The 72,089-nt window shown below is 40.2% G+C and overlaps 1 long non-coding RNA gene across 1 annotated transcript; it reads right to left on the bottom strand.

Annotated features, from left to right (window-relative positions):
• Positions 1–33,887: 33,887 nt before the first annotated feature.
• LOC132508511 (uncharacterized) lies at positions 33,888–70,473 on the bottom strand. Its single transcript, XR_009536616.1, has 4 exons — positions 70,400–70,473; positions 38,020–38,121; positions 37,078–37,336; positions 33,888–34,093 (listed from the first exon to the last, which is right to left on the bottom strand). It is a non-coding gene; the product is annotated as an uncharacterized LOC132508511 (long non-coding RNA).
• Between the last annotated feature and the right edge of the window lie 1,616 nt (positions 70,474–72,089).

The following is a 72,089-nucleotide window of genomic DNA, read 5'->3' as shown; positions in this document are numbered from 1 at the left end:
CAAGTGTTGACAACAACAAACTTTAATTTTACCTTCAATTCTAACAGGAAACATGATTTTTACCTTGGCACTCATTCTAAATATGCACGAGAAATATCACATATAAAGTATATATACATATACATTTGCCATTGGCAAACTGAACGGTTCCATCCTGTGAAGATGTTAAGAGATTAACAAATGTTACTGCTGAGAAAAGAGAAAGGACTCAGAGTTAATGGGAAGGAGAAGTAGCACTGCATTTGGAAAAAAAAAAACTGAGTTGCATTTTCCCCTTATGTAAGGAATACATGTCTGTATTCAGCAGTTGTTGCTTAACTCCCCTTCTTTTTCTTCTTTTGGCTGGTGGGATCTAATTCCCCTACCGGGGATCAAACCCATGCCCTGCCCTGGGAATGCAGGGTCTTAACCGTCGGACTGCCAGGGAAGTCCCTTTAACTCCTTTTCTTGACAGCAGCTTGGATTTTTATTTGGGACTGTCTTTTCCTAATTTTCATTCCATTTGGTCTGGGTAGGGCTCCCAGAGAGTCTAGGACAGAGAACATGACCTGAGTTGATCAAGTGCTTAGTCTTTTCCTGACATGCTAATGGATCATTTTGAGCACATGATTCAAGGCAGACCAATCAGAATTCATCTTAGGAGTTTTGCTGGGCATATTGACTTGAACTGGAAATATTTAGCCCCAGAACTGGGCCTACAAGGGAGAGTCTTTCTGAGATGGAGTCAACACAGGAAGTATAATTTAGGAGAAGAGAAATGGAATCCCGATAAACTCCTTTGAGCCCCTGTATTTAGCACCCTTGAGGCAATGCCTATTCCAGAACTTTGTATCATGGAAACCAATATATTTCCTTTATTTCTCAAGTTACTTGGGTTGAGCTGCAGTCAAATAAATCCCAATAGATACATTTCTTACTACAGGAAAATTGGAAAACACAGAAAGATACCAAAATAATAAAGAAATAAAACCACCTTTGATTCAATTTTGATATATTTATTTCCTATTCTTTTTCTTGTATCTATATAACCAGATATCTTTGATTACAATTTTGATGTGTTTTTTCATTCTTTTTATTATCCCTGCATATACATAAGAATCTTAATGTTTATGAAGTCAGGATTATTTTTGCATATATGGACATATCTGTTTCTGCATATGGGTATACATATTTTACAGAATTAGAATTATATTAATTAATAATTTTATATCCTTGTTTTTACCTAACATTGTGCCATGGGCATTTCCCCATTTCATCAACACAACTTTTAATAGTAGAATGATATTCCATGGTACAGGACCTTGGAAATATTGCTGGTTTAGTTCCAGACCACAGTAATAAAGTGAATAGTGTAATAAAGTGCGTCACATAAATTTTTTGGTTTCTTAGTGCATATAAAAGTTATGTTTACACTATACTGTAGTCTATTATATGTGCAGTAGTATTATGTCTAAGAAAACAATGTGCATGCCTTAACTTAAAAATACTTTATTGCTAATAAATGCTAATTATCGACTGAGCCTATAGCCAGTTGTAATTTTTGCTGATGGAGGGTCTTGCCTCAGTGTTGATGGCTGCTGACTGATCAGGGTGGTGATTGCTGAGGACGACAGTGATGTTTGCCACATGGATTGACTCTTCCTTTCACAAACAGTTTCTCTACAGCATGCAGTGTTGTTTGATGGCATTTTACCCACAGTCGAACTTCTTTCAAAATTGGAGTCGATCCTCTCAACTCTGCTGCTGCTTTATCAACTAAGTTTATGTAATATTCTAAATCTTTTGTTGGCATTTCAATAACCTTCCCGGCATCTTCACCAGTAGACTCTACCTCAAGAATCCACTTTCTTTGCTCATCCATAAGAAGCAACTCTTCAACCATGCAAGTTTTATCATGAGATTGTAGCAATTCAGTCACATCTTCAGGTTCCATTTCTAATTTTAGATCTCTTGCTATTTCCACCACATCTGCAGTTACTTCCTCCACTGAAGTCTTGAATCCCTCAAAGTCATCCATGAGGGTTGGAATCAGTTTCTTCCAGAGTCCTGTTATTGTTGATATTTTGACCTCTTCTCATGAGTCATAAATGTTCTTAATGGTAAATCCGTTCCAGAAAGTTTTCAATTGGTTTTGCCCAGATCCAGCAGAGGCATCACTATTTGTGGCAGCCATAGCCTTATGAAATGTATTTCTTAAATAATAAGACTTGAAAGTCAAAATGACTCCTTGATCCATGGACTACAGAATGAAGGTTGTATTAGCAGCCACAAAAATAACATTAATTTCATTGTCCAGCTCCATCAGAGCTCTTGGGTGACCAGATGCATTGTCAATGAGCAGTAACATTTTGAAAGGAAATTTTTTTTTTTCTGAGCAGTAGGTCTCAACAGTGGGCTTAAAATATGTTGTAAACAAAAGTGTTGTCATCCAGGCTTTGTTGCTCCATTTATAGAGCATAGGCAGAGTTGATTTAGCTTAATTCTTAAGGGCCCTAGCATTTTCCAGAGTGGTAAACGAGCACTGGATTCAACTTAAAGTGACCAGTTGCATTAGCCCTTAACAGGAGAGTCAGCCTGTCTTTCGAAGCCAGGCACTGACTTCTCCTCTCTACCTATGAAATTCCTAGATGGCGTCTTCTTCCAATATAAGGCTGTTTCACCTACATTGAAAATCTATTGTTTAGTGTAGCCTCCTTCATTAATGCTAGATCTTCTGGATAACTTGCTACAACTTCTACATCATCACGTGCTACTTCACCTTGCACTTTTATGTTATGGAGATGACATCTTTCCTTAAAAGTCAGCTGATAGTCTTATGGAAATTCCCAGTATGGAACTGGTTGCTTTTCTCTTGTTTATTTTAAGATTCTCTCTTTATCTTTACTTTTTGCCATTTTAATCATAATGTGTCTTGGTGTGGACCTCTTGTTTGGGACTCTCTATGATTTCTGAAAGTGGATATCTGTTTCCTTCCCCAGGTTAGGGAATTCTTCAGCTATTATTTCTTCAAATAATTTTTCTGCCCTTTCTCTCTCTCTTCTCCTTTCGAGACTCCTATAATGAGAATGTTAGTAAGCTTGATGTTGTCCCAGAAGTCACTTAAACTATCCTTATTGAAAAAAAGTTTTTTTTCTTTTTCTGTTCAGCTTGGGTGATTTCCACTGTCCTTTCTTCCAGTTTGCTGATCAGTTCCTCAGTATAATCTCACTTACAAATCTCCAGTTTGCTGATCAGTTCCTCAGTATAATCTCACTTAGATTCCTTCTAAAAAAATTTTTTCTGTCAGTTCTTTTTCTGAGGTTTTGTCTTGTTCCTTCATTTGGAGCATATCCCTCTGTCTTCTCATTTTGCCCAATTCTCTGTATTTATTTCTATGTATCATGTAGATCACTTACATCTCCCAATCTTGGAGAAGTAGCGTTGTAGAGGTCACGTCTTCTGTGGCCCAGCAGTATGCTCCCCTCTGGCCACCAGAGCTGTATGCTCTAGGGGTGCCCCTGTGTGGGCTGTGTGGGCCTTTTGCTCTGGCAGGGGTGACTGCTCTGGATTCAGGGATGGTTCCTGTTCCAGTTGGCTGTGAGGCCCTGCCTTGTGCAGTGGCTGGAGGCCCACTGGTTTTTGGGCAGGCTCCCTGTATGGCTGGCTCTGTGGCCCAGTGGTGCGTGATTGCTACTGGCCTGATGATGGGTAGGGCTGGGAAGTTCACCACCTTGTATGGTCACACTTCACAGTGCCCCAAAACAATTACAGTAGTAGCATCAAAGATCACCGATCAGAGATCACCATAACAAATACGTATAATAAGAATGAAAAAGTTTGAAATATGTGAGAATTACCAAAATGTGACCTGGAGACACAGAGTGAGCAAATGCTGTTGGGAAAATGGCACTGACAGACTTGTTCGATGTTGGGTGGCCACAAACCTTCAATTTGTAAGAAACACAATATCTGTGAAGTTCAGTAAAGCAAAGTGCAGTAAAATGAGGTCTATCTGAACATGTAAACCACAGTTAATTTGAGCTTTTCATTATTTTTGGACATTTAGGCTATTTTCATTTTCTAAAACCTGATTGTTTATGCGACTAGTAAGTATATCTTAGTTCAATTTTCTATTTGTTTAGGTTGGTTTTCTAGCAAGGGCATTATGGTCTTAGAGTGGATGCATTTTTAAAGACTGTGTGTGTGTGTGTGTGTGTGTGTATATATCTCAAATGGTTTTCAAAAATAGTAATTTATATTCCCAAGAACCTTGCCACACTCAGGCATTATTATTTCTTTTCATATTTACTAATTTAATAGTCAAAAATGCTCTCATATTGTATGCTAGAATTATTTTAACTACTAGGAGGTTGAATATTTTTTTCATATACTATCAATCTGTTCCATTTCTTCTGTGAGTTGTTATTCATGTTCCTTTTCCATTTTTTTAATTGGCATTTTAGTTCTTTTCTTTCTTATTGATTTTAGGCTTTTCTTTTTCAAAATCAGTAATCGTAATGAGTAGTGTTGCACTGTTAGCTGTTTTAGTACTCACTGGTGCATCACAAATAGAGTCCTGGGACTGTCAACTCCCCTAATTCCAAACTAACCATGAAATAGATTTTTCTTTCCTAAAAGTAGCAACTGAATTGGTTTCTGAAAACAAAAAACCCAAATGGACTCTTTTTTGTAAAATTGGAGGTCAGGTGGTGAGTTTGGCATCTAAAGCTAAAACATACTTCAGCCTTGTTGTGTATTATTACTGATTTAACTGCATAAAGGAAACTTGCGTACCATTCATTATGTGGCATTTTATCTCACAGCTGCAATTTTTATTTAATGCATTTATTCAGTGTAAAATCCTGCTGGAGGGTTTGAAACAACTCTTTCTTCCCATAAACTGTCATCTACCAGCTTACAACTTTATTTACTAGAAAGAACACACACTTTTCTGAGGGTAGGGTTGATTATTTTTTCCAGAATCACAGCATAACACCTTGTCAATTATTAACTCAAAAGGTTGTTTCCTCATATTTTGATGTTAGATCATTTCCTGGGGATGAGAGATAGGGAAACAACTTCTAAATTCAAGTGTACAGGGCTTCCCTGGTGGCGCAATGGTTGAGGGTCCGCCTGCCGATGCAGGGGACGCGGGTTCGTGCCCCGGTCTGGGAGGATCCCACATGCCGCGGAGCGGCTGGGCCCGTGAGCCATGGCCGCTGGGCCTGCGCGTCCGGAGCCTGTGCTCCGCAGCGGGAGAGGCCACAGCAGTGAGAGGCCCGCGTACCGCAAAACAAAACAAAACTCTGTGGACTGCCTCTAAGTCATGCTGGTAGTTTACAGGTAAAAAAAGTTTCTTCGCAAAAAAAAAAAAAAAAAAATTCAAGTGTACAAAATCTCTAGTTTTTAAAACCTGCTTTTATTGGCTGAGTGAGTGAACTTGGCATTGGATTTTATTGCTGTGTAGTAATGAAATCTCAATCTGAAGAAAAGAAGGAGGAGGAGGAGGAGGAGAGGGAGAAACAAAAAGCTTTGCTCTGTTAAAATTTTTATGAAAAGCCAAAAAAGTCTCAGCTTATTTTTCTTCTGATGAAATCTTAATTGCTGACAAAAAGTTGCTGATTTCATAATGATAACCCATATCACATGTAAAGCATACTTTTCTAAAAAAAATATGTCTCTTTTATTACTTTCTTGACCCCACCTAATAATCAACAATCTAAAGAAGTTTAAAAAGCAAGAGTCATTTTAGCATAATATTTAGTACTGTTCTGCCATATATAGAAGCATTAATGCGGTTATAACACGTTTCCTCAGTGTTAATTACCACAAAACCTGAGCGTTCCTCATTACATTTTCCTTACCATTTATTTTATGTTTTTGATACCTTGGTTATATTTATTATAATATCTGCTAAAAATTCTCTTTTAGAAAATTAAAAAGCTTGGGTTAGGAAGAAATACAGGATCTTGTCTTTCTCATAGCTTCAGCATATATTTTGGCAGTCAACGGCCTAGATTGGATTTGATATCATTCTGTCACTTATACATAATACGTATGATATATATTTATAAAATTTCAGTTTAAAATTTTTTGAGAGGATGATAGATAAGTAAGCCAATGATTACGTAACAGTATGAGAAATGTTACTGATTCATTAAAGGAGAAGGAATTGGAATTTATGAAGTCAAAAGAGACAGAAATGCTCATTTGCTCATTTTCTCTTGTTGTGGCCTCGGGGCTGTTGGTTTTTTTCTGCCTACTTCACTCCTCCATCCAGAAGTACATGAGGGTCTTATTTCCCCTGAACAGCCAGAAAAGAGGTGACCATAGATGTGAAGAAATACGCAGTGGTGATACAGATAGATGTGTCGAGAAGCAGCAGGGCTGTGACCAGATGAGGACATGGGTTCATGACCACATGAAGAGAAGGAGAGAAGGATAATGGAAGGGGATCTTGTAGGAAGAGAAAGGAGAAAGAACTAAGAGAATCCAGAGGTAGAAGAAGGGGAAGACTAGATGCTCTAACCAGATACTGCACAGAACGAGGCAAAGCCCTTGCAAGGAGAGTTCCCCGGCCCACCACCTCCAGCCCAGCTGTAGCAGCACAAACCTTTACTCTCTCTCCTTCGTTCACCACACTGCTGAATCCCGTTAACCTTATCCTCTTTACACATCCCAGGTCCATCCTCTCAAAGCCATCCTGACCCCAGTGCGGTTCTGGCCATTGTGTCACTCCTGGATGACCTCCAGCCTCTCTCGCGCTCTCTATTCTCTAGTCACTATTCTTCCTGCACCAGAGGCCTCTTTCTGAAACACAAGTCAGATCACATCACCCCATATTTAAAATCATTTTGAGTGGGCAAAACTCTTGAATAGAAATTTCTCCGAAGAAGGTGTACAGATGGCAATAATCACATGAAAAGATGCTCACCATTACAGTTATTAGGGAAATACAAATCCAAACCACAATGAGATACCTCTTTATCTCATGAGGAACACTATTATAAAAAAAATAGAAAGTATCAAATATTGGTGCGGATGTGGAGAAATTGGAAACCCTTGTGCATTGCTGGTAAGAATTTAAAATGTTTTAGCCACTGTCAGAAAGAGTATGAGGTTCCTCAAAAAATTAAGCATAAAAATTGTCATTTAATCCAGCAGTTCCACTTCTGGGTATATACCCCAAAGAACTAAAAGCAAGGACGCAAACAGATTGTTGTACACTCATGTTCATAGCAGCATTTATTGACAGTAGCCAAAAGGTAAAAACAAGCCAAGTGTCCTTTGACAGATGAACGGGTAAACAAAATGTGGTATATATCTACATACAATGTACATTGTACATACAATGAAATATTATTCAACCTTAAAAAAAGAAGGAAATTCTGGCATATACTATAACATGATGAGCCTTGAAGACATTATGCTAAGTGAAGTGTCAGTCACAAAAGGACAAATATTGTGTGATTCCAGTTATATGAGGTTCCTAGAGTAGTCAAGCTCATAGAAACAGAAAGCAGAAGGGTGCTTGTTTGCAGGGGATAGAAGGTGGGGGGATGGGCAGTTACTGTTTAATGGGTTGAGAGTTTCAGTTTTGGAAGCTGAAACAGGTTTCAGAGATGGATGGTGCTGAAGGTTGTACCACAGTGTGACTGTGTTTACTGCCACTGAACTGAACTGTGCCACTTAACTTAAAACCGGTTAAAATAATAAATTTTATTTGTTGTGTATACTTTATAATAAAAATTATTTTGTGGATTCTCATTAATTTTAGAATAAAATCCCAGTTTATTAGCATGATGCACGCGTCTTTTGTGACATGGTCCCCAGCTCATTTCTCTGGCTTGCCATGTGTCACTTGGCCTAGACCCTAACGCTGGGCACTTCGTCCTGTAAGATTTAGTGCACCCTTTATCTCCTTCTCCGGAAAATCTTTGATGACTTACCCCACACCCCCTAATTCTAACTCCTGCCCTCATCTTGGTTGGGTGAGCCTCCTTTTTTCTATCATAGCACCCTTACACACTTTCCTCTATTACAATAAATTCAAAAACTTTTAAATTTGTTTTTATCAGTAAACCCCTGTTAGGTTGTCAGCTACGTGAGGATAGAGACTGTCTTTTATCTCTGTTGCTCCACTGCTTAGAATATGACCTCATACCTTGTAGATACTTCATATATGTTTGCTATCTCAAGGAAGGAATGAAGGTGATTGGGGAGGAGGGAGAAACTCTGCAGTTTGAGCTAAACACCTCATCCCATCTATATAAATGGGAATAATAATAGTAACCACCTATTAGAGTTTCTGGAGAATTATGTCACATTGATATTTGTAAAACACTTAGAACAACCTGACAAGTAGCAAGTACTCAATAAATGCTAGATACTGTTATTCATTTTTATTATTGAGTCACCTATGGAACTTCTAAAATAAATTCTCCCATCCCTTTTAAAATAATGATTTTCCAAAGGGAAGGATAGAGTAGAAATTGGCAAGGAAATGCCAGAGACAGACATCAATTCCTCTGGATTCCCAGGCCCCCCTGTGGTTTATCTTCAGAACTGGGGAGAAGCATGCCTGCTAGATATGAACAGATGGGTGGTGGTATGGGGGGCTCCCATTCCAAAGCAGCCTTTTCCGATCTGACTGTGGATCAAACCACCCCCTAGCCTGTCAGCCCTGGTGATATGCAGCCTCTCCCAGAGGTGGCTTCTCCCTCGGGCAGAGTGGGGACTTTCCTTAGGAGGATGACCCTGGAGGCACATTGCCACCTCCCACTTGATGACTGCAGCTTTGCCGGGCAGCCTGAGCCCCCTGTCCAACCCACTCCCTCCCATGGCCCAACGACTTCAGGTACTGCCCAAAAGCTGGAGTTTTCCTTTGTGTCTCCTCTACCCCATCAGGGTAGTTTCTTGAGTCTGATTATGAACAAAGAATACGCCAAGTTTATTTTTCTTATTTCTCAAAAATATGCAACTATCTAAGATATATATCAAAGATACGTATATCAAAGAACATTTAAAAAAATTACACTATGATTTAATCTGGTGACTTTTTCTCCCCTCCCAGTTAGAGCTCAGGGACAGTGTGAGATGTATGAAAGTATATTTACTGTGTGGGTCAGAGGAGGTTGATTTTTGCCTACAAGAAATAAGAGAAGATCTTGGAAGAAGACCCTGGAAAAAAGGATAGCTTTACCTGAAAACATACAGAGGAGCATTCAGGGAGCTCAAATGTAAGAGCAGGGAGATGGAGATGATCTGGCTTTTCAGCTTTTTTGATAGAATGGGAGCAGGCAACAACTTGGGTACCGAGAGGGTAAACATTTTGTAAGAGTCTGTGTCATTACTGATTTCTCAATGATTGTTTTTCTAAAGCAATTACAATACAAGTCTGAAAACAGAAAGGGCCTGTGTGGTTGATTTTGAGGCTGCAAAGAGGGAGGAAACTGCAGAAACTTTAGCTCTTTGCATTGCCTGTACTGTGTGTGTGTGTGTGTGTGTGTGTGTGTGTGTGTGTGTGTGTGCGCGCGCGCGCGCGCAGTGTCCACTACAAAGTGAAGAGAAAAGCAGACTGAGTCCTAACCCATGACAAGGAGAAAGAAAGTGAATCCAAGTGGCCTCAGGGCTTAACTATAGGACACACTCGTGTGTTTCTGGCGTGAGCACTAATAAGCAGTCGGCTCAAGAGCAGACCACAGCTCTATAAGAAAGCAAGAATACACCTGTGGGCATTTATGAAACTTCTGGTGCTAAGTGTCTGTCATAGTTTGCCCCATAAGCCATGATTGGAAGGAAGAGTGATCACCTTTTGCCATAATTTTTCATTCAGACTTTTTGTGGTGGCAAAGGCCACAGTTCACTCTGCTGTTCCCCTAATAGCACCCCCTCGGGTGATGGTATGGTTCTGACATCCCTTGAGAAGCAACCAAAGATCATTGGGAAGGAGCAGCAGTGTATGGAAGATGGAGCTGAGAAGAAGATGAAACAAAAGAGAGCAATGGTGTAGAAATTTCAATCTGGATGTGTCCAGGAGCTATTCAGAAGGAGAATATTCAGCCCAGGGAAGGGACCATAGGGCTGGTGCACATCCTACCTACTCCCCTATTTCACTTGACAGCTGTCATCTCCATTCAACCTCAGACAACTGAGAGAGCAGGGCATTACATGCTTCATTTTATGATCCAGGCCATTGTTCCCCTCTGTTAGTAAGGACATTGACCATAGTTACATCTAATAGTGTATCTACCATGATTTAGACTGTCTACATGAACCTAGAAGAACTGGGTCATACTGAAATTTAGTAAGTCCTGTAGCCAAAGTTTTAGCACATTGTGTGTATGTTAAAAAAAAAATAGGTCCGTGAAATGCAAAATAATAGGAGTTGTCTAATTTTCTTATGTCATACATTTTTTGAATAAATCAGAATAATCAATCCCATAATCATATTTGTTATGACTTCAGCTATATATATTCAGTATTTATATGAAAATTTCAGATTCATATTGAAGCATTTTTTTAACATCTTTATTGGAGTATAATTGTTTTACAATGGTGTGTTAGTTTCTGCTTTATAACAAAGTGAATCAGCTATACATATACATATGTCTCCATATCTCCTCCCTCTTGAGTCTCCCTCCTTCCCACCATCCCTATCCCACCCCTCTAGGTGGACACAAAGCACCGAGCTGATCTCCGTATGCTATGCGGCTGCTTCCCACTAGCTATCTATTTTACATTTGGTAGTGTATATAAGTCCATGCCCCTCTCTCGCTTCGTCCCAGCTTACCCTTCCCCCTCCCTGTGTCCTCAGGTCCATTCTCTACTTCTGCATCTTTATTCCTGTCCTGCCCCTAGGTTCTTCAGAACCTTTTTTTTTTTCTTTTTTAGATTCCATATATATGTGTTAGCATATGGTATTTGTTTTTCTCTTTCTGACTTACTTCAGTCTGTATGACAGACTCTAGGTCCATCCACCTCACTACAGATAACTCAATTTCGTTTCTTTTTATGGCTGAGTAATATTCCATTCTATATATGTGCACATCTTCTTTATCCATTCATCTGTCGATGGACACTTAGGTTGCTTCCATGTCCTAGGTATTGTAAGTATAGCTGCAATGAACATTGTGGTACATGACTCTTTTTGAACTACTGAAGCATTAATTTTAATACTGTCAATACAAAGTCAAATTTATATACATAATTGAAAGAGTAACTACAGAATCCAGTGTTAAGAAATTTTTTACTTTTGTTGCTCATATGATAAACAAGCTTTTCCTTCCTGTTTCTCCAAATGTTAGTATTGCTTTTAAGTCACTTTTTATAGTACCTATAGACAATTTAATCTCTTAAAAAGCATGGGTTTTGATATATTTATATATTCATGCACAGTCCTGAAATGAGAAATTCTTATTCTTATATGCAAGATTTTATCCTTATATACATTTAGTGCTGAGTCAGAGATTTCTTATTTTCTATCTTCCTTTCCTAAAATAAAATAGTTTTGCATCCCAGAAGGTCCAAACAATTAAACAAAGAGAAGAGTTAAATTTGTACCTAAGTGTGATTCCAGACCATCTGACGTAGAGAAAGGGGACAGTATTTTGCAGTGTCAGATCAGATTTTGAATCTCTAACACTTGTATCTTTACCTTAAATAATGGAAAATATATTCAAAAATATTAAAATTCAGAATTTTCTACAATTTTCATTTTGGAGAGTCTTTTCTAAGCAAGACAAGAAGAAAAAAACATCTAATTAGATAATGTTTTCATTGTTTTAATACTCAGTTGAAGCTAGCATAAATTCATAGGACAAACAATAGACTGGGGAAACTATTTGCAATGGGTATAGATGTGATAGAGAACGGGGTATCCAGTGTATTCGCTATCCAGCAGCAGAGAGATCTTTATAATTAAATCATGATATTCTTTTGATGAAAACCTTCACTGGTTCACAATTTTGCTGAGTAACAGCCAGCGTCACTACTGTGACTGAGGAGGTCAGCGTTGTCTGGCAGCTTCTTCCTGCCCTCATCACCTGCCTCTCCGGGCCCTGCCCTCGCTCCCTTGGCCCCAGCCACACTGGCCTCCTAGCTGTTCCATGGATACATCAAGCCTCTGCCATCTCAGGGCCCTCTGCCCATGCTGATCCCTCTTCTGGAGATGCTCTTCCCACAGATACTCCCTTGGCTCCATCTGAAGGGCTTTGCTCATGTGTCCTGTTATCAGTGTGGCCTTCCCTGAAAACCCTACACAAAAGATCGGTCCCCTCCCACTTGGACTTCATTTTCACTGCTTTATTTTCCCGATAGCACTTTGATGTACTTCTCTGACTCTTGATTAGTTGCTTTTAGTTTGTCTCTTGACTAGGAAGTAAATTCTGTGAAGTCAGGGATTTTGTTCACTGCTCTGTCCCCAGCCCCCAGAAGTGCCCTGGGTGTAGTAAATGCCCAATCTTGTTTGAATGGAGGAATCACAACATATGAAGAGATTCTATAAACTGATGAGGAAAAGATTAAAATCTAGTGGAAGTATGGCTATAAAATTCACAGAAGAAATCTAAGTGGTCAATAAACATATGGCAAATGCTTAAACTTATAGAAGTAAAGGGAATATACAGTAAAAGAATAAGATACCATATGTTTACCTGTCAAATTGGCAAGAAGGTTGAAGTACAATAACATCAAGTGCTGTCACATATGCGAGCCACTGGGCTCTCCCCTACCTTGTTGGTGGATTCATGAATTGCTAGCTACATTTTGGGAAAATAGTCTGTCAGTATTTGTTACAAATAAATATATTGGGTTGACTAAAAATTTCTGTTCATTCTGAACAAAAAAACCTGAATGAACTTTTTGACCAACCCAACATAATACCTAGTGAGGTTCTGGATTTCACGGGGCCCAAAGCTTAAATTTTATTAGCTTCATTCATTTTAGTCTGTTTTCATTAGTCTTTGAAAAAAATTACAATTAAAAAATGAATTCTAGGATCATTTAAGACCTCTGTGCAACCAGGGCTTTGAAGCTGAAGCTTCTTTAGCTTCCTGGCAAATCCTCCTCCATGGTACATGCCCTCAGAACTGCAGTCGCATTTCTGGGAACATATGCTGTAGGAATAAGAGTCCCAGTGCATAAAAGATGTATGTACAAGGCTGTTTACTGCAGAATTATTTCTAGTGGAATAGAAATTGGCAATAATCTTAATGTGTTAATAATGAGAATTTCAAATGATTATAGTACATCCATTCTATAGATTATTTAGTTATTTAAAATAATATCTATTTTGTATTGTGTAAGAAAAGACAGCTGTAAAAGGATGTGTATAATATAATCCAATTTTGATAAAAGCAACAGAGTAAGCAAGAGCAAAAAGAAGAGCAACATCACATTTGTCCATCTGAATGTATATTTACATTAATGTGTGTGTGTGTTTGTAGGAGCAATACAAAGCTATGGAAAGATGTGTTATTAACACTGGGTACCTCAGGTCAGGAGTGGGGATGGGAATGGATGGGGGCAGTGAATAGTAAATTTTTCTTTATACATTCCAGAATAACTTGACTAGTTTCAACAATGCATTCATATTTTTCCAGCTTTATTGAGATATAATAGACGTATAACATTGAGTAAGTTTAAGGTTTAAAATGTGTTGATTTGATTCAATTATATGCTGCAAAATGATCACCACAATAGCATTAGCTAACACCTCCATCCCATCACATAATTACTTCTTTTTTGTGGTGAGAACATTTAAGATCTACTCCCACAGCAACTTTCATGTATATAATACAGTATTACTAGCTGTATTCACCACACGATTTATCACCAGAACTTGTTACTCCTGTAACTGGAGGTTTGTACCCTTTGACCAATGTCTCCCCGTTACCCCCATGCCCCAGCCCCTAGTAACCACCACTCTACAGTCTGTTTCTATAAGTTTAGGGTTTATTTTTAAGATTCCACATATAAGTGATATCATACAGTATTTGTCTTTGTTTGGCTTAGTTCACTTAGCATAATACCTTCAAGTTTCATCCAAATTGTCACAAATGGCAAGATTCCCTTCTTTCTCATGGCTGAATAATATTCCACTACACACACACACACACACACACACACACACACACACACACACACACACACACACACACACACACACACACACACACCACGCATTCTTTATCGGTTCATCTGTTGACAGACATTTAGGTTGTTTCCCTGTCTTGGCTACTGTGAATAATGCTGCAGAACATGGGGTTTCAAATGTCTGTTGGAGATCCTGTTTTCATTGCTGGAAGTGGGATTGCTAGATCATACGGTAGCTCTTTTTAATTTTTTGAGGACCTTCCATACTATTTTCCATAGTGGCTGTACCAATTTACATTAACAACAGCACACAAGTGCTCCTTTTACTCTACATCTTCTCCAGCACTTGGTATCTCTTATCTAATACATTCATACTTTTATAATAAAAAAGGAATAAAACCATTAAAAGAAAAAAGAAAAGATAATCCTCTTATTAAATGTAGTGATGATTTTATGGTGAAGATGATAATGCTGATAAAACGCTTTTTATTTATTGCTTTTTGGCATAGAGCTAGGTAAAGTTTGGCCCCTGCTCTCAGGAAACAAACAAACTGAAACAAGAGAAATGTTAGGAAATGTTTGGAGTGTTTCTCTTTGACATAAATCACAGCAAGATCTTTTTTGACCCACCTCTTAGAGTAATGGAAATAAAAACAAAAATAAACAAATGGGACCTAATGAAACTTCAAAGCTTTTGCACAGCAAAGGAAACCATAAACAAGACGAGAAGACAACTCTCAGAATGGGAGAAAATATTTGCAAATGAAGCAACTGACAAAGGATTAATCTCCAAAATATACAAGCAGCTCATGCAGCTCAATATCAAAAAAAACAAACAACCCAATCCAAAAATGGGTGGAAGACCTAAATAGACATTTCTCTAAAGAAGACATATAGATGGCCAACAGACACATGAAAGGATGCTCAACATCACTAATCATTAGAGAAATGCAAATCAAAACTACAATGAGGTATCACCTCACACCAGTCAGAATGGCCATCATCAAAAAATCTACAAACAATAAATGCTAGAGAGGGTATGGAGAAAAGGGGACCCTCTTACACTGTTGGTGGGAATGTAAATTGAAACAGCCACTATGGAGAACAGTATGGAGGTTCCTTAAAAAACTAAAAATAGAACTACCATATGACCCAGCAATCCCACTACTGGGCATATACCCTGAGAAAACCATAATTCAAAAGGATACATGCACCCCAGTATTCATTGCAGCACTATTTACAATAGCCAGGACTTGGAAGCAACCTAAATGTCCACTGACAGATGAATGGATAAAGAAGATGTACATATATACAATAGAATATTACTCAGCCATTAAAAGGAACAAAATTGGGTCATTTGTAGAGACATAGATGGACCTAGAGACTGTCATACAGAGTGAAGTAAGTCAGAAAGAGAAAAACAAATATTGTATATTAATGCATATATGTGGAATCTAGAAAAATGGTACAGATGATCTTATTTGCAAAGCAGAAATAGAGACACAGACATAGAGAACAAATGTATGGATACCAAGGGGGAAAGGTGGGGCGTGGGAGGAATTGGGAGATTGGGATTGACACATGTACACTATTGATACTATGTATAAAGTAGACAGCTAATGAGAACATAACTGTATAGCACAGGGAGCTCTACTTAATGCACTGTGGTGACCTAAATAGGAAGGAAATCCAAAAAAGAGGGGAATGTGTGTATGTATAGCTGATTCATTTTGCTGTACAGTAGAAACATAATACTGTAGAGCAACTATACTCCAATAAAAATTAATTCAAAAAAAGACTGCTGGGGCTTCCCTGGTGGCGCAGTGGTTGGGGGTCCGCCTGCCGATGCGGGGGGCACGGGTTCGTGCCCCGGTCTGGGAGGATACCGCCTGCCGCGGAGCGGCTGGGCCCGTGAGCCATGGCCGCTGAGCCTGCGCATCTGGAGCCTGTGCTCCGCGGCGGGGCGGTGCTGTGGCAGTGGGAGGCCCGCGTACCGAAAAAAACAAAAAAAAAGACTGCTCATATGTATCAAATGGATAATATTAAAATGTTTGAAAATAAGGCAAAAAAATAAAGAAATGTTTGGAGTGTTCACTGAGGAAACAGTAAAATGCCAGCTGTCCTTAAAAAGAAGAACAATGAAGAACGAGCATAAGATAACATTACAGTAGAGAATTGGTGTAATCATCAATAGCAAGCAAGCAGAAGTTTGAGAGCCAGCCTCCTGGGGCAGTGTCCTCAAGAGGGGCAAAGAGTATACGGTCAGGATAGAAAGTGACTAGATACACTAATGTTGCTACAGTACCAATATTAATGAGGGCTCAGCACATGCCGGGTACTGGGTTGATTACCGTTGTTTAGCCCATCTAATTTTCCCGTGGCCTATGAATTGAGCACTCTTATTACACCCATTTTACAGAGAAAGTTCAGAGGTTCATATGACTAGAGAGTGTTGGATCAGGAACTGGAGACCAGGCCTGTCTTATCCAGAGCCCTTGTGTTTAGTTACCGTGATACTTGGCCTCCTTGAAGTGTAACAGGTATATGCATTTTAGGATCCTCCATGCTACACCTATTGAGCAGGAGTCGTTAAACACTTAATAAAAGGCCAATTTGGCCTAAAAAAGTACTTCTCAGTAAGAACTTTTCAGTAAGAGATATGAAATGTGTAACTTTGTGTAAAAGGTGGGTTGTCTTGCCCTAGGGGTATGATGAATTCTGCCGCAGCACAAAGCATAGATTAAAAAGTAGGTTTTATTGGATAAGAGGAAACTTGCACAAGCAGAAGGGTTGGATCCTCTTATCTGTCCTTTGAGAGGCATACGCCAGGGTCTGGGTGCTCTGGGCCTGCAGTGCTGGTCTACGTACACCTATAGAAATGGCACCCCTGTGGCTTCTGTTATAGGACGAGCATATTTACTGAAAGCCACAGTGTGCCAGGTATACAACATGGATACAAAGAAGGCTCTGGAACTTCTGACTTCAAAGAACTTAAAATTTGTTGGAGAGTCGGACAAGGGGGCAGTTATTAGGGCTGTGATGTAAGTGAGATGACAAAAGTAAGCACTGGGTTCGTGAAGTGCAAAAGAAAGGCATCTGATTCGATTCTGTGCAGTGCAGGGAAGCTTCCTAAGAGAGATCGTCTTCAAAATGAATCTTTACCTCATCTATTTGAAGTCAGGGGACTGGACAAAATGACCTCTTTAGTCCTTCCGTGGAGTTCTGTGACATTGTACATGGTGAATGAATCTCAAGAGAAGGAGGGCTTCAACTCAACTGCTAGACTTCCCTGACAAAGATAAGAGGAAAAAAAGGGCTGTGAAGAGCCATTAGAGAGATTTAGCTAAGGTGACCAACTCTTCAGGGGTTTGTTGGAGACTTTCTGGATTTTAAAATCCTAGAGCAGGCAGTGCTGATAAAATTGTTAGCTGCTGCAGTAACTACACACTTGATTTTTATGGGATCTTTGACATTATCAGAGCTTCTAGAATTGAGGAGGTGACTCTATGCAGGTGTGAAATGGCCCTTGATCTGGAGAAGGGTATAGAATTGCAAGTCCTCCTGCAAACCTCCCTGGACTGCACATTTTCTATTCCACCTGTCACCTGTTTCTTCCTACAGAGTAGGAAAATAGCCTTCTGTACCATCAGTCTTGAACTAGAGGTTGTTTCAAAGTCATCAGCCATGAAAACGAAACTGTTTACACATCCTTTCTATGATGTCACCTTCAAACTTGTTGATTGAAAACGAAGGGAAAATATCATGACCTAAGTGAACACAGGAGAAGGGCAGGGGGATAGAACAAATGATATTTATGACTGACTGAGAATTTCAATCTCAGCAACTAAAATGGTGAACTTGGGATCACTGGAAATGGAAATAGTTGACTTAACAGATGGTAGGCGGCTCTTGTCAGAAAAGACTGTTCTGAGCATGAGCCTAATTGAGTAGTTTATATCTGTATAAATTAACATTTTTTAAAGCTATGATATTCTCAGGAGAATTTTCAGGATAAACATTTAGAGTTTTCCAGGTGTCCTCAGTGGAAAACTTATCATTGAACAAAGGTTAATTTCACTAGTTTAAAAATTATACATTGGAAATTCAAATGGACCATGATCTGTCTTTAAAATGATGCAGAAATTTGAGAGCTGAAGATGTACTCTTTTTCTGGTTTTTACCATGTTCTTCTATAAGTTCTTTTGTTTGAACAGCTCCTTGGGGCAAACATCTGCCTACTTGAAATCTTATTAGGAAAATAACTTCATTTAAATCTTCCCTCATAGCCCTCTCCTGCAAATTTCAGTGTATAGTCAAGCATGCTAGGGAAAATTGAAGCAATTAGGTATGTCTCAATTAAATATTTTTTTATTTTTAGGTATATGCCATAGTAATTTTTATGTATAACTACATGTTTAAGACTGAATATCTGTCATTTTCTTCCTTAGATTCCTGAAGACTTGTCCAACTAAAGCTTATTTCATTCTGTATTGAGCCCAGTTGTTCCTGGGAACTGTAAAACCAAACATTGCTAATAAATGGGCATGCATATGTCCAAGTGTAGGGTTCACACAGCAGAAAAGAAACACTTTATTTCTAAGAGAAGAAAACCACATAAGGCAGAGAAACAAACAAGATCTGCTGTTGCTGGGCCAGTAACATGAGAAGGAAGAGAAATCCATAGCAGACTTGTGATACTTGTAGTTTTCCTAAGAATTCTTGGGGTTAACAAAGAATTAACTAGTAATGCTTGTTATCTGGGCATTGAATAAAATTCAAATGATCTCTCTATTTTTAATTTCAACAGAAACTATTTATCCATCATTAAAAATATTCAAACAGAATAGAAGGACATGAAATAAAATAAAATATCCCACCAGACCCAACTTTCATTGCTCAAAGGCATGATTTTTAAACTTGTCTGTTTTGGTTCTTCCAGTGGCTACCCCCATATGTCTAAATCAGGTAATTACAACAATATTTCTTGCTGTACTTTAAAAAAAAATTAAACATACCCAGTAACTTCCCATTATGAAAGATGAAGAATTCAGCATACTTAAGCTTCTCTTTCCTTCTCCTCCCACTTCCCACATTTTGTTATTTATGTTATAAAGTTTGGATCTTGTTTTGGTTACCTCTGTACCTCTAAATAATGTACTCAACCCTATCTTCATCCATCAACTTTAGACAGTATCTCCAGACACCCATTAGGAGGAGAAATAAGGCTTCATACATTCCTCCAGAGAAGAGTTCCACTACTTCTACACTGTCAGAGATTCTGTTATTTACATTCCATTCTCCTCAAATGAGGAGGGCCCGAACAACCCACAGGCTAGTACCTCCAGCCCTGCATTGGTGGATTATAACTTCTTTAAGGAGCACTTTCCCAATTTTAGCCTGAAGGTAGGTAAATATGACTGGTAGGGACCTGAGAAAGCAGGCGGAAGAAGGACTACAGGCAGGGTTGTTTCATAGACAGACGTTCAGTTACCACCGTACTTTTGCCTTACTTTTCATTCCCATTCTTTCACTTGCCAGTCTGGAGCTCTGAGCTTCTCCTGAGCTTACCATGAAGAGTGTCTGTATTTTTTGATGCTCAATGTGGACTTTCCACATTCTTTTCTTATCCACAAATGTGATCTCATTAAAGTTCTGAAATTTTATCAAATTTTGAAAATTTATCAAACTCTGGCTGGTTCATAGACCCACTCTCATTCTCATTCGGTGATATTACGGATCCATTGCTTTTGTACTTCTTTGAGAGGAAATGGGGTGAAAAGTGTGTGCTTGGGCCACCATCTTGAATAGAAAAATCTCCATCTTTCCTTCTAATTCTTACTCTTTAGCCAAGGCATTTAATTCTCTTTTGTTTATGCAGAAGTTGGAATGAATGCAGTTCTGGTCAGTCTCTCTTCAAAGACATGGAATGTCTTTCCAAGAAGTCTTCACCCCTTCTTAGTTTATCAGTTCTCATTGACTCAGTACAAGAACAGCTCAACTATAGCCTTGCTTCCCACTACTTCCTCATGAACACTTTGCCCCAGTCAAACTGAATTGCTTACCGTTTCCTCAAGATAACTTTAATTTCCTGTATTTTGCTTTTATTCTGCTGTTCTCTCCACCCTCCCCCCACGAACACACAATGCTTCCCTACTTCAAATAATCTTCCACTCTAAATGCAATCTAGCCTGCAGGAGCACAAGGCAAAGATCATCTGCTTCTATGAGCTTCCTCTGACTTCAGCCAGAGGTCCATGACTTTATTAAGTCTGCTTTCCATTGCCCCAGTGGAAAGGTGGGTACCAGGTGATCAATAATGACATGATTGTCTCACTGGATCTGTGGGATTTTAATTTGTGGAGGTGACTGAGTGATGACATGGGGAAGCTAATGCCACTGAAAGAAGATTTTGGTTACTCACATTTCCTGAGAGGAGGGGCCACACCATTGTCACATAGGGCCAATGTGATCTCATAGAACATTATAGCAGAGAGGTTTGTACCTCTCTGTGAGATTTATGACATGAATGTTGAATTGTGGCATTTTATGCTGTGTCTCATCTTCCTTCACCAGTAGCCTCATGGAGGATAGAGTATGTGTCTTAAGCATGTTGGGATTCTCTGCAACTCCTATAACAAGGGTTTGCAGATTTCTCACTGGAGGAAAATGCCTTCTTTTCTGCTCCCATACACTTGCTTAATTTCTTAGGATTCCTTACATATCATAAGCATTGTTTTGTCAACAATTTGTCTTAAGAATTCTTAGTATCACTTCACTTCTATACTCAACAATGTTCCAGTTAGATGTTCTATAGAAGTATCGGATGGTTGTAGGTTTCAGTGTGGGGTGACTTGCGGGTGGTGAGAAGTGATTAAGAAATTAAAAAGACAACTTGAGAAACTTGGAGGAGAACTTCTAAAAGTAGGTGGGGCCATAGCTGAAAACTTTACCACTGTCCAGATTACCCCAACCCTGGAAACTCCACGTGTTAGTCAGTTCGGCTTGTTTATGCTGCAGTTACGAAGAACTGTCGGTGACTTACACCTCACAGGTTTAGTTCTAACTCACTTTACATTCAGGTGCAGGTCAACCATGGCTCTGCTCTACGTGTTCTCTTCATTTCAGGATTCAGGCTAAAAGACTCAGCTCATCTGGGGTATGCTGGTCTTGCAACAGTAGGAAAAGAGTAATGGAAGTGCTATGTGATGGCTTTATAAGGTTCTGCTCTAAAGGAGCATCACCAATTTCCCTTACATTTCATTGCTAAAAGAATTTGCATGGCCAAGCCTAATATTAAAGAAGTATTACCCTCCCAACTGGAAAAAATCATATAAACTACCTCACCCCAGAAAATAAATATTAGTGATAATAATAATAAATTACAAGTGAATAATAAAACCGACAAGGAAGCACCTCTATGGCCTGACACTAAGTAACATTTAACTTTCTCCTTAGACAGCCCTGCCAGGTAACTGGTAGGAAACATACTCAGAGAGGTTAGTTAGTTTATTAGCTTAATGTGACCCAGCTAGTTAGGTGGAGAACCAAAATTCTGAACCAGGTTTCCTGGCACCTGGTAAGAAATAAATAAATTCCCTTGTTAGACCAAGGTACAGCCATCAGGACAATGCACAGTTATGCCAGCAACATGTAAAACTGTGCTCGCACAGCACTGCATTATTCCTAGTTTTGCTTCCAACGCTAGCTGAAGCTACCTTGGCAGCCTCCAACCTTCTAGCTTCTGATCTCTTACCATCGCCCACCCACGAGACCTGGGGCTTGTCATCATTTCAGTCTGACATCACCTTTTGGGGAGGCCTGTTCTTCTGACTCTCCTATCTTCTGTTGCTCTGAGTAACCCTCCAGGACCCAACCAGAAATCTCAAAATCTCCCTCCCGTACATGGTAATGGCACCAGCAAAACCCAAACACAATCGAACCCTTAGGTGGCCTGTTTTGAAAGAGGTTTGGTAAAGTTAAGCTACTCTCAGGGACCCTCCATAAATATTCATACGTAGGGATCTTTCTGATAATTTATTATGAATAGAAATTGTTCCCCCTCAGTTTCAAGTTGTCATCTATTAGGCAGTCCTGGTATTTCATTTTAATGTATAAGAGATCACTTAGTGATATACTCTGATAATTCCTGAAATCTGTCACCTATCATAGAATAACATTGGCAGTCCTCCAACACTTACTCGAGGCAAAGCACAATCAGGCAAGAAGGTAAATATTCAGTCAGGAAAGTTGGTTTTTACACTGAGCAACACTGAATTATACATTGCAAAATGCTAATATAATTAGCAGCCTGTTTATCAACTCATCTGCAAAATAGGGGTGTGGAGGGGTATTGACAATGAAAGTTCTCCTTTACCTTCATCACTTAAATCTCCTGGATAATTCATGAGCAAAAAGTGAAGTGTGGTGGGACTTCCCTAGCAGTCCAGTGGTTAAGACTTCGCCTTCCAATGCAGGGGGTGCAGTTGCAGTCCCTGGTCGGGGAGCTAAGATCCCACACGCCTCGTGGCTAAAAAACGAAAACATAAAAACAGAATGTGTAACTTTTACACATTTTTCCCTGTAATTGATATCTAGTCTCATAGCACTGTGGTCGGAAAAGATACTTGATATGTTTTCAGTTTTCTTAAATTTACCAAGCCTTGATTTGTGTCCCAAGATATGATCCATCCTGGAGAATGTTCCATGAGGACTTGAGAAGAAAGTGTATTCTGTTCTTTTTGTATGGAATGTCCTATAAATATGAATTAAGTCCATCTTTCTTATTGTATCATTTAAAGCTTGTGTTTCCTTATTTATTTTAATTATGGACAATCTGTCCATTGGTGAAAGTGGGGTGTTAAAGTCCCCTACTATGATTGTGTTACTGTCGATTTCCCCTTCTATGGCTTTTAGCATTTGCCTTATGTATTGAGGTGGTTCTATGTTGGGTGCATAAATATTTATAATTGTTATATCTTCTTCTTGGATTGATCCCTTGATCATTATGTAGTATCCTTCTTTGTCTCTTGAAATAGTCTTTAAAGTCTATTTTGTCTGATATGAGAATTGCTATACCAGCTTTCTTTTGTTTTTCATTTGCATGGGATATCTTTTTTCAACCCCTCATTTTCAGTCTGTATGTTTCCCTATGTCTGAAGTGGGTTTCTTGTAGATAGCCTATATACGGGTCTTTTTTTGTATCCATTCAGCCAGTCTGTGTCTTTTGGTTGGAGCCTTTAATCCATTTTCATTTAAGGTAATTATCGATATGTATGTTCCTGTTAGCATTTTCTTAATTGTTTGGGGTTTGTTATTTTAGGTCTTTTCCTTCTCTTGTATTTCTTGCCTAGAGAAGTCCCTTTAGCATTTGTTGTAAAGCTGGTTTGCTGGTGCTGAATTCTCTTAGCTTTTGCTTGTCTGTAAAGGTTTTAATTTCTCTGTCAAATCTGAATGAGATCCTTGCTGGGTAGAGGAATCTTGGTTGTAGGTTTTTCCCTTTTATCACTTTAAATATGTCCTGCCACTCCCTTCTGGCTTGCAGAGTTTCTGCTGAAAGATCAGCTGTTAACCTTATGGGGATTCCCTTGTATGTTATTTGTTGCTTTTCCCTTACTGCTTTTAATATTTTTTCTTTGTATTTAATTTTTGCTAGTTTGATTAATATGTGTCTTGGTGTGTTTCTCCTTGGACTTATCCGGTATGGGACTCTCTGTGCTTCCTGGACTTGACTATTTCCTTTCCCATATTAGGGAAGTTTTCAACCATAATCTCTTCAAATATTTTCTCAGTCCCTTTTTTTCTCTGTTCTTCTTCTAGTATTCCTGTAATTTGAATGTTGGTATGTTTAATGTTGTTCCAGAGGTCTCTGAGACTGTCCTAAATTCTTTTCATTTTTTTTTTCTTTATTCTGGTCTGCAGTAGTTATTTCCACTATTTTATCTTCGAGATCACTTATCCATTCTTCTGCCTCAGTTATTCTGCTTTTGATTCCTTCTGCAGAATTTTTAATTTCATTTATTGTGTTCATCATTGTTTGTTTGCTCTTTAGTTCTTCTAGGTCTTTGTTAAACGTTTCTTGTAGTTTCTCCATTCTATTTCCAAGATTTCGGATCATCTTTACCATGATTACTCTCAATTCTTTTTCAGGTAGACTGCCTATTTCCTCTTCATTTTTTGGTCTCGTGGGTTTTTACCTTGCTCCTTCACCTGCTGTGTATTTCTCTGTCTTCTCATTTTGCTTAACTTACTGTGTTTGGTGTCTCCTTTCTGCCGGCTGCAGGTTCGTAGTTCCTGGTTTTTTTTGGTGTCTGCCCCCAGTGCATAAGGTTGGTTCAGTGGGTTGTGTAGGCTTCCTGGTGGAGGGGACTGGTGCCTGTGTTCTGGTGGATGATGCTGGATCTTGTGTTTCTGGTGGGCAGGACTGCGTCTGGTGGTATGTTTTGGGGCGTCTCTGACTTTACTATGGTTTTAGGCAGCCTCTCTGCTAATGGGTATGGTTGTGTTCTTCTCTTGCTAGTTGTTTGGCATAGAGGGTCCAGCCCTGTAGCTTGCTGGTCATTGAGTGGACCTGGATCTCAGCAGTGAGATGCAGATCTCTGGGAGATCTTTTGCTGTTTGATATATGTGGGGCCAGGAGTTCTTTGGTGGACCAATGTCCTGAACTTGGCTCTCCCACCTCAACGGCTCAGGCCTGACACCCAGTCGGAACACCAAGGCCCTGTCAGCCACTCAGCTGAGAAGAAAAGGGGTAAAAAAGAAAGAAAGAAAGAAAGAAAAAAATAAAGTTATTAAAATAAAAAAAATTATTAAAAGTAAAAATATTAAAAAATAATAACAAAAAAAAGAAAGCAGAGAGCCACCAAACCAAAAAACAAATCCAGTGATAACAAATGCTAAAAACCATACAAAAAAAATATATAAATAAGTAAATAAATAAATGGATAGACTGAACCCTAGGCAAAATGGTCTAACAAAGCTATACAGACAAAATCACACAAAGAAGTATACATATACACACTCACAAAAAGAGAAAAAGAAAAAATGTATATATATTTATGTAAATACTAAACTAAAATAAATGTAAAACCAGAAACAAATTAGATGCAGAAAGCAAACCCCAAGTCTACAGTTGCTCCCAAGGTCCACTGCCTCAATTTTTGAATGATTCGTTTTCTATTCAGGTATTCCACAGATGCAGGGTACATCAAGTTGACTGTGGAGATTTAATCTGCTGCTCCTGAGGCTGCTGGGAGAGATTTCCCTTTCTCTTCTTTGTTTGCACAGCTCCCGGGGTTCAGCTTTGGATTTGGCCCCGCCTCTGTGTGTAGGTCGCTGGAGAGCATCTGTACTTTGCTCAGACAGGACGGGGTTAAAGGAGCAGCTATTAGGGGGCTCTGGCTCACTCAGGCTGGGGGAAGGGAGGGGTACGGAGTGCGGGGCAAGCCTGCAGTGGCAGAGGCTGGCGTGACGTTGCACCAGCCTGAGGCGCGCCATGTGTTCTCCCGGGGAAGTTGTCCCTGGATCACGGGACCCTGGCAGTGGCGGGCTGCACAGGCTCCCAGGAGGGGAGGTGTGGAGAGTGACCTGTGCTTGCATACAGGATTCTTGGTGGCTGCAGGAGCAGCCTTAGCGTCTGATGCTCACCTCTGTTGTCCGAGCTGATAGCCGCAGCCTGTGCCCATCTCTGGAACTCCTTTAAGCAGCGCTCTTAATCCCCTCTCCTTGCACCCCGAAAACCCCTGCCTCTTAGGTCCGGACTTTTTCCCAGACTACCTCCCAGGTAGCTGTGGCTCACTAGCCCCCTTCAGGCTGTGTTCACGCAGCCAACCCCAGTACTCTCCCTGGGATCTGACCTCCAAAGCCCGAGCCTCAGCTCCCAGCCCCCGCCCGCGCCGGCGGGTGAGCAGGCAAGCCTCTCGGGCTGATGAGTGCTGGTCAGCACTGATCCTCTGTGCGGGAATCTCTCCAGTTTGCCCTCTGCATCCTTGTTGCTGTGCTCTCCTCTGTGGCTCTGAAGCTTCTCTCCCACCCACCCCCAACCCCGTCCAGCCCCTGTCTCCACCAGTGAAGGGGCTTCCTAGAGTGTGGACACTTTTCCTCCTTCACAGCTGCCTCCCACTGGTGCAGGTCCCGTCCCTATTCTTCTTTTGTCTCTGTTTTTTCTTTTTTTTTTTTGACCTACCCAGGTACGTGGGGGAGTTTCTTGCCTTTGGGGAAGTCTGAGGTCTTCTGCCAGCATTCAGTAGGTGTTCTGTTGGAGTTGTTCCACATGTAGTTGTATTTTTGATGTATTTGTGGGGAGAAAGGTCATCTCCAGGTCTTACTCCTCCACCATCTTGAAGGTCCCTCCAGAAGCAATATTGTAACAAATATAAAGACTAAAAATGGTCCACATCAAAAAAAAAATCTTAAAAAAAAAAGCACAGTGGGGATCAGAGCTGAGGCACAAAATGGTTCTGCAGATAATCTGTAATGAGTTTAAATGCATTCTTTCTTCCATATGTCAGCAAGCAGAGTTGGTTTGCTTAGAGTTCACTTTAACTCTGGCTTTACATCAAAAATGGAACATCACTTTGTAATCATTAAGCGTTTTGCTTCGATATTAAATATTGAAGTTCGTCTGATTGCTAAGCCCATAATTAAGAGGGGAAGGAAACCTGTAATGTTACAGATGTTTTCCCATTTGATAATCATGTGGTGAAAGCAATCATGAATAGAAATATTGTAGCTGTTCAGAATAAATAGGAACTCCTGAGGAGACTCAGAGACAGTAAATAAAATCACTGGAGGCGTGTGATTGCAATGTCAAAGGAGAGAGGAAAAGGCCCACGTGTGCGCAGGAATTTGAAGCAGCAGAGGAAAGGTAGCACAGGGTTCCCCGTAAGGATGCTGACAACGGGCAGCAAAGGCTGGATGCGGAACCTGTCCAGGATTCAGTCCTTCCAGCTTGGAGGCCCTAGGCATGCTGTTCAGAGCTTCACTCTTCTCACCTGTAAAATAAGGAAAAGAATGTCTGCCTTGGACGGATCTGAGAATTAAAGGGGGTACTGCGTGTAAAGTGTTTAGCCCTTGATACTTGTAGCTATCATCATCCCCTAGTTTATAAACTCCATGAGAATCTGGATCTTGTCTGACTTATTCACTGAAATATCTTTGGTCCAAGAATGGTTTCTGGCTTATAATGGACCCACAACAAACTGTTATTGAAATAATAAATTAAAAAGACAATAGGGTTTCCCTAGTGGTGCAGTGGTTAGAAATCTCCCTGCCAGTGCAGGGGACATGGGTTCGAGCCCTGGTCCGGGAAGATCCCACATGCTGTGGAGCAACTAAGTCCATGCGCCACAAGTACTGAACCTGTGCTCTAGAGCCCACAAGCCACAACTACTGAGCCCACGTGCCACAACTACTGAAGCCCCCGTGCCTAGAGCCTGTGCTCCGCAATAAGAGAAACCACTGCAATGAGAAGCCCGTGCACCTCAACGAAGAGTAGCCCCCTGCTCGCTGCAACTAGAGAAAGCCCAAGCACAGCAATGAAGACCCAACACAGCCAAAAATAAATAAATAAATTGATTTTTAAAAAGACAATAATAAATGAATAGAAATGAGAAACTTGACAGAAAACAGTGTATCAAAGAAATTGGTTTATGAGAAAATTAAGAGAATTCTGGTTAGGTGATAGGAAACATGTATTTGAAAAGGTAAACTCCAGGGCAGGGCAGATAGACGTTTCAAACGACCTTACAGAATTAGCAGAAATAAGGGTTTTGAAGGAAAGTAAAATTTCTGTATATTCTCAGGAAATGGTTTCAGTATTAACTTTATTAGTCTATTGAGTGATGTTCCACAGTGAAGGTAAGGAGCCATTCTCATGAGAGAACAGTTAAAGTTGTCGGGATATATAACAAAGCAACACTGCCCTGGGCTAGACAACACGACTGCACCAGATTGCTTTCTGTTTCTGACTCCGGTTCTCTGACAGCCAATAGACAAAAAAAAAACCAGTAGACTCTTCTCCCTAGAGCCCCAGAAAAGTAGAATCTTAAAGTTTTCAGCCCTATGCCTACATATGCTTGTTTGAAAGCGTGACATAGTTAAGTCTCATGATGATTGTTTGTACAGTTAAGAGTTGGCTGCTTTTGGAAAAATCCCCAAGGTTTTGCTGCTGGCTCTGTAGTCTGACCACTTAAGGTGCCCTGAACAATCATCTTTATGATTTGACTGTTCTAGTCTCTTAAGACAATGTGTTAACGTTTTAGAGGAATGGGCAGGAGTTAAACAACTCCAAACCAACCTAAGGAGAAGTTGTGGCATTTTAAGCTATTGCAAACCAAATATGAGATGTAAAAACATTGTTGAAGGTATTCAGGTCAACACTGAGCTTTGAATAGGGTTAGAGGATGCACGTTTCCACCAAGTTTTCAATAAGAGGGTTAATATTTAATTATGATCAAAGTCAAAGTGCCATGATATCTAGGATATCTGCAAACAGCTTTTTGACAGCTACTCATAGTATTACTCAGCGCACATTCTGTATTAGGCTATATAGAGCTTAAGGCAAAGTAAAGTGAAAGTACTTGCATTTTGCTGAAAAATGAGTCACTAAAGGCTCCAGAATTTGGAGTCTAGACGGAGTGAGTGAATAAGCCAGGCAACAGAAGGGCTAGTCATCACAATTGGTCCCGACAGCTTTGCCCACGCCAGTCTGCACTGCTGAGCCAGGCCATCGGTGTGACTAGCTCAGATGGGCAGCTGCCCTTGTTTCTTCAGGAAGGGCCTTCCTTGGTTTCATGCGCCTGCAGTGAAACCTCCGGAAGAAGAAATGGAGTGTAAGCAGCATAGCAGCATTTTGACATGACAACACGTTGAAGGGTGATGCTGCGGGGGCAGGACTGAGGGACAGATGTCACTTAGCTCCAGAATTTGCTTCGTGAGTTTTTAATAAGAACTGATCTGTTCACAGGTCAACTGGAAATTATTCATTTCACGGTCACCCCAAGCTTGCTGGGGACGCACAGTGTCTCTCCCAGTGCAAAAGAGCCTCTCTCCCGAGCAAGTCACGCTACATCTCAAAGGGAAGACGAATGCTTGTCTTAGGAATATAATACCTCCTTACAGGGGCTGAGAGAAACGCAATTCTCTCCAAGTTCCTGTCAATTAGGAGGCTCACCCTTAGAAGCAGGAGGCAGGGCTGGGTCTGGTTTTGCTCACTGGGCCCCTGTGTGTAGCAGTGATGTTCTGTTGCTTCATTGTGTTGAATACTTGGGATGAGTAATACCTAGTCTCTCCAACAGATATTCTTTGGAGAAGATGATTTCTTAAATGAAGCTACATTTCACTTAAAGTTCCTTCATTAAGCCTTTTTTTTTTTTTTTTTTTTTTGCGGTACACGGGCCTCTCACTGCTGTGGCCTCTCCCGTTGCGGAGCACAGGCTCCGGACGCGCAGGCCCAGCGGCCATGGCTCACGGGCCCAGCCGCTCCGCGGCATGTGGATCCTCGCGGACCGGGGCACAAACCCGCGTCCCCTGCATCGGCAGGCGGACTCTCAACCACTGCGCCACCAGGGAAGCCCCTCATTAAGCCATTTTAAAAAGCAAGTGCCAAATTGAGTGCTTATTCTGGCTTGACTTTATAAGGTTTATTTTCATTCTGCATGAGTTTCCTCATCAATAAAAAAAAATGTATAAACACTGCTCCTCCCAATCTTTTGATCATGTATCAAAGACACAAGAAAGCAAAAATAATCCACAGTTGACCAATAAACCTGGCAGGGGACTGCACAGTTAGAAGCCCCCCCCCTTGGCTCCAAGGCTGGGGCTGGTAGGAGAACCTGCAGGTGGCAGGTGGGGTGGCGCTGTTGATCCAGGCTGCAGCCCTGAGTTCACTTTTCCTCTTGAGCATCTCGCTGCTGCTCCAGCTGTTGCTGGCTAGGCTCTCTTTGAGGTACCCCAGCTCTTACCTCACTGTTCTTCTCTGAGTAAGATGGTTAGAACTTTCCTCTAGGCTTTATCAAATACTGAAAAGAGGACAATGAAGAAACAAAAGACACGTGTGCTCAGGACATGTGTGCTCAGGACATAGTTAATAGGGTGCTTTCATTCTATACTAAATAGATCACCCACACAATGAGAATGAGAGGCTGGAGGTTTGGGGAGAGCATGGATGTGGGTGGGAGGTACAACCCATCCTAGAGAGAAGGCAGTTCCTGGAGGATTCTAAGAAAACCTAGTTGCTGATTCAAAACCAGGGGCTCCTGGTACATGATGACTTCCTCTTCAGGGCCTTGCCTGCTGTCTCCTGGGATGGAATTGTGCCTCAAAGCTTAGCCCTTTTTTCCGGGCCCTTCCTGACTGCCAGGCCTGCTCCTCAGGCATCCAGGATGCTCTCTCATGCACCTGCTGATCTGGGTGCGAGCTCCAGGCTCCATCTGGCCCCTCATCTTTCTCCAGGGCCCTGCAGCCTCCTAAGGTGCTGAATTGCAGCATTCTAACCAGGCACCCGGGAAAGGCTTTGTCCTTCCCACCCCTGCTCCCAACTGATGTTCTCTACCTCTCTACCTGTGGTGGGAGTTAGAAACGAGCTGGGTTTCAACTCACAGTCGTTTTTTGGTCCAAGGACTGTCAGGCTGGACACCTGAGGAGTTGGAGGCATGATGCTTGGTTCTGTTTCTTTCCCTTTCTATTGCCAGGTAGGAGGAAAAAAGGCTTTGCCAATGGGTATCTGCATCTGGTTCTTCCCACCCTTGGATTTCTTCAATGGCTTTTAGGGAATAAGTAGGAGCTTTAGCAAATTTAATTTTAATAAAACTCACTTATTAAACATCTTTTATCCTCAAAGTGGTATTCTAGGCCCTGGACGTGGGGAAGCAGGGGTGGGGGCCCCAGGGATTGGGGAATTCCTATCCTCACTGGTTCCTGAGCTCACCATACTGGCTTAGAGAAGGACTGAATATTAATCTTTTAATTTAATGCAGAAAGGTCAGACTCTTTTAATGAGTTAAATATTTTCATAAATAAAGAAGCTTATATATTTGTCTAAACGGAAGTCATGCTCAGATGTACAAATTTGTATGTGTCCTGAATAATCAATCCCAAATTACCAACCACCTGTGCGTGCAGATGACGGTCATCATCCAGGCCTACTCTTCCTTCTGTCAGAGCCCCTGGCATTACTATGGGAGCCAGGGAAAGCACATCCAAGCTTTTCTTTTTTTAAGACACCTGTAATTTCAGAAATAAAGAAGCCATACATGGCAAATAAAATATGAAAAGATGCCCTACATCATATGTCATCGAGGAATTGCAAATTAAAACAATGAGATTTTACTACATACCTGTTAGAATGATGAAAATCAGAACACTGACAACACCAGATGGCGGTGAGGATGTGGAGCAACAGGAACTCTCATTCATGGCTGATGGGAATGCAAAATGGTGTGGCCACTTTGGAGGACAGTTTGACAGTTTCTCATAAAACTAAACATAGTCTTACCATTCAATCCAGAAATTGAGCTCCTTGGTATTTACCCAAAGGAGTTGAAAACGTATGTCCACACAAAAGCCTGCACATGGATGTTTACAGAAGCTTTATTCATAATCAACAAAACTTGGAAGCAACCAAAACGCCTTTAAGTAGGTGAATGGATAAACTGTGGTACATCCAGGTAATGGAATATTATTCAGTGATGAAAAGAAATGATCTATCAAGTGATGAGGAATCTTAATTGTACGTTACTAACTGAAAGAATCCAATCTGAAAAGGCTACATACTGTATGCTTCCAATTATATGACATTCTGGAAAAGGCAAAATTATGGAGACAGTAAAAAGATCAGTGGTTGCCATGGGTGGGGAAGAGGAGAGAGGAATAGACAGAGCACAGAAGATTTTAAGGAAGTGAAAATACTCTGTATCATGTTTTAATGATGAATATATGTGATTATACATTTGCCCAAACCCATAGAATGTATAACACCAAGAGCGAACTGTAATGTAAACTGTGGACTTTGGGTGATTATGATGTGTCAGTGTAGGTTCATCCTTGGTAAAAAATGTACAAATACAGTGACTGATGTTGATAATGGGGGAAGCTATGCATATGTGGGAGCAGGGGGTATGTGGGCAATCTTTTTACTTTCCTCTCAATTTTATTAGTCTTTTGAGACTATTTTCAGCAGGTCTACACTTACGGGAGGGTGATGGTGTGTGATTGGGCAGTCCCACATTCACGTGGATTATTTGGGCAGATCATGTTCAACCCAAGCATCTGAGAGAGCAGCTCTGAGCAGGGGCAGATCCTGTGGATCCCAGAGAGGTCTCGGGGTGGGGGGGGAGAGCAGGTCCTGAGTGGAGTGATATGTGGGCACCCTGCTGATGAGGTCTTTTAGGAGGAACACGGAGAGGTAGGAAAGGGCTGAAGAAAGGCAAGTTAAATGAGGCTAAAGCCAAATTTGTCCTGTTTCAGAAGTTGTTCGGAGATGGCTCTGAGCCAGGAAAACCAGAGGAAGCTGATTTTCTCTTTTTGTTTTTCTTCCTTGCACCCAAATAACCCCCAGGAATAGGATTCAACTACATTATGGGTTAAATAGGCACTGTAAAATTGGTCTGGGGCTTGATCACCATGTGGGATTTTGTTCTCTTGGGAAATAAATTCCAACTTCCAAATGACTGACTTAAAGAGGCCACTTTTAAAAGTAGCAGGTTGCTTACTCCTACATTCACTTTTGTGTGTGTGTGTGTGTGTGGTACGCGGGCCTCTCACTGTTGTGGCCTCTTCTGTTGCGGAGCACAGGCTCCGGATGCGCAGGCTCAGCAGCCATGGCTCACAGGCCCAGCCGCTCCGCGGCATGTGGGATCTTCCCGGACCGGGGCACGAACCCGTGTCCCCTGCATCGGCAGGCGGACTCTCAACCACTGCGCTACCAGTGAAGCCCCTACATTCACTTTTAAAGGAACTTGTAACTAAATATTAAGCTTTCCAATTGTGAGAGTTTGTGATTTTGATCATTCTAGACTCTTGACTTCATTAAATAAATTTTTCACTCTTTCTGATTTCTTGGTGCCAAGCTCGGAATACACTGTATATACTGACATTTCTAAGTTGACTTTTAAGAAAAGCTCTATGTTTTACCAAAATCATGAAGTATCTATATTAAAAAAAAAAAAGTGAATAACCTAGTATAGAGATAATATGGTTATAGAGAACTAAAGAACAGATTAACTTTTCATTAGAGCTAGAAATACACTTAAGCTAAAATATTAGTTGTCAGTGTGGTCTGATTTGAGGAGCCCACAAAACTCCAGTGGGCCAGGTCTCTCCTACCTTCTCGAAGCACACGATGGAGATTACATCATCTTTATTTCATTCTTAGGTTCGGGTGCTTCACTGCCAAAGGATTCTTATATGGTACTGGAGGGAAAACTGAGTTTACTCATTAGTGTAACGTGGCCAGCAGGGCCTGTCCTACTAACTTAGGATGAAATGAGATGATGTATATGAGCACATGTTGTATGTTATAAAGTATTTTTAAAGCTCACATATCTGTAGGGAGCAAATAATTAAGCAGCAAAATCCAGCCGCCTTACATAGGGGAAATTTCTTATAGTGTGACATGAGAAATAACAGTGATAATAACTTCCAGGCAATAGAATGAGTTTTGTTTTATTCTGTTTTGTCTTTGCTTTTATTTTGTTTTGCTTTATTTCTTTTTTTTTGTAGCTCTCAGCCTGAAGTTATTTTCTGTCCCCTAAAGGGTATGTTTATATATGTGTGTGTGTATATATATATATACAATTTGCAAGAAAACAGAGCCTAAAATAAAGATTATGTGCCAACACTTTATTAAAGACTGAATCCTAGGAATGTAGGAGTGAGAAAGGAAGTGGGGTGAGGTGGGGAAGGAGAGTGAGCAAATAGAAGGGAGCGTGTTCTTGAGATGCCTGCGCTTCGTGATGAACTGCGTGCCTGGTGCCCCAGAAAGCTTTGGAGGATTCATGCTGCTACTGCATCTCTCAAGAGTCTCTCTGGAGGGAGAATAGGAGAAGAATTATTTTACTGACTTCCATCTCCTATTGGGTGAAACTCACCTCTGTAGTACATGCACACCCTTCCTTCCTCAGTTACACATCTGTACACACTGAGCAGCCACAGGGAGGTGCCAGGGTACCTGCAAGGCCTGGGTGTAAGGTGAGGCACCCACACGACCAAAGACATGCAGCCCAGGGCCCTGGGTCTGCAGAATATGTAGCAGCCCCAAGCAGGCCCCGTGACTGTAAGCAACACCAAGGCACGTGTGTGGGTCTAGGGTGATGCGGAAACCATATACTATAAAACACGGCATCGAGGAAGTCACCTTAGATCATTTCTGCTGCCTCTTCTGCTGAGTGCACTTCTGAGAAGGGAGGGCATTTTTGGTTCTCACACTGCAGAGCTGTGTAGCAGCTGACAGTAATGGAGATAATTAGAGGTATGGAGTTGATCACAACTTGACCTATAATGAGCAGTTTGAGTAGTTGTGACAGAGAGCATAAGATCTTTCTGTAAAGCAATATTTCAGATATTATACAAGGGAGCAGCTTGATAGAGATGAGTGTGACAGGGACAAGAACGCAGGAAACAAGATGAGTCACTGATTCAGAGAAAGATCCCAAAGAGCAAGAAAAGATGGTTCTAGTGCCAGTTAAGCTTCATCAGGCCTTAGTATCACAAGTTACTGAAATGTCGTATTGATTTTTTAGTATCTATATATAATGTATGTTTTTACTCATGCAACAGATATTTATTGAGAGCCTACTGGAGGCTGGGCTCTATTCTAGGCTTTGCCCATTCAGCAGTTTCTGCCCTCTTGGCACTTAGATTCCAGTGCAGGAAGACAGACAGTAGCGTGTCAGAAGGTGGTGAATGTCGTGAAGAGAAATAAAGCAGGACAAGAGAGAGGGTGTGTGTGGTGGAGAGGCAGGAGTTGCTATTGCTATAGAACAGTCAAAGAAAGCCTCTGTGGTAAGGCAACATCCCAGCAGAGACCGATATGTGTATATTTAATATTGTCATCCAGATATTCTCAATTTTACTGTCATCACAAATGTCTGAACAGAAGAAACTCTTTATGTTATTATCCAAAAGAGATATCTGAAAATGGTAGAACCCACTGGCAACTGCACTCAAGATCCTGGTTTCTATGACCCAGTAATAGTAACTATGCAAAAAATCATCTGGGCAGGTAGGAAGGACTTGCCCATGGACGGTTGTGACACACAGCAAAGTGTAGCTGCCAGATGGGACAGGACACCAGTCAAGTATGGTTTAAGGTTGAGTTGGGAGAGAAGAAAAGTCCCATCCGTGGTTGATAGCTATAGGCCTGAGGACTTGTTTTGAGGATGTTTTATTTGGCCTAAGGATAGTTAACATTTATCATCTGTTGAATGTTTAAAAAGTTTTTTGAGTTAGTGTGCCTTTGGGTCATGTGTGTGTTACTGCAGCCAGCTGGAGTGGGCTGTGAATTCGTGGTATACCAGCACGGTGGAAGCAACAGTAAGCAAGACAAAAGGCATCATCGTGGGGGACGAAGGCAGTTAGAGAGTCTCATGTGGACCTGAGTAATACACTCCAAAATGTGACTACAACAAGCTTACCCAGCCTCTCTTCATCTATCTTCTGGCCCTGACACACGCTTCAGTCATTTTTATCACGCGAGACTTGGAAGTTTGTGAGACGTGGTCCTCAGGAAGGTGAGGAGTAGATGGGACACTCGCTATGGTTGAGGACCCCGGGGACCAGTGGAACTGGGGAAGCATTAATAAACAGGCACTTCTGCATCATGTGAAAACTGCACCTCTCAACATCAGAATGAATGTTAAATATGTGGAAAGAAGTAATAAGGCAAAAATCCAGATAACGCACACACATGGGAATACACACCTGATAGAACCAAAAGGGGTATCCTGACCATTGAAGAGCCACTGCAGTGCGTCTGTGTGTGTTTGCTTGGAGGTCTAGGCTATTTTTCAAGGTTTATAAATTGGCTATAAAAATGTATCTGTGAATTTTAAGTTTCAGCCTGAGAGAAAATTTTGGCTTTTAAATTCAAACTTACTATTCCAAAACTCATTCTGACACCATTTTAGGGCTTGATGAATTGTTTCAAAGATGTTTATTGCTTTTAAGTCTCTGTTTTATTGCCAAGCTTGTAATAACGTAAACTGCTTTGAATTTCGTTAAGCTAGTGAGTGATTAGGCAATGACACGACTTTAAAACAGAAAACAGCCAAGAGATTTAACTGGATTAAGAGAGAAGAATAGTACATTTTATGTAGGTAGGCTGTTTCTAACAATTAAAATATGGCTCCTCTGGACATGTGTTTCCATCGTGCAACATAATAAGAGAGCTCCAGGAAAAGCACTGTGTTCTTTGAAGAAAGGGTAACAGGTTGCTCTGTATCAACAGCAATATTGTGTATTTCAAACAGCTTTCGGCTGGGATCTCTAAGTTCTGTACAAATATTAACCAGACTACCTAATACAGAATAGATGTTGCGTAGGTTGAGAGCTACATGCTCTTGAAGCTGGCTCAATTTCTTATGACCCAAAGTCAAGTGGCTCAGAACATCTGGGTGCTTCTCAGGTCAAGAGCCTCTTTAAACTGCCAAACTCATTGTCAAGTATCTGACTGCTTTCAAATATCACAGCTATACAACTTGATGCATCCTAGGATTTTAGATTTCTGATTGCAAGTTATAAAAATCAACTGAGGGCTTCCCTGGTGGCGCAGTGGTTGAGAGTCCGCCTGCCGATGCAGGGGACACGGGTTCGTGCCCCGGTCCGGGAAGATCCCACATGCCGCGGAGCGGCTGGGCCCGTGAGCCATGGCCGCTGGGCCTGCGCGTCCGGAGCCTGTGCTCCGCAACGGGAGAGGCCACAACAGTGAGGGGCCCGCGTACCGCAAAAAAAATAAAAATAAAAATAAGCGCAATACTTAGCAACTTAAAGCAACAAACATATACAATCTTACAGTTTTTGTGGGAGCAGGAATCCAGCTGTGGCTTAGCTGGGTGCCTCTTCCTCAAGGTCTCCCACAAGGCTGCAGTCAAGGTGTTAACTAGAGCTGAGTCTTATCGGAAGATTCTTCTGAGAAAGGATTTGCTCCTCAGTTCACGTACATGGCTGCTGGTAAGATTCAGTCCCTTGCAGGTTGTTGGGCACACCAGCTATGGACTTCCCACAGTTCCTTGCAACATGGCCTCTCCATAGGGCAGCTCACAATATTGCACCTGGTTTACATACAAAGAAAGTCGCAAGAGAGGGAGAGTAAGAAGTTGCTGTCTTTTTGTAACCTCATCTCAGAAGTGACATACCATGACTTTTGCCTATTCTCCTTGTGAGAAGTGAGATACTAGGTTCAGTGCACACTCAAGGGGAAGAGGGCAGGAATTCCAGTATACAGAAAGCACTCGGAGCCTTTTAGAGACTGCTTATCCCACCCTCTCTTTGTCTTTCTCCCAATTCCAAAGTCGTTAGCAAAGGCTTCTTTTTGCCCCAGCTTGGATCCTGTGCCTGTTGTTCCAATGAGCTGTAGGGGGATTGAAGACTCATGGTGTAGACAGTGTGCCATGTGGGCACAGTAGTCAGGCGAGACAAAGGGAACCATCCCGGATGAAGAAGGCAGTTAAAGAGTACCAACCTGAATAAAACACTCCAAAATGTGACCGCAACAGATTTACTCAGTCTTTCTTTCTTAATGGGAATAAAATTTCCAAGCAGATAATTCATCTCCCCAAAAGACTGTGCAGGCAGATTTTCTGAATAATTCAGATGTTTGAAGCCCTTAATCCTAAAATATATATGTAACTTAAGTCTAAAGTACGTTTTAAAGAATTCATAATATGTGCCATTATCCTTTTTTGATTTTTCATTGTTAAATTTATGGTGTATACATATATAAGATAAATCTTACCATTTTATGGCTAGGATTCTAGCCTTCTAGCAGTTCACTCAGGGATGGAGTAACTTGTGGCTTCTTTGGCCTCTTCAAGTGGATTCCCTGAGCTTGGCTGGGCTGGGAAGGAGCAAAGTATGAAATTTTGTAGAGGAGCGGTGTCATGGTAGGTGACAGTATCCAGTGGTGGAAGGGCTACCTGGGCTGTTACAACTCATTCAGCTCACCATCCCATGCCGCTCCCATCCCAAACTGTACTCTAATCATAGCTGTCATGTAGGGTAGGCTAAACTGCTTACACATAGTCTCAAGGTATAATAGCTCAACATAAGGGAAGTTTTCTTACCCCCTCTGACAAGCTCAGATTCATCCCAAATGAAAACATGTCCTGTATTCCAGAATATTTTCGTGAGAACCTAGAAATCACTTAGTGTTGATGTGAAATCAGTAAAAGCCAATGCTCTTGGCAAAGGGCTGAAGTCATTTCTTTTTCATGGGATATGGGGCAAGGGTTTGGGCCTAGTTATGATAACTCAAGTCAGGGCTATGCATGGAAGGGGAGGCTTCACTTAATATTCCTGTTAACATTTCTATATATTTTTTTATTATAGTTATGTCCATAAATTCATTTTTTATAAGCTCCCACTAAAAGAATGGAAATACTTAAGTTTTTCTACCTAAATAGCTCATTAGGATTTCAGCCTGTAACATTTTCACAGACAAGTCATTATTTCTGATGATTTCACACTGTGATGTACAGCTGCATCATGACAGCATGGGGCCAGTGAATATTAGGGTTAGGCTGGGCCATCCATTATCAATTCCTGTTTTAGCTGCTTATTGATGCCCTCCCCCTGCCCAGTGCATGAATGAACCCCTGACATCCCATGGTTTTTTATCATACTCAGCATTATTCTTTAGAGAAACTAAAAAGTTTGCTCCGTTTTGCTCAGTCATTATTATTTTTCCCCCTCAGAGTGATGAATTGGTGGAATAGAGTTCAGTGTGGTAGATGTAGAGTCCTAGAGAACAATCATCTCTGCTGTGAATTCAGATTAATCAAAGAGCCCCAAATAGAGGTCACTTAGCAGTATCCCTAAGGCTTCTTTTAGGTTCTGACTGACATTGCCCTGATTCCAGGGGCAGTGAGAACAGGGGGTCAAGAAGAGAGTGAAGAAAGGTGTTGGTGGCTGATCCCTTTGCCTATTTATGGGGTACAAAAAGCTCTCCCGAGGGTGCAATAACACATAATATTAACATGGAGGCTATGAAAGTATTTGGAGATGGGACCAATATCCTAAAGACTCAGAATACAAGCATAGCTTTGAAATTACAAGAAAATCAGAAAATTTCTACTTTGGTTCTCATCAAGGTATAGGAAAACATGACCTCCATGAAATAAAAGAAAAGGTTCCACAAGGAACCTCCTGGATGAGATAAAACAATGGGAGCCTAAACTCCCCTCCAAGACAAGCTGGGGTCTGAGGCACAGATCCAGGCAGAGTTTTCAGGATGCCAGGTCAGATTTGAAGGGGAGGCAGGATTAGTCTGCCAGTTACAAAGTATGAGGCAGGGGAGATCCAGTAAGAGCTAAGTAAACCTGTCCAAAGAGGTCAGCCTGAATAGGGTCGGCAGAAGGGAAGACTCCAGGACCAAGGGCTCAGACAGAACCCAGGGGAGGAGCCTTGGATGAGGCCCTTTGTGCTGATGCTTCCTCAGGCACTTGGTTGGGTTCCATCTGACCTCCCCCCACAGGCCGGAAGAAACCTGCCAGGCTCTGAGCTGGTTCAGAGAAGGACTGAAACACAGGATGAGATGATAAGGAAAGAATAAAAGGGATCTAAAAAGCATAACTGCAGAATTATAACTCCATCTTAGAAACAGCAAAAAGTCAAGCCTTAACCTCTGCCGTGAACTAGCTGTGGCTTATTGAGAAATCAGAGTATGCTTTTGGATCCTTAGTTTCCCCATCTGTAAAGTGGGGCTCAGAATTCAGTGTAAGTCCTCATGTCTGACACAATCAGTAATTTGGTTGGTGAAAAAAAATCAGTTCATGTGGGCAGCCTTAAGCAGTTATATGCATTATACCTGAGATATTTTTAAATGTAGAGAAGTATGTTTGTTACCCAGTATTTTGGTGCAGGGTTAATACATTTTTTGGAGTAAGGTTGGAGTCCTTCCTTTATCCTGCAAAAGCAGCACCCGTGATGAATTGTCAGTGATCTCATTTTTTTGGTTTTGTCTTTAAATGGAGTGAAATCTCAGACTTCAGTTTAGACACAATCATTCTAGATCTTTCTTCTCACTCTCATTATTTCCACCACCACCCCTTTTATTTTCTTTTTTCATTTGTCTGGCCGGTGACAAACTTGATTAAATTCTTTAAAAAAAATTTTTTTTGTTGACTTGACTTTAAAATGAGTCCTTTCAGATTATGCAACTTAGTTTTCATAGAAACAACAGCTTTCTTTCTTTTTCACTCTATTTCATTATATATTACTATTTCACTAGATTACCTAATTATAATTGCAGCTGGTTTGTGAGCAAATGCAACTGGTGTTTGGCAGGCAAGGAACTCAAGTGGTGAGAGCAGAAGCCAGTGAACATGCAGAAGAACGGCCTCCCACTGGCTGCAGACATCTGCTGGCATATGGAGAGAACAAAGAACATCAGTCATTTCAGTTTAAGTGAAGATGTGCTAGGAGTACTTCCGGTGAACCTCCTAACATTATCATGGGGATTAAAGGAGAAGTTCATGTTGAAGTCTTGTCCAGTGGCTCGTGCTCAGTAGAAGTTGGTTCTCTTCCTTTCCTTAGAAGCCTTTCTAGCACAATGTCTTGCAGAATGGTGATTCCTATACAAGGAAGTCAGCTTGTTAATTATGTATTCAAGGCTGTGATTTGAAATTTCAATTCCTTTATGCCTCCTATGCCACTGCTTTAAGCACATCAATCTGTCTCACAATCCTGGACGGTCTTTCCTCTCCCTGCTCTAGGGCTATCCTGTTGAAGTTTGATTTCCATGGCTTTGGAAATGCACAACTTACTGTTCAGGCTAAACTGGTGGAACGCTAATGTCAGGCTTCCAGAGCAAATTGTTGGGGAGGCTGCCCTTTAAAGGCTAATGGATCTGGAGTTCCATGTGATTTTGTTCCAGGCCTATGGGGTATGTAGAGCTGCTTTCGATGTTCTGTGACGTTTGACAGTAGAGTCTTCAAAAAGTCAAATAGGATGAAGTGTCCACCCCTGAGGTGGCTGTGCAAAGATCACGCTGGGGGGACGTCGTGCTCTTCATTTGTGAAGTATTTTGCTTCACAAGGCACTTTCCATCCGGGTACAACAAAAGGAAGCGAACGTGAGGGAGGCGAATGTGCTTTCTACTTCTGATGAGTCTGAGTTTCCTTTTCCTGGCTCAGCAGGATCTGGGCTGCACACACTCCCGAACGCCCCTTCCATTCTTCCAGGAAGCCTCCTCGGATATGTTTATACCTGGACAGAAGGAAGAAATATTAAAAGCCCCATAGAGCTGCTCACCCCTTATCTGGGTGCTTAAAGAAAGGGTAAAGTTCTGTTCCGCCAGCCAAGTGAATTGAACTGGGGTGCTTGGCAGAACTAAGTCAGAAAACTGCCTCTTTGTGGCAGCATCACTCCATGGCCATGCTTTGAGGGCTGTCGTTTCTCTGGTTCTTTGTGCAAGACATCTGGCTACTCTGTAAAAGAACTAAAACTCTGTGAGGCTCTTCCAGTGGTCCACCACAGCCATCGAGAGATTCATTACACGTAGGAAAGGAGCACCCAGTGCCTGTTCTCCCTCTTCTAATCCATTAAAGGGGAGTAGCAAGCTCAGAGGAGGTTCCCATCTTCTCTTGAGTGGGAAAGAGACTCTTTCACTCATAGTCTCTTGAGATGTGATTCGGCATGAATAGAGAGTATAGGAGTTTCTTACAAATATGTTGCCTCCATAGCCGTCAGCAGGGTTTGCTGTGTCTCTACTCTGGGCAAAAGCAAGCCCTCACTGCAGGAAACTTCACAGACTTCTCTGGAAAAAAACATTAAGATGGCATAGTGGGAAAAGAAAAGAAGAGCAAAGGAAATAGGTCCTCTAGGCCCCAATTGCAAATTTCATTTCTTACATCATTTTGCATGTATCTGGCTGGGGGTAAGGTGGAACCCGGAAGGATGAGGTCATGCATTCAACCCCACTGCTTCTCTCCTCAGCTGTGACTATGAGCTCACAAGGTGAACTTGTGGTTCACAGGATGGGATCCCTAGTGGGCACATACCACTTTGCAAAGTTTATTTAAAACATACAGGGAAAACACCTAATGCTTTTATGAGGACTGTTTTTCTGAGTAAGAAAACAGAATCTTCTGAGGAATCCTTAACTTCAGTGGGAGAAACCCATTATTTCTGGGCCCAAGTTTACCTATTTTGTTGTTGTTATTGATACTGCATAGCTTTTGGAAGCTACATCACCTTAACTTAAAGAGAAACTTCTTAATGATGAAACTAAGCAAGAAATCAAAAATTCCCCAAAAAGAAATTAAAATTTTAAGGATCTGTAAAAGTCTCAGCCTTCCATGGCCTAATTGTCTGTGTCAAGACTTGTCCCAGCAAAAGACCATCTTTTAGTCTTAAAATGCTTCAGGGACTTATGGGTATGCACTGTCCTCTGAAGCCCATGTCACCAGAGACATATGGGAACAAACTTGATGACCTCAAAATGGCCTGAGTTTAAAAACTGGTTAACTATTAATCTCAGTAAACTCACTTTTGTTTTCTTTTACATTTAGTTAGTAAACAGATTTTATTGTTGTAATAATGGCTTATGTTTCATCCTGCATGTCTACTCTATTGAATTAGAAATCTGAAGTGCTGAATTATGATGTTTTGGATCATAAAAGCTGCCAGGTAACCACGATTCTAATACCTTTGAGAGGAGTTGACAAAAGGGATCTTTGTACTGCAGATTTTCCTGTATAAACTCCAAGATACAAAGAAAATCTCTAGCCTCAGTTTTAACAAAACTGATAGCCAATCTGAAACGTGTCTAATTTTGGATGACTTAAAATTACTAGATGGTTAATACTTCTGTTATTAACCTGCTATCCTAAAATAAGGTTGCTTTTATTGCAAAAACTTATTTTAAAATTAGTACTGTGAGATTCGCCATTTTTGAGTTTGTAGTTTTTAAATGACTGCTTATTTCTTTTTAGAAACTTTTCCTGTGATAAAATAAAATGTAACAAGAGGGCAGCTGGGACTCATCTCATCTTCCAAGAGTTGGTGATATTCGCAGCTTTCTTGTTCAGTTATAATTTAAGCCTCTTTGGTATCTTTAGTACTAAATTATTACATGAACCTTAAACACAGAGTAGCCAGACAGCCTATGATCACAGGTTTAAATCTACTGCTCTGCATTATCCTGTCTCACATTCATTATGGATTAATTATTTTTAAATATAGTATTCTTGTTTATAGTTTTATTAGAATCAAGTTGGCTGGGCTTGATAGACCTTCACTTTGTCTTTCCAGCTGGTGTTATCTTGTAATGTGTGAGAGGTATATACAGTAAACAGAATTCTCAGTTTAACATAACGCATGGCTGGATTCGGAATAAGATCCATGTTCTTTTCCAGCTCTTTCCAGACGCACTCAGTTAACTTCTCCATTTTACAGACAGCAAACAGGTCACTTACTGATAAAAGAAGTGTTCTTTTATCACCATCCAAGTATTTACCAATGTCCACTGGACATTGGTAAATACTTGGATGGTGGGGGGGGACGCAAGCTGTGCTGTGGCCTGTGCGATGCCCTGTGCGATGCATGAAGATACCAGGCTGCCAGTTGGTAGAGACAGTTGGAGTCAGTTAAAAACATGGGAAGTTATGATTTAGGTGTACGTGAAATGTGTCTGGGAAATAGAGGCTGAGAAGTTCTGCAGTAGAGTATATCAAAAACAATCTGAACACCCTTGCTTCAGTGGTTTTTGTCAGTAATTTTAAGGTGTAATTCTATAACTGCTTCTCATTATTTGATAATACTTTTCCCCCCAGTAAACCTTTTTGACAGCCAAGTGCTAAAAGAAAAATGAAAGTGCATGTTTAGTTAAAATGAAGTTCTGATTTTCTATTTCCCAAGGAAGTGATAATAACTGTGTGACTTGCACAAAATATTTATGAACATTTACCATCCATTATGGGTGTCATAGTGATATCACTAACTATAAGAAAACCAGAAGATAAAACTTTTCTAAAGAAGCAACAATATATACTTCAAAAATTGGTAGTTATTAAAAAATGTCCAAGGATGTAATTTAACATGAACGGTGGCAGGAAGTGTGTTTAATTTTTTTTTTTTTTTTTTTTTTTTGCTTTACGTGGGCCTCTCACTATTGTGGCCTCTCCCATTGCGGAGCACAGGCTCCGGACGCACAGGCTCAGCGGCCATGGCTCACGGGCCCAGCCGCTCCACGGCATGTGGGGTCCTCCCGGACCGGGGCACGAACCCGCGTCCCCTGCATCGGCAGGTGGACTCTCTACCACTGCGCCACCAGGGAAGCCCGTGTTTAATTTTTATTACATGAATTTTCATTTATATCAAATAATTGTTCCTCTAAATTTATTTTTACCCGTTTTAGATTCTTTGGTTTCCTTTGTATACATGAAAAGTAAAAGACAGCTCTTAGTAAATTGGCCATATTTTTGGAAGAAGAACTTGGCAAACAATTGAGGAATGTGAGTTTTATATCAGTGCCATCAAATGATTCAAATAGAAAAATCAGTCAAATTAATTCCAATCATAGCTCAATATTTTCAACCAATTTATGCAATCAACATAAAGCTCTGAATGCTCATTAAAGAGAAGATAGAATACCTGCAATTACTGTACATTTTATTGTAAATTTGGTTAAACACTTCAGTATTGAAGATAAAATTATTTGAATATAAATTGGTGTAATGCAGTCTCATGGTAAAAAAACAAAACAAAACAAAAAACGACCTCTGATTATAGTGAGAGACTGATCAAGCTGAATCATATTTGGAATTGGTTGTAATGCACACGTAACTAATAGATGGCAGTCCAAACCATCTTAATACTCTACCACTTGAAGTAGAAATCAAGACTTGACAAAATTTACAAATATTTTTCTCTCCTTTGAGGCCTTCTATCTTCTGGATGTTGACACTCTATTTCAATCTTCTATATCTCCCAGTTTTTCTTTTGTATTTTATCTATTTATCATTTCCTGGTGATTTCTGGGATGGTATGATCTTTCTGGTTCATAAATTCCTTTTTTATGGAATATATCTAACTACTTATTTATTGTGTTCTTTATTTCAACTATTATTTTGTTCATATTTAATGTTTTCTCTCAACTTTTTAATATTTTCTGTGGATATAAATGTAAATAATATATAGTGCTTTTTCTAAAAGATTGCATACTTAGAATAAAACAGGTTTCAAGGAACACACATAGGTCTAATCTTTAATCACCAATTCTTTTTTTTTTTTGTGGTACGTGGGCCTCTCACTGTTGTGGCCTCTCCCGTTGCAGAGCACAGGCTCCAGACATGCAGGCTCAGCGGCCATGGCCCACAGGCCCAGCCGCTCCGTGGCATGTGGGACCCTCCCAGACCAGGGCACGAACCTGTGTCCCCTGCATTGGCAGGCGGACTCCCAACCACTGCGCCACCAGGGAAGCCCTAATCACCAATTCTTAATTCACATTGTTTTATCCACTATTTCCCCCATATTTGACGCTTGAGTACAATCCTTCTTTTACTATGTGCTATGGGTTGAATTATGTCCCCCTGAAAGATATGTTTAAGTCTTAGTTCCCAGTACCTATAAATGTGGCCTTATTTGGAAATAGGGTCTTTGCAGATGTAATCAAGATAAGGTCATACTAAAACCAATGGCTGGCATTTTTATAAGAGAAAGGAGAGGGAGTCTTGGATACAGAGATACAGAGAAGACACAGGGGAGAAGCCTGTGTGAAGACGAAGGCACAGATTTCAGTGATGTATCCACAAGCCAAAGAATGCCAAGGATTGCCAGGAGCCACCAGAAACTAGGAAGAGGCAAGGAAGAAATCTGCCCTAAAGCCTTCAGTGGGAACATGATCCTGCCAGTATCTTGATTTGATTTCTAGCCTCCAGAACTCTGCAGATAACAATACTCCAGAGTTTGTTCATTTCTCTATGGAGAAGAACTTCATTACCTGCTTAAATCTGATCAAAGTACATGCTTTGGTTTGCATTAGATAGTTCCCTTTACACCCCAAATTTCTGCCAGATTAATGCTTATTTTGGTTTAGTGTTTTTTTTTTTTTCCATGTCCTCTTGGCTTTCATAACTTTGCTGACCCTGAATCTAAAGGAAAAAGTAGAAAATTGTGAGCTCTTTGGACAGAATGTGGGCAGTGGGGGAAATTGACCTAAGTGTCTGATTTAGGTGGGTGCCCTCAGCATCTCTCACAGTGCCTTACACATGCAGGGTGGTAAAAAAAAAAAATTATTGACTTTAAAGTCAGTAGAGTGTCTATATACCATAGGAGGATAAAACTACACAAGTGTCTTTCTCTAAATACTGAGGGATGATTTTCCTCTTCAAATTTTATGCAATAGCCCCTTAACAGGGGATTAGACACATGTCTGGTTTTGCTGCAGTGCAGAGTTAGTTACCTAGTCATCAACTGCAATAAGAGATTTCATTATAACTTGAATACTCTTAATTTTTACTAAAATTTTTACACATATATTTGCTCCCCTAAATAATCACGGATTATTTTTCACATTCTATTATTATCACCATCTATGCGTGGAAACCAAGACTCAGCAAGGTTTAGATATTTAACCTAAGTCACAGAACCTCAATTCAAGGCCCTGTCCAATACCGCATTTCAACAAAACATTAAGAACTGTGAGAGACACCGAGAAACATCATTTTCATCTCTTTGCCACATTTGTGGTATATGTCATGGACAATGGTTAATGTAAAAATATTTTCTTTTTCCATCTCAAAGTCTGTCCTCTTAGTTTTGTATTATAGAGAAGAGTATATGGCCAGTAGACTAACTGGGAGAACTAATTTGAAGTGGGTCATGAGGTAGAGCAATTTTTTTTGCAGAAAATGTGAAGTAATCTGCTAAATTTCTTTTGTCAGGGTGGCCAAGATGAGACAATCACTTGGATAGTGATAGATGAGAGAATTAAAGGAGGTCTTATTTTAGTAACATTCTTTTTTTTTTTTAGTTTATTTAAAAAAAATTTTATTGGAGTATAGTTGATTTATAATGTGTTATTTTCTGCTGTACAGCAAAGTGAATCAGTTGTACATATACAATCCACTCTTTTTTAGATTTTTTTGCCATATAGATCATTACAGAGTATTGAGTTCCCTGTGCTATACAGTAGGTCCTTACTTGTTATCTACTTTATATAATAGTAGTGTGTATATGTCAATCCCAATCTCCCAGTTTATCCCTCCCTCCCTTTCCCCCTGGTAACCATAAGTTTGCTTTCTACACCTGTGACTCTATTTTTGTTTTCTAAATAAGTTCATTTGTACCATTTTTTTTTAGATTCCACATATAAGAGATATCATGATATTTGTCTTTCTCTGTCTGACTTACTTCACTCAGTATGACAATCTGTACGTCCAAGTAACATTCTTGATAATGTAGATGAGCTGTTTTTCTAGCTTTAAACAAATTCAAGAGATAGGAATTTCCATAGAGAGAGGAAATGTGGGCTCAGCCCTTATTTTGAAAAATGCTTTCCAGTGAGATAAATGCCCACACCATCACGCCATTGACAACAACAGTTACTCACTGGACAGCAACTGCTTGGACTACTTAAGGTTATTATGTGATTTTGAAATATTTTACTGTGCCCTAGGAAAATTCAGTTCAAAAAATTGGCTTTCATATACATGTATCCATTCTCTCCCAAACTTCCCTCCCATCCAGGTTGCCACATAACATTGAGCAGAATTCCCTGTGCTATACAGTAGGTCCTTGTTGGTTATCCATTTTATTTATTTATTTTTACTTAATATCTTTATTGGAGTATAATCGCTTTAGAATGTTGTGTTAGTTTCTGCTGTATAACAAAGTGAATCAGCTATATGTATAAGTATATCCCCATATCTCCTCCCTCTTGCAGATCCTTCGCACCGTCCCTATCCCACTCCTCTAGGGGGTCACAAAGCACCGAGCTGATCTTCCCTGTGCTATGCAGCTGCTTCCCACTAGCTAGCTATTTTTCATTTGGTAGTGTATATATGTCAATGCTACTCTCTCACTTCGTTGCAGCTTACCCTTCCCCCTCCCCATGTCCTCAAGCCCATTCTCTACATCTGTGTCTTTATTCCTGTCCAGCCCCTAAGTTCTTCAAAACCATGTTTTTTTTTTTTTTTTTTTTTTAGATTCCATATATATGTGTTAGCATACGGTATTTGTATTTCTCTTTCTGACTTACTTCACTCTGTATGACAGACGTTAGGTCCATCCACCTCACTATAAAAATTCAATTTCATTTCTTTATATGGCCAAGTAACATTCCATTCCATTCCATTATGTGGTATATATGTGCCACATCATCTTGATCTATTCATATGTCGATGGACACTTAGGTTGCTTCCATGTCCTGGCTATTGTAAATAGAGCTGCAATGAATATTTTTGTGCATGACTCTTTTTGAGTTATGGTTTTCTCAGGGTATATGCCCAGTATTGGGATTGCTGGGTCATATGGTAGTTCTATTTGTAGTTTTTTAAGGAACCTCCATTACTGTTCTCCATACTGGCAGTATCAATTTACATTCCCACCAACAGTGCAAGAGGGTTCCCTTTTCTCCACACCCTCTCCAGCATTTATTGTTTCTAGATTTTTTGATGATGGCCATTCTGACCGGTATGAGGGGATATATCATTGTAGTTTTGATTTGAATTTCTCTAATGATTAGTGATGTTGGGCATCCTTGCATGTGTTTGTTGGCAATCAGTATACCTTCTTTGGAGGAATGTCTGTTTAGGTCTGCTGCCCATTTTTGGATTGGGTTGTTTGTTTTTTTGATATTGACCTGCATGAGCTGCTTGTATATTTTCGAGATTAATCCTTTGTCAGTTGCTTTGTTGGCAAATATTGTCTCCCATTCTGAGGGTTGTCTTTTGGTCTTGTTTAGGGTTTCCTTTGCTGTGCAAAAGCTTTTAAGTTTCATTAGGTCCCATTTGTTTGTTTTTGTTTTTATTTCCATTTCTCTAGGAGGTGGGTCAAAAAGGATCTTGCTGTGATTTATGTGATTTATGTCATGGAGTGTTCTACCTCTCTAAAGGTTTTATAGTGTCTGGCCTTATATTTAGGTCTTAAATCCATTTTGAGTTTATTTTTGTGTATGGTGTTAGGGACTGTTCTAATTTCATTCTTTTACATGTACCTGTCCAGTTTTCACAGCACCACTTACTGAGAGGCTGTCTTTCTTCCACTGTACATTTTTGCCTCCTTTATCAAACATAAGGTGACCATATATGTGTGGGTTTATCTCTGGACTTTCTATCCTGTTCCCTTGAACTATATTTCTTTTTGTGCCAGTACCATACTATCTTGATTACTGTAGCTTAGTAGTATAGTCTAAAATCAGGGAGCCTGATTACTCAAGCTCCATTTTTCTTTCTCAAAATTGCTTTGGCTATTCGGGGTCTTTTGTGTTTCCATACAAATTGTGAAATTCTTTGCTCTCGTTCTGTGAAAAATGCCATTGGTTCTTTGATTGGGATTGCATTGAATCTGTAGATTGCTTTGGGTAGTACAGTCATTTTCACAGTGTTGATTCTTCCAATCCAAGAACGTGGTATATCTCTCCATCTGTTTGTATCATCTTTAATTTATTTTTTCAGTGTCTTATAGTTTTATGCATACAGGTCTTTTTTCTCCTTAGGTAGGTTTATTCCTAGGTATTTTATTCTTTTTGTTGCAATGGTAAATGGGAGTGTTTCCTTAATTTCTCTTTCAGACTTTTCATCATTAGTGTATAGGAATGCAAGAGATTTCTGTGCATTAATTTTGTATCCTGCTACTTTGCCAAACTCATTGATTAGCTCTAGTAGTTTTCTGATAGCATCTTTAGGATTCTCTATGTATAGTATCATCATCTGCAAAAAGTGACAGTTTTACTTCTTCTTTTCTGATTTGTATTCCTTTTATTTCTTTTCCTTCTCTGACTGCTGTGGCTAAAACCTCCAAAACTATATTGAATAATACTGATGAGAGTGGGCGACCTTGTCTTGTTCCTGATCTTAGTGGAAATGGTTTCAGTTTTTCACCATCGAGAAATAAGTTGGCTGTGGGTTTGTCTTACATGGCCTTTATGTTGAAGTAGGTTCCCTCTATGCCTACTTTCTGAAGGGCTTTTATCATAAATGGGTGTTGAATTTTGTTGAAAGCTTTTGCTGCACCTATTGAAAGGATCATATGGTTTTTATACTTCAGTTTGTTAATATGGTGTATCACACTGATTGATTTGCGTATATTGAAGAATCCTTGCATTCCTGGAATAAACCCCACTTGGTTATGGTGTATGATCCTTTTAATGTGCTCTTGGATTCTGTTTGCTAGTATTTTGTTGAGGATTTTTGCATCTATGTTCATCAGTGATATTGGCCTGTTGTTTTCTTTTTTTGAGACAACTTTTTCTGGTTTTGGTATCGGGGGATGGTGGCCTCGTAGAATGAGTTTGGGAGTGTTCTACCATCTGCTATATTTTGGAATAGTTTGAGAAGGATGGGTGTTATCTCTTCTCTAAATGTTTGATAGAATTCGCCTGTGAAGCCATCTGGTCCTGGTCTTTTGTTTGTTGGAAGATTTTTAATCACAGTTTCAATTCAGTGCTTGTGATTGGTCTCTTCATATTTTCTGTTTCTTCCTGGTTCTGTCTCAGAAGGTTGTGCTTTTCTAAGAATTTGTCCATTTCTTCCAGGTTGTCCATTTTATTGGCATATGTTGCTTGTAGTAATCTCTCATGATCCTTTGTATTTCTGCAGTGTCAGTTGTTACTTCTCCTTTTTCATTTCTAATTCTGTTGATTTGAGCCTTCTCCCTTTTTTTCTTGATGAGTCTGGCTAATGGTTTATCTTTTTTTTTAATCTTCTCAAAGAACCAGCTTTTAGTTTTATTGATCTTTCCTATTGTTTCCTTCATTTCTTTTTCATTTCTTTCTGATCTGATGTTTATGATTTCTTTCCTTCTGATAACTTTGGGGGTGTTGGTTTCTTCTTTCTCTCATTGATTTAGGTGTAAGGTTATGTTGTTTATTTGAGATTGTTCTTGTTTCTTGTGGTAGGATTGTATTGCTATGAACTTCCCCCTTAGAACTGCTTTTGCTTCATCCCATAGGTTTTGGGTTGTCATGTTTTCATTGTCATGTTTTTCTAGGTATTTTTTGATTTCCTCTTTGATTTCTTCAGTAGTCTCTTGGTTATTTAGTAGCATATTGTTTAGCCTCCATGTGCTTGTGTCTTTTACAGTTTATTTCCTGTAATTGGTATCTAGTCTCATAGTATTGTGGTCTGAAAAGATATTTAATATAATTTCAATTTTCTTAAATTTACCAGTGCTTGATTTGTGACCCAAGATATGATCTATCCTGGAGAATGTTCCATGAGCACTTGAGAAGAAAGTGTATTCTGTTGTTTTTGGATGGAATGTCCTATAAATATCAATTAAATCCATTTCTTTAAATGTATCATTTAAAGCTTGTGTTTCCTTATTTATTTTCATTTTGCATGATCTGTCTATTGGTGAAAGTGGGGTGTTAAAGTCCCCTACTATTATTGTGTTACTGTCAGTAAATACTAAATACTGTTAGCATTTGTCTTATGTATTGAGGTGCTTTTTCTTGGGTGCATAAATATTTATAATTGTTGTATTTTCTTCTTGGATTGATCCCTTTATCATCATGTAGTGTCCTTCTTTGTCTCTCGTAATAGTCTTTATTTTAAAGTCTATTTTGTCTGATACGAGAATTGCTACTCCAGCTTTCTTTTGATTTCCATTTGCATGGAATATCTTTTTCCATCCCCTCACTTTCAGTCTCTATGTGTCCCTGGGTCTGAAGTGGGTTTTTTTGTAGACGGCATATATATGGGTCTTGTTTTTGTATCCATTGAGCTGGTCTATGTCTTTTGGTTGGAGCATTTAATCCATTTACATTTAAGGTAATTATCGATATGTATATTCCTGTTACCATTTTCTTAATTGTTTGGGGTTTGTTTTTGTATGTCTTTTCCTTCTCTTGTGTTTCCTGCCTAGAGAAGTTCCTTTAGCATTTGTTGTAAAGCTGGTTTGCTGGTGCTGAATTCTCTTAGCTTTTGCTTGTCTGTAAAGGTTTTAATTTCTCCGTCAAATCTAAATGAGATCGTTGCTGGGTAGAGAAATCTTGGTTGTAGGTTTTTCCCTTTCCTCACTTTAAATATGCCCTGCCACTCCCTTCTGGCTTGCAGAGTTTCTGCTGAAGGATCAGCTGTTAACCTTATGGGGATTCCCTTGTATGTTATTTGTTGTTTTTCCCTTGCTACTTTTAATATTTTTTCTTTGCATTTAATTTTTCATAGTTTGATTACTGTGTGTCTTGGAGTGTTTCTCCTTGGATTTACCCCGTATGGGACTCTCTGCACTTCCTGGACTTGACTATTTCCTTTCCCATATTAGGGAAGGTTTCAACTATAATCTCTTCAAATATTTTCTCAGAACTTTTCTTTTTCTCTTCTTCTTCTGGTACCCCTATAATTCAAATGTTTGTGCATTTAACATTGTCCCCGAGGTCTCTGAGACTGTCTCTGAGATTATTATAGTATAATATCAAACATATTGATTTCATAATTTTGTGAAGTTTGATAATGAAGAAAATGCAATAGAGAAGACTTTTATGTGAAAATATCTTTAGATATTGTTCATGTTATTGATAAATTCAAGAAATATATAAAACAAAATGTTTATTTTTAGTCAGCATCATCTGCCAAATGGTGTTATTCTGATTCAAGAAAGATTTAATATTTCTTTACGATTTAACTTCTTTTATTCAGTAACAAATCTTATGGATTGATTACTTTTATTTTATTTGTATATATTGCACTGAAAACCAGAGAAATGGCCTCATTTTTCATAGGCATCTCTACCTGAATTCCTTGCCAATCACTGAGAAAAATGCTATTTAAAAATTTCCTCATCTTTTAAATGATTAAATATACAAGTATTGTAAATTGGTAATAAAAAATTCTACTTGGGTTGAGTTAGTAAATATGAGGGATTCTTATTTATAAAATAAATGTGTTCCTAACATTGGTAAACAAATAATACACTATCACTTAAAAAATACTAGAAATTATGTGTTCAGTGAATAATATTCATAGATAAATCTTATTTTAGATGTCCTAATGGAATTTTTAATGGAATTTCTTTGTAAATACTACTTTGTTTTAGATAATTTTGTTTGTTTGTTTGTTTGCGGTACACGGGCCTCTCACTGCTGTGGCCTCTCCCATTGCGGAGTACAGGCTCCGGATGCGCACGCTCAGCGGCCATGGCTCACGGGCCCAGCCGCTCCACGGCATGTGGGAGCTTACCGGACCGGGGCACGAACCCGTGTCCCCTGCATTGGCAGGTGGACTCTCAACCACTGTGCCACCAGGGAAGCCCTAGATAATTATTTTTATAGATCAAATTTACCTCATAAATGTACATTATATAAATAATTTATTAAAGACTATCATTCTGTCCACTTTTACCTGAGAGAAAAAGTGCTCTATACGTTTTCTTTATTTTCCTCAATCATACTCTCCTGACCACTCCCACTATTTCCTCAGTCCAGGGCTTGCATGAACCTTGGACAAAGGGTCTGGAATTTTGGTGTCACTATGTTACATATACCCCATTTGCAGGATGACAGAGGGAGAGTGAGTCACGATCTCTGATCTCTGCAAGCACTCATCAAGAGCAGCATGAGAGATCTGGAAAGAATTCACCCCAGGACCTTCCATGTCCTTATTAGAATTGTATAGAAGAGAAAATGAGTCAGAGGTGAACATCAGACTCTATAAAAAGCTATTCTCTCTTTGGTATCAGATATGACATTTCATTTCTAGGAAGCACAGTATGATGTAGTGTTTAAGAGCATGGGCTTTGCATCAGACAGCTCAGAATGCACATCTGACACTTTAAACAGCTGTTCAACTTTGGGTAATTTACTTAACCTTTCTTTAGCTTTCATTTCCTCATCTGTAATAGAGCCTTGAAATAATACCTACCTCCTAGAGTTATTCTGAGATTTAATGAGATAATACATGAAATCACTAAAATATCTGGTACCACCTAGTAAGAACTGCATAAAAATGTTGGGCTGTTGCTTTGTTATCATAATCATCCATGGAAAAATGAAGGAGAAACTATAAGAAAATATAGGAGAAAACAGAGTCCTTAACTTTCTAGGATTAGAAACATTATCATTGACAGAGAAGGGCAATTCTGAATTCAGTTATGCATCACAGTACTCAGAATAAGGTACGATCAAGGTACTTTTCTCCTAGTAAAGCCCCTTGTTACTCAGATATATTCTATTTATGTAATTTATATTGTGTAATAAAAGACAGTGTTAGAGCAATAAACGTAAGACTGGTCTAGAGGTTAGCCAACCTGACTGAGATGTACAGCTTGCAGATTCGTTCAAAGTAGCATATTTCAGAGTGAGCAATATTCAGATGTGTGGAAGTGGTTATTGGCTTATGAACAACAAAAGTCTCGAGAAACTTGTTTCCATAGGTTTCTATATAGTGAGTTATCTCTAAGGAGACAGCGGTACCACTTGTGTGGTCTTGCTCTAGTCTAAATATTCAATGTATCTGATTTATTTTAGATTAGCAGTTCTGCATTTTATTTTAGTTGTTCATTGCATTTTAAGAAGCAATCTAGTTGGGAAAAGTTGGGAAGAGTCTGTTAAAAATATTTTAGATATTCATAATTCCTAATCATTCAATATCCATATCCTATTACGATTTGAGTATCTCTACATGAGGTCATTTTGGCTGATGATTTTATGTTTCAAGATTCATCATCTCTACTCTGACAGGGTGATGAAAATATCTAGGAAAATATTATATAACTTTTGAGGCACAGAGAGATTTAAGGTAAAGTATCTCTATTAAATTGTGACTTTAGAAAATATGACTCAGTCAAAAACAGATTTGCTCTTCCATTTCAGCAATTTCCATTTATTTTTAAGAAAATAAGAAAGGCTACTGAAAAGCACTGTACACAGTATTACATTTTTTGGTACTATGTGCACTGTCTTAATGCATTACTATTAGGCAATTTAATGCATTACTATTAGGCAATTTATATTTATATTAGGCAATTTATATTTCTTAGGAAAACTAACTGTCCTTGTCTAATATTCATTGATGTAAGTGATTTTATATAAAAGATCTGCATTCATTCTTTTCAGAATTATATTTACAGAAATAATCTGCAGAACTTCTGTTGTTCTGTCACAAGACCATGTGATGTAAAATGGAAGTTAACAGCATTCATCTTTGAGATTAAGGCCCTTGGTTTAACAGGAAGGGTCTTGCATATTTAGAAATCTGGCTGAAAACGTAAAATAGGATTTAAAATATGTCTGATGAGCTTCACCTGGTCTTTCTGTTCCACTGTTCATCATATCCATTACATACATCTTTCAAATCTCTTTTGAAGGAGAACATTGGTAAATTTTTTCTTAACTTGTATTGTTGTCACGGCAGTGGTTGCCAAAATCATAGATCAGGTGAATGGAAACACATGCTTTCCAAATTATATGTTTATATATAATGAGGGCTTTAAAGTTGGGCCATTGGCACAGAGTAGTCTAACAATGCAACACTTACAGAAATATGTATGTGCCTGTATATATATGTGTGTCTGTGTGTGGGTGTGTTTTTTCTACTATATGTATATATGTATGTGTAAAATATATATGAGTTTTGCTTATGTATGTATAATATATATATGAGTTTTGCTTATTCTTTAAACTACAGTACTATACATAAGAACTTTTGGCTTAGTGCTCTGTCTTCTAGATCAGTGGTACTCAAATTTTTTTTAATGTACACACCATCAGTAAATTTTTAAAACAAACATCCTTTCTGCCACAGTTATAAATTCTTTGTACTACTACACTAATATGCATATTACTAAATAGAAAAAATTAAAACTTAAAAAGGATATTTTAGTTTATTAACACTGCGGAAAAACTTTCTCACTTTTTGCTCTGTGTGATTTGAAAATTTGGAAAAAATCTCGGTTTTATATATATATATATATATATATATATATATATTTTTTTTTTTTTAAGTCAAGGTGATCTTTATTAGCTATGCTACTTAACACTTCTGGTTCTTAGCTCCTTCATTTGTTAAATGGGGATAATAATGCTTATCATATGGGCTATGTGGGAACAGAAAAAAAAATCTATACAACATCTGTCAAATAGTAGAGTCCAATAAAAATAATTTCCAATATTGTTATATCATTTGGTTATTATATCTACTGCTCTGTGAAGTTAGTACAACAGATTTTTTGAATGTAATATTTAAGCATAACATACATAATTTTCACACTAAACAATTTTTTTTAACATCTTTATTAGGGTATAATTGCTTTACAATGGTGTGTTAGTTTCTGATTTATAACAAAGTGAATTAGTTATACATATACATATGTTCCCATATCTCTTCCCTCTTAAGTCTCCCTCCCTCCCACCCTCCATATCCCACCCCTCCAGGCGGTCACAAAGCACCAAGCTGATATCCCTGTGCCATGCGGCTGCTTCCCACTAGCTATCTACCTTACGTTTGTTAGTGTATATACGTCCATGCCTCTCTCTCGCCCTGTCACAGCTCACCCTTCCCCCTCCCCATATTCTCAAGTCTGTTCTCCAGTAGGTCTGTGTCTTTATTCCTGTCTTACCCCTAGGTTCTTCATGACATTTTTTTTTTCTGAAATTCCATATATATGTGTTAGCATACGGTATTTGTCTTTCTCTTTCTGACTTACTTCACTCTGTATGACAGACTCTAGGTCTATCCACCTCATTACAAATGGCTCAATTTCGTTTCTTTTTATGGCTGAGTAACATTCCATTGTGTATATGTGCCACATCTTCTTTATCCATTCATCCGATGATGGGCACTTAGGTTGTTTCCATCTCCGGGCTATTGTAAGTAGAGCTGCAATGAAAAATTTCAAAGGTCTGGATCTCAGCTCATTTTATTTTGATATTTGCCTTTAACTAGGTATTTATTGGATATAGTTGATAATCTACTTTCATTCTCCCTTCCTTTAAGTCTTGCATAGGTTCTTCTAGTCAGTGCAAATGTATTTAATTCATATTCATCAAAAGAATCTAGAAAATTTAAATATTGGTTTACCAGGTTTTATAATACGATAATAACACTGGACAAATAATTATGGGATGAGTCTGTGGACACTGGGAACCCACTGTGAGACAGTCTTGGGCCAAAATTCTACCTTTTTCTTTTTTCTGCCAGAGATTCTTGAGCCCAAACTCTACTTTTTTCTATTTCCTGCTAGTTTCAATGATGCCTCCACTAAATGAGGTTGAGATACCAGAAATTCCTTAAATAATGTAGAGGGGGAATCCAAAGACTTAGAGAGATAGGAATTTTTAATTGAGTTTTGCTATGACTCTTTCATCTTCACTTTTACCATGTACCAAGAAAGGACCCCAAGGACACTCCCTTAGCCAAGTACTAAAATATATATTAGCTATGTAAAGATTAATATTTTTGAAAAATGCTAGGGAACAAATGTCTCTGGTAGGCCCAGTATGAAAGTTTCAAAAGATCCTGGCTTTGAAACTAGTTCCCTGACTTAAGAGTATGATAGGATCTCCAGTTGGCAGAGTCTCAGAGGCAGTAATTAATCAGCAGAAAATTGTCATCTGTTACTGAAATAAGCAGTAGGTTAGTGGGATAATCACAGTAGCTTGACCTATAAGGGTCTTTGTGGTTAATTGATCATGGGATCCCTAGAACTCTAGTAAATGGGGAGGCTTGTAAAGTTAGGCTTAATTTAAAAAAAAATCTAAATCTGGAAATGAAGGTGTGATTTGAGTCACATGGGTGAGAGTCATGGTCACTCTCTCAATGTCCAGACATGAACCAGTTCACAAATCCTTGCAGAAAGACCCTGGGACATTGGAATAATGTCTTTCTATGTGTTCTCAAAGAGATTTACAGCCATTTATCAGGAAAACTCCGAGTTGAGGAGAAATTGTGGGCATTATTGACTACCGACTTCAAATTACATAAACACTTAAGACTCAGAATATCATTGTGGGTGCTTTTGGAGATCAGTGGTCAAGTGGAGTTGGCCTCTGTCTGCCTACAGTGGGTCCCTGTGTCCATGTACATTTTCTCTACCATAGTTATTTCTCTGGTTCCTGAAGGCATAGTTGTAACAGACAAATTTGGCTGCAGACAGATTCCCCAAAATAACTGTCTGATAAGAGGAGTGAAGGCTGTTATGGGAAGAAGGGCTAAGACTCTGGAATTTGCACCTCTAACTAAAAAAGTTATATATAAGCAGTTCTGCACCTCAGGGTGAACTGCAACACACATTCTCAAATAAGGCAAATGTTTTTCTGTGCAGAAGATGAAAGGGTCTAGGAGAATGACAGGGGACTATTGTAAACCCAGCAGGTGGTGATTCAAATTATACTTATTGTTCTAGGTGTAGTCTATTTTCTAAAACCACCACTGCCCTGCACATGCTATGTAGCTATTTTTCCGGAAAACACTTTTTAAGACCATTCTAATAAGCAGAGACTACTAGAAGCAATCTACTTTCACCTGAAAGGCACAACAGTACACTTGTGTTCTGTGGGGCTGTGCTGTGTCCTACTAGGGCAAAGCCAACTCTCCTACTCACCGTCATATTCTAAACCATGATCATCTCATCATTCCATTTCACTCTGATTAATGATATCATGTTATAGCACCTTTGCAGCAAGAATTAGTAGATGCCCTTGATACCTGATTTGGTAGATTGTATTTTCCCAAAATGGCTGCAGTAGTGTCTCCAATCCCACATACTTTTTTTGCACAATGGGATTCTGACACTCCTCCCACTCAAAAGTAGAGTTGATTCTGTCTTCCCTTCCCTGAAACTGGGTGGGCTTTTCTAACTGCTTCAATCAGAAGAGCACATCAGAAGTGGTGCTATGTGTCCTGTTGGTCTGCGTCATAAAGGATAAAATGATTTCCATTTTACTCGGTAGAATATTTGTGCTTGAAGTCTTCACTTGCCATATAAGCAGAAAGACTCTATACTGTAAGGAAACAGAAGGATCATACAGAGAGACCTGAGACCACATTCAGGGAGAGATACTTGGCCTTTCTCCAACTGCCTCAGCACCCCATCTGTTCCAGTCCCAGACACAATCTGACTGCAACTACATGAGAGATTCTGAGCCAGAACTGCCCGGCCAAGCCCTTCCCACATTCCCAGTCACAGAAACCTTGAGAGATAATGAAATGATTGTTGTTGTTTTAAGTCACTAAGTTTTAGAGTGATATGTTACACAACAGTAGACCCCAAACACTTGGTAAGATATTCACCTGTCCAGGGTGGAATATAAACCCAATGAAAATGTATGTGCCTGTCATCTCAGAGAAATTTCTGGTACTCTTGTAATACAGGGCGTGTCAAGATATTGCATCCAAAGTGAAGACAAGTTTCTATATTTTGCAAAACTCCCACCACTTAAGAAAGGAGGTTTGGGGGGTTTGAAGGCAATAATTTATCACATTTGGGAGCAAGTAAACCCTGCTGCATCGTAAGAAGCTCTACTACTTGGACCTTATGTCATAGTGAATCTAATTCAGTATTCACTATGATAGACTGGGATACACGGAAAGCCCCATTAGGAGAATTGCGGTGCAAGTCTCTTGATTTCCAGAGCAGAACTGTACTTTTTTTCAAGAAATATTTATTGTCTTCTAAAGAAATAACACCTGGTTTGCTGTTGAGCCTTAGAGATACCAAGTGGCCATGCAAATCGAATTTCTATAACAAGCAGGGAGTTATATGACCCACTGAGCCATAAATTTGGATAGTGGATCATCATCAGTTATAAAATTAGGTTTGAGTAGGTATTGAAGGCACCAGGATGTTGCATGGTCAGGTGGCTCGTGGTCTTAATGCATCTGCTTTTGCTGCATTGCCTACCTCTCCCTCACCCTGCAACTAAGGCATCATGGGAACCGAGGAGAATATTCAAGCCTGATTTAGATATATGTGTGTACAATGTGCTAGAACCAGTCTGAAGTGGGATGCTGCAGGTTTATACCTTACCTGAGGGATATCCCACAAGTGTGACCAGGAAGGGAAATTCTCCCTGTGGTCAGAATTTCAAATGATACATGTTTGTCCACTTTGCTTAGAAAGAGAGATGAGCAGAGGTGTGGAACTATAGATTCATGGGAAGCTGTTAATAACTCTGTGGGATAGCCTTATATTTGTAAGGAAGGATACTGAAGGATTGGTGATAAGGAGGCCTAGAAAAGAAGTATGTCAAATGAAGTCTCAGAGGTGACCCAGAGTCTGAGAATATTCATTTTACACGTGAATTCTCTGCAAAGAGGATTCTCAGGGGTCTTTGAGACCATTTCAGATGGTCCACAAATTCAGAACTATTTTCATAATAATATTCAGACGTTATTTGCAGTTTTCACTCATAATCTTTCATGATTATAGGGTGGTATTTTCCGGGGGCTACAAGATATGTGACAGTTCAACATGTTGACTGTAAAATCAGATATGAGACTTCAGCTGTCTTCTAGTAAGACAGACATTAAAGAGACTTGCAAAAATGTAAAATAATGCTATGCTTACCAGCTACTATTTTATTTTTCATAAAAAAGTTATGTGTTAATAAAGAATGGAATTATTGTTAGTTAAAACTGAATAAAATAGATTTCACAATTTTCTCAATTTTACTTTCTAATATATATAACTTATACCAATAAAACACTTAGAAGTTCACCATAGCTTTTTAGGGAATGAAGGAGTCCTGAGACCAAAAAGTTGAAGAACCATTCTCCTAGTCTATCTCCTGCCTTATTTTCATATTTATTTCTGTGTTTTGGTTCACCTTCCTAAGAATTTGTCTACTGAATTGTATTTATTAAATTATAACCATTTCTTCAACTTATCAAGGCCATTTGCATCTGGATCTTTATGGGTCAAGATTCACTATTTCTCTTTCCCCCATTTTTTTTTTTTTTTTTTTTTTTGCGGTACGTGGGCCTCTCACTGCTGGGGCCTCTCCCGCTGCGGAGCACAGGCTCCGGATGCGCAGGCTCAGCGGCCATGGCTCACGGGCCCAGCCGCTCCGCGGCACGTGGGATCCTCCTAGACCGGGGCACGAGCCCATGTCCCCTGCATCGGCAGGCGGACTCCCAACCACTGCGCCACCAGGGAAGCCCTCTTTCCCCCATTTTTGATCACTCTACAAATGAAAAATGCTGTTCCCTACTTTATCAGATAGCATCTCGATGAAAATATTTCTCATCTTTGGCACAGATTGATCGTGGCTGGGAACCCACTGATAATTATTTGTCGTCATGGTTCACCATGATGATGCATCAGTCCCACACTTAAGTGGTCTAAACCACATTTTCCCACTTTATTACTGATCTGCTCTTCTTGGACAAAAACCAAAGCCACAACAAAGTCACGTGGCTATACTAGATTGCAATCTTTTAAAACCCCAGGTTTCTCCTTCTAGTCTACAACACATTGGCAGGATTCAAATTCAAATTCTTTGTCTTCTGTGCTGGGTAGACCCTGGAACGTGAGTCTAGTTCTTTTAGCCTTCCAGCTGTTGCTCTCTGCCGGGCCCTCTCTAGTCTCGTCTGGGCAGGCACATGTGCAGGTCAGCCAAGGGTGTGCCATGTAGATTTTGAGTATCTTGGTAGCTACAGCCTTTCCAGGATTTTTCCCCTTAATTTCCAGCTACTGTACTCTGATAGCCTCAAACACCACCACGTCAGAACACTTCAAACCGTAAGAACATTACTTTCTGCTTGAGTTGTAATCATCCTGTGCTTCACAGAGAAGGGAGTGTCCTCAGGAGAGGTTATATAAATGTGGATCTCACACTATGCAGTCCCTTCCTTCACAGGCTCCCTTCTCCCTGTCCCTGTTTTTGTCTGCTTTAGATGCTTTCAGTACCTTGAAATAGCTGAAGTTTTTGGTTGTTGTTGTTAATAGAATTTGTAATAATTATCTGTGCGAAGGTTAGTTCACTATAAGATAAACCACCATAATCAGACTGCCATTTGATTTTAAAACTACTTTTTACAGTTTTTAAATTTTTACAGTTCTAACAGTAATATAAATTTATTTATATGTCAAATCCCTGGGCTTGTGAATAAAAGATACTCTCTTTAAATTTAAAATCAAATAGAAATCATAACTTAAAGTCATTATTAATCATGTGTTTTATTTTGCTAACTCCCTTTTACACACATACACAGACACATTCTTATTCTTGAAGACAGCAATCTATTTCTATGAGGACCAAATTAGTAATAGATACCGCTTCTTGTGGGAAAGTAAGATAAGGGGACTTCAACTCTTACCTTCCCTCCTAGAACACTGCCTACCTTCAGGACTGTGATAGTTAATTTTTTGTGTCAAACTGGCTCGGCTATAGTGTCAAATACAAATCTAAATGTTGCTGTAAAGGTATTTTTTAGATATGATTAACTTATACAATCTTTAAGTAAAGAAGCTTTAAGTAAAGCAGATTTCTCTACATAATGTAGGTGGGCCTTATCCAATAAGTTGAAGGCCTTAACAACAAAGACTGAGGTTTCTGGTAGAAGAAATCTTGTCTTAAGACTGCAACACAGAAATTGTGCCTAAGTTTCCAGTCTAATGGCCTGCCCTACAGATTTGCCCTCAATAGTGCAAGATTAACTCTTACCTGAGTTTACGGCTTGCTGCCCAGCCCTACTGGTTTTAGACTTGGCAACGTCCACAATTGTATGAGTCAATTCTTTAAAACTTCCCTTTCTCTCACTACCTGTATGTCCTATTTGTTCTGTTCCTCTGGATACAAGGAGAATACTTAGGAACTCATAAAGAATTGAGATGCTGATGCTTATTTTTGCCAAATTTTAAACTGCTTCATCCCCATCTCAGAAATGCTTTCCAACATCTATTGACTTTGTGATTACTTTTAGTGAACATTTTTATATCATAAACAAAAAATTTTAAAAATTAACATTTATTGACACCATCTTGTTTTTACTTTTGAAAGAATTAGGAAAAATGGAAGAATTTGAAGAATAATCATTTATTACTTTGCAATTAAATAATTGAATAGTAAAAGAAAATATTCAAGATATAAAAGAATTAATGAATTACATTAATTTCCGTAAGTTTACAAATTACAAGGAAATGCACCAAGGTTACACTTTTGCGAAAAGTTCTAAATTATGCACAAACATGTTTTTCTTGTTTTGTTTTGTTTTTAAAGGTTGAAAAACCTTTTATTCAGAAATGTTGAAATGATTGCATGCTAATTTGAATAGCTAGGTTGTAAAAAAATGACTTAAAAATTCCCTTTCTGATGTCCTCCATGAGTTGGATTCCATTATATGTGTCTTTTTTTTTTTTTTTCCAAACCTCTAATTTCAGACTGGAGTTCAGCAGAAATATATATGGCTTACAGTTTCCCTCAAATCATTCTTGGGCTCCTTAAAAAGTGCTAGACCTTTGAGCAAACAAACAGGTTACTGGAAATAAGCTGTTTGTTATAGGGAAAGACAAAACTGTGGGTGATAAAGGTTCCTTATTCATCTTATCTCCCCACTTCTGTCTTCCTCAGTTTGCTGTTATTTGTAATCTCCAGTCCAGCATCTCCCTTAAGCCCAGTCAGTTTGCTTTTAAGTATCACACAAAATAGAAATCAAAGAAGATGACTTCAATTTTATGCCATTTCCTTTTCTTGTCTTATCATTTTTTTTAAATTTACAAGATGTAAAGTTGTTAAGTTATTCACAAAAAACGATAGTGAGATTTTGAACTTAAATCTGGAGGTAAATAATGCTAGTGGCATTGTGTCTCCTCCTTAAATGTATGAGAGAAAGAGGAAACTCCCATTAACTCACAGTGACTGTCCTGACTCTATCAACTCATATGGCTGCAGCATGTGGCTGCACTTCATACTGACCTCCAGTCTGGGCTGATAACACACGGGCTTTTCACCATCAAATATTCAGTTTATGAGCGTTGCAGAGATCACAGCTCATAGGTGAATTTATGTGGGTTTTTTTTTTTGGTGAAAATCAAGAAAAATGAAATAAAAACATGTTTTCAAGGGAAAGTTTCTATAGCATTTGAATTTCAGGATCCTTCCAATGAGTTATTAATTGAGAAGAAAATATCCATCTATTAGATGTGGAATACCCCATAACAATAAACGCAAAAGCCCAGTGACTTCCTGTGCTTGGAGTGAAGTAAAGGCATTGCGCCTGCACAGTAGAGAAATGGAGTGGGAACAGCATTCCTGTTGAGAGTATCATCACGAGGGCTGTTCCCTGAGATGTTCCCTCCATTGTGCTTCTCTAGAAGATACAAGTGTCCTGATTGTTTATTTCCCATCAAAGGTGAAAAAATTGAGAGTCACTCTTTACTGCTTGAATGGAGAATTGCACAAACGTCTCCTTGCCAGCAAGCAGAAAATAAGCACATCTGGGCCAAACTTGCCTGGAATGCAGAGTGGGCAAAGGGGAAGCCAGGAGTGCTTTAGAAAACAGCCTTGTGTGTAGCGCCACTCTCATAATCCAAGTGTAATTGTGACTAGTTCTGTTGAAGCTGGATAGTGTATTTTAGTTTTTTCCTGTTTTTCAACACCCTGTCTTCTTTCTTAGAGAAGTTAATACACCAGAGTAACCACTAAAAGTACAATAAAGCTATCGAGAAATTTGAGATCAAGTCTGTGTATGGCTTGTACAATAGTAAGGAGTTTTCTAAGGTCAAGTGAAGACATGCTTTCTGATAACAACCATTCTATAAGACTTGCCTTAAACTGAATGACATGGAGGAAGGGAAAATGCCGTTGGCTTTTCATTTGTCATTTTCTAGCACATCCCCAGGGTCTAGGTGCAAAACCTAAAGAGAGGGACCAACCTCCCCATTCTGGAAGCTGATGCACCATGGCTCCAGTTCGGGTTGGACCCACAGGCTCTTTGGAGAGTATGTAACTTTGGGGTGATGAGAAATTGTTCTCGTCTCGAAAGCACTGTTCCTATAGCACCTTTTCTAAGGGCTATGGGTGCTGGACATCAGGAAGCAGGGTGCTTCAGAAAACCCTGAGAGAAATAATCATAAGCAAATGGGAAAAACCCCAGAGAGTCTCAGGATAAGTGGAGCAGTCTGTGCAGATGGGCTGTTGTTGTACAGGGGGGTCTGTAATCACGTAGGCCAGCAGACTATGAATTCATGTCAGTGTGATCTCAATCGAACCCATAGTTTGGGGTGGCCTGGGGACATTTGAGTTATATATATTAATAAAACTGATGAACATTTACTTTTCCCCATTACTTTACTAGATGATATTGAGTTAACAGTCCCTGAACTGCCTTGTAACTTAATGTCACTCATTACTGTTTACACATTAACTAAATATACTCAATTGAGTAATCTTACACTTGACTTGTTTCTATTTATTTTTCTCACTGCTAGCAGCTTTCGTAATTTTTTTCTATTTCTGTAGCACATACAAAGAGTTATATATGAACACAGAGTGAAACAAAGAAATCTGCCTATTTTTTCAGTATGCCTGAAAAATAAATAGTGGTCATAGTAATGGCTTCTTTGCATATGTATGTTATATTCTTTTGTGGGAATTGGAAAATAATTAAAAATAATTTGCATTTGCATTACAGTTAATGTTTTATGGCCCTTTCATAATTTAGATCTCAGTCTGGCTTCCCCGAACTCTGAAATCTGGGTGAGGCAGATGTTATTATTCCCATTTTATTAATAAGAGACATAGAGCAGTTTGATTGGCCGTCCTGGGCAGGAAAATTACTGAACAAGCCCAGGTCTTAAAATCAGGGTGTGGAAGGACCAATTTGATTGATTCATTCAGGAAATAGTAAAGTATTTTTACTCTGTGTTTCAAGTACTGTTCTAGGTGTTAGATACCCCATAGTGAACAAATAAGACTAGAATCCCTGCCTCCATGAAGCTCACATTTTTATGGGGGAGACGTGGAATGTGAACAGAGAAAAGAGTAAAATATGCAGTGTGCGGGGCCGTGATGTGTGCTCTGGAGAAAAATGAAGCAGGATTAGGGGGAGTGTGTGTGTGTGTGTGTGTGTGTGTGTGTGTGTGTGTGTGTGTGTGTGTGTGTGTGTGTGTGTGTGTGTGTGTGTGTGTGTGTGTGTGTGTGTGTGTGTGTGTGTGTGTGTGTGTGTGTGTGTGTGTGTGTGTGTGTGTGTGTGTTGGGGAGGGAGGATGGTATTTTAAACAATTTTCCAGAAAAGATTTAAATGATAAAAGACCTGCAGGGTTGAAGCGAGTGAGCCATGTGGATATGGGGGAAGGACACGCCAGGCAGGAGGGGTAGCCAGTGAAAAGCCCCAAGGCTTGCCTGGTATGTGAGATAAATAACATGGTGACCAGGCTAGGAAAAAGAAAAAAAAAAGAGAGGGAAAGCCATGAGATCAGAGAGGTATGCAGCAACCTTTATATTTTGATTTCCAACTTCTCAATGACATATCTCTTTCAAGAAATTTTCTTTGCATTTACGAGGGGATTTTTAGACCCACTTTGGAATATGCGTTTCTTCCCTTTGGAAAGAGGCAGTGGAGTTGATTTTGATCCCAGCAGCTATGAGAAGAAAAGCTGTACGGCAGCACTCTTCCTTAAATGCAGCCACAACCGTAAACATTGAGGAACTATTAGCAACTGCTTTGGGGTGGGAGTGGGGCTGCAGGGGAGGCCAGCAACCCTCAGCCAGCATTGTACTTACAACGTACAGCACTGTGAGTTGTACAGCACCTCAACTTACAATGCACATGTTTCCAGACAGTTTTCCATTAATCCACTCTCTGCCGCATTAATTTTCAAAGTGTGGTCCTAGTAGGAGCAGGGACCTGGGAATGTTAGAAATATAAATTTCCAAGCCCCATCTCAGATGTGCTGAATCAAAAACTTTGGGAAGGAGCCAGAAATCTGCATTTTTATCAAGGCTTCATGTGATTCTGATGCAGGCTAAAGTTTGAGAACCAGTAGCATCAGGAGGAAAACCGAACCGCTCACTCAAGTGCTTCTCCAGCTGGACTCTACCTAGATCTCCAGCCATATCCCATCATCTTCCCTTAGGCTCAGTAAGCTCCAGCCACACTGGCCCATACCCCCATGGTTACTCAAGTTTATACCCATTTTTCTATCTCTCTTTGCACTTTCTTCTTTTCCAGGAGACTTTGCAATTCTAGGACCTTCTTTATGAAATCAGATTCACTCTTCTAGACCCAACCAAAGCATCCCCACCTCGGCACTCCCATAGCTCATTATTCATAAACAGCACCCCAGTTCATAACCACTTATATGTGAGTTAATTGTCCACATGTCTTCCTTCCTTTCTAGACCATAGACTCTGTGAGGACTGGGGCCATGAGCTTGGATTGTGTCAGCAGTGCAAATACGGTGCCTGGCCCATAGTGACTTGAAAGCCTGTCCTTTATACTACTGTTGAATGAATGAAGGACAAGGAATTAAGCCACCATCAGCTGTTGATATTTCAGCAGATATGTGTGGCCACGGTTGCATTAGAAATTCAAAGGCAGTGCTGGCAGAAGGGGATTCCAAGGAAAGCATCTGGTTGAGGGGAGAGGTTTGGTCTGAACTATGAGGTGCTCTCTGGGGAAAATGGGTTCCAAAGGGGAGCCCTGGGCTTTGGGCAAAAGGGGAAGCCAGGAGGGTACTGGACTTTCAGGAGGAAACTGAAAGGCTGGAGCCTGAACTGAAAATGGAGGTCAGGGAGCCCGAAAGGTGATGTTGGCCCAAATTGTCAGGGAAGCAGTTGTGCATAATAGTCATGCTATGGTGAGGGTCTGGACAGCTTTCAAATCCGGGGTTGAATCTTGTCTTCCACAATTAGCTGTGTTACCGGAGTGTATTATTCAGTCTTCCTAAAGCTCAGATTCCTTTTATATAAAGTGGGAATAGTTACAATAGCTAACAATAGGAGCTAACATTTATCGAGCATTTCCACAGGTTATTTCTTTACTCGTCACAATCACTCTGTGAAGTCGGTGTTCAGGTCTCCTGTTGCACAGCACAGAGCATTTCCACAGGTTATTTCTTTACTCGTCACAATCACTCTGTGAAGTCGGTGTTCAGGTCTCCTGTTGCACAGCACAGAGACTCACTGGCTTGCCTAGAGTCAAGCGGGGAGGTGGAAGGCGGGGGTATGGACTTGAGCCTAACCGTCTGGCCCTGGTACCGGAGTTACTGCCGTGATGTCGTGATGTTATACCACCTCTTTAGGGGTCTGTGAGATCATATATGGAAAGCACCCAGCAAAGGGACACAATAGTTTGAGGACCAAGCTTGTTTCAGGATGTGAGACAGAAATAATCCCAGAATGTGGGGAAGAATTTGGGGATAAACAGCAAATCCCTCCGTGTTTCTGTCTCAGTCCCTTGGCTCTGGCAAGTCTGTTCTCCTAAACTCTGCTATGTTTGCCCATTAACCTTTTCTCACCTGATATTAACCCTATCCTTATTTCCAAAAAGAAAACTGCTGTTTCAGAGTCCGTGGCCTTAATCCAATTATGAAAGGTGATGTTTCAAACAACACAGTATTAGCTTCTGGTGAAAAGCATGGGAACTTCCCTCTCTGAACACCTTAGAGAAAGCAAATGAGTGGAAAGGCATGGTGTCCAGGTCTTTTCTGTTTCTGAGAGTGGGATCTTCACCCTGTGGCTTCGATTCACAAGAATACCACCTGTCTAAAGAGTTTCTAGCAGTCTCCTGACATAAAGACAATGCAAAATCTCTGTGCTACCCCTAAATAACAGCCTCTATTTGGCAAGCAAGGGCAGGCACATCTCACCTGGAATGTTTTCTCTGAGCTGCACAGAATGAGTGATTCACAGGGCTGAGGAGGCTTTGCCCGATCTAGAGGTCTTGGAGAACACTACTGAATGGAAAGCCAGGGTACGTCTGTCTGCTGATTGCAGAAAGGGCAGCCCCTCCCAGCTGACTTTATTGGTGAGCTCCTTGCCCTACACCTTCTCCCCTGGAGCCTCAGGAAAGGAGACAGGAGCACCCATAGAAGCTGTTGTCAGGCTCAGTATCATCAGGTGACCTTGACATCCAAGGCCACAGGGTTGCCCTTCATTTCTTCAGTGGTTCCATTTTAACGCCTCTACTTTCGTTGACTTTCCACCTGGTGTTCAGTGAGTTTGTCAGGCAGCAGGGTTTGGCCTGTCCTGCCGTGGGCCTGGGAAAGTCATGTGTGTACCCGTCTTTGTACAGAGTGAGGAATGGGCCTGTTACTGATTGAATCGTGTTCCTCAAAAAAATACGTTGAAATACTCACCCCCAGTACTTGTAAATGTACGCTTAATTGGAAATAAAGCCTTTGAAGATGTAATCAGCTTAAGATCAATTTAATATAACTGGTGTCCTTATAAGAAGAGGGAAATTTAGACACAGACAGACACAGAGAGGAGAACATCATGTAAAGACACAGAGACACACAGAGGGAAGGCAGCCATGTGAAGACGGAGGCTACTGCAAACCAAGGAACACCTGGGGCTGTGAGCTTTGGGAAGAGGCAAGAAAAGATCCTCCCCTAGAGGTTTTGAAGGAAGCATGGCCCTGCCAACACCTTAATCTTGGACTTTTAGGCTCCAGAACTGTGAGAGAGTAGATTTCTATTGTTTAAGACCACACAGTTTGTGGTCCTTTGTTATAAGGCCTGAGGGAACTAACTCAGGGTCCCATTCTAGAAGGGACAGGAAACCGGGGCCTGAGCACTCGGGGAGCGAAGGGTTCCCTTCATGAGCTTCAGCGCCTCTTTCAGATGTCAGGGTGATGACAGGGCAGGAGGCGCTCTTCTGGAGCTCTGGGCAGTGGTAACACCAAGGACAGTCTTTCCCCTTGTACAGGGGATGTAGGGGTTGTTCCTGCCGCCCTCCCCCCCTACACACCCCCATGATGCAGCGCAGCAGCTACAGCCCAGCCTGCGATCACCTTTCCAAGCCTGGGCTGCTAGCTGTTGTGCTTCAGGCTGCAGGCCACCCCTCTGCTCCTCACCTGGTTGGGAGAACCTGTCATCACGAACCACAGGATTCCAGAGAGGCAGCCTGGCCAGTTACCTTGACAACCTCATGATGTAATGCTCTAAACCACTTCCTGGCTTCAGGTCTAATGAGATTCTAGGCGCTGCTGGCTCCTCCCAGCCCAGGCGGCAGGCAGCTAGGGTGAGAGCAGGAAGTTCATTTTCAGCGATCCCTTTTGTGATACCAATAGGATGCATTTGCATGAGCAATCAGAGGGGAATCGAACTGTCTCCTAGCTGCGTGGAGAGCCTTGCCCAGGGGACCTGAGATGATTGCCGGCAGGTCGGTTTTTGCTGTGGGCGCCCAAAGTCTGCTCTGCTGCTGTGAGGCTTTCCTCTTTCTCCTTGGATGCTTTAGTTCGAATCCCCTGCATCAGTTCAGCAGTAAAGAATGAACATGATCCTCAGTAAAATGGATTGCTGAGAACTTCCCTACCAGAACTAAATCCTGAGTATATCGGAGAATATACCAAGGGATTTCATAACAAAGCCGTTTCTCTTGGTCTCCAGCCATTCCCCCACCCACCCACCCACCCCAAAATGTTTAGTGTTTTGAAAGCATGTTTTTAAACAGCGAAGGTCCTGGAGCAAAGTCGACATCAGCACTTCGCATGCATGCTTTACAGCCCTTTCTAGTCCTTCTGAAAAGTAGCCCCCAAACCACATCCCGATTAGCCAGAAAGTGGGAGCGGGGGTGGGTTCCTTTCTCCTTCTGCAGCTGCGCTTTGACAGAGGCTTAAAGCGGGTGCGTGCCTGGCTCTGTGTGTGAGAGATTTTATTCGTTTGTCTCTTTCAATGAGTAAGTGGCCATTCACCTCCTAACGGCACGCAAGAGAGGTGGTGAGCAGGCGGACCCATGAGCTCTGTCTCTCCACGGCTGGTGTTGACGTCAGCTGGAACGAACCAGCAGGTGGCGCTGGGGAGCGAGTGTCAGAGGTGCTTCTCCTGGTTCCTGTGGGGTGAGGGCCAAGGGGTCCTGACACACTCTTAGAACATAACAGGTTGTGGCTGATGATCCCGATGTCTGAGGTCAGAGGCTCCATCTAATCCTTGAAAGCCACACGCTCAGTGTCAATGCTAGGAAATCCTTTGTTAAGAAGCTTTTAGGCCCAGAGTGTATTTTCTGGATGGTCGAAGGCAGTGAAGTGCCAAGTGGTTCAGAATCTCCTCAAGCATATGGATACTGTTTTCTGATACCGAGCCAACTTTACTGTGGCAACATGGTCATTCTGCCCCTTTAGTTATGCCTTTGAAACGATGACTTGTCATCTGGCTGGACCTGGGGGGCGGCAGGGGGGTGTCTCACAGTCTAGGCAGAATATGAGAAAGAGGGTGTCAGAACAGAAGCCCCTGGGTCTCAGCATGACCCCCATGCCTGCAGGACTAATGGAGACGTGCTGCTGATTGAGACACAGCTGTGATCTCTGGTGACACCTTTTAGCTCCTCTCTCTTGGGGTAACATCCTGGTATGTCTATAAATGAACACTGACACTGTTTCATTCGATCGGGCTTCTCAGCATAAACCAAAACCTCAGGAAACTGTTACATGCTGAGAAAACATTTGTATTAGTAGGTCACAAGTTGTGGTCACTTTTCAATTTCCGTGACTAGAATTAATTAAGATAAGCATGTTGTGTACCATCTAGAGATTCGCCTTCAAATTG

This window comes from Lagenorhynchus albirostris, chromosome 18 (genome assembly GCF_949774975.1).
Source record: "Lagenorhynchus albirostris chromosome 18, mLagAlb1.1, whole genome shotgun sequence".
NCBI classification, from domain to species: domain Eukaryota; kingdom Metazoa; phylum Chordata; class Mammalia; order Artiodactyla; family Delphinidae; genus Lagenorhynchus; species Lagenorhynchus albirostris.
This window is presented reverse-complemented; position numbering and strand designations above follow the sequence as displayed.